Below are 72,089 nucleotides of genomic sequence, written 5' to 3' on the forward strand. Positions count from 1 at the left end.
GATTACAGTCATTCCTGCCAAATTATACAGGCTCATTTTTTCCTTGATGTGAGATTTTGGAGGGAGGAAATCATCTTTTCATTCTTGGGTTGGAGAGCACCCAGCTCTGAAGTGTTCTTGCTTCTGGCCACTACCATTGCACAAATGAAAACAATAAAATAGTTTTAAATAATAAACAAAATAAGAAAATAAATATTACAATATAATGCATTTTAAAATAATTTATAATTCCATTATAAAAATGCAATGAGACTATTCCTTTGATGTGTATTTTGTTGTGACCGGACATAAACAAAAAAGAGCTATCAGTACAAAATTAATACTAATGTCTTCCAACCCAGAAAATTAAATAAAATGCTAGCTCCAGACGTCTCTTTCTTTTTTTTTTTTTTTTTTTTCTTTTTATGAAGCAAAGCAATTAATTTTGAAATCAGTTGTGTTTGGATAAAACTCTGTGTTCTTAGAAAGGCTTTCCTGAGTCCTGGCATCTTTCGTGGAACAGAAATCCATGCCAATATGACAATATAAATAAAGTCCATTAAATACAGCCAAAATTTGTTATTCATTATAAACATAAATGTTTAGAGGCAGAAGGGTAGACCTCAATTACGAAAAGAAGAAGCTTAAATGATTTTTAAAATAAAATTTTATCATTTATGTTAAAAACTTAGAATTAGTGTATTCACATTGGATTTGATTGCTGGCTTCTCATTTTTTTAGGCTATGTGGCTCAAATAAGGAGCTTTCACTCATTTAGAAAGTAAAAATCCTGCTAGCTTCAATTAGACAAATATTTTTAAGATCTGGTAAAAGCTACAGAAGTGAGAAATAGATGCTGTGAGTCCAAATTTATGTGTGTGTCTCTTCTGTTCATCCCCTGTGCAGCCAATTGACCATTCAGAGCACCAAAGATTACCTTTTGTGTCAAAAAAAGTATTATGAAGGGACGTATTTTGGCTGTTCATGAAAGAGGTTTTATTGGAAGCAGTAAGACATCTCATGCTGGTTCTCTCTTTTTTTATGTGTGCTCAGCTTCCATTTTTCATTTAATATTGTTAATTATTCCTCATGTTGGATGTGTGAACTGCATTTGCAGATGCTCAGGTCCTTTGAGTGTGTGACTTTACAGACCCACACTGGAATCATTTCACATTTTCCCTTGCATCAGCAATTTTGTGATGGGTTTTGAAATCCTTGGATGCTTTTATTAGACTCCTTTTTTTTTTTTCCCCTTTGTAAGCCAGATCCTTTAAACAAGATTAGTCAAGGCTGAGCCTGTGCCACTGGCTTCCAGAGCCAGTTCATGGGGATGTCTGGTGGCAGAGTTTGTTCTCATATACGTTTCCACTGCTGTTTTCCACTCAGGAGTATGAATTCGTGAGGCCTTGCATTTCTTCTCATGTCTCTACTTTCTATACTGTCTTAAAGGACTGTTTAAGGAACAACATCAAGAAGCTCCTTCTTACGTCAAGATAATCACCGAATGCATTATTTCTCTCACTTTTAGATCAGTCACTTCCACAGAACAATCAATGCTCAGACCAAGACAGTTTAATTTTAAAGCATCCCTAATACATCTGACAAGAGGTGTTGGATATTTTGCACTCAGAAATCCAGGCACAACATAAAAGCATGAGAAAGCATCACATTAGTCTGCTGAAGGAAAACCTCTCTCCTTGAGGTGTTCACCAGTTAAGTGTTCTCTAATTGAGGAAAATCAGAAAAATCAAAGTAGGTGGTTTTGGGCAAGGAAAAGTGGCTGTGGATTTCCATGCAGACACACACCTGAAGATTTCACAAGTCATGGGTGTGGCAGACAAAGGTGAATTATTGGTTGTAGTCTCCATTTTGGTGTATTTGGTACCCAAGGTTGAGTGCATCTGACTGTGCTGGTGGTGACTCCAGGGGAAGGAGGATGCCTGCTGAATTTGGACAAAGCCTGAAAACAACTTTTGATCTGAAATACCTGCCCAAGTTGCAGAGAACCAGATGGAGAGATTCCGGTGGATGCTGTGGGAGAACAGTATGAGTTGCAAGAGGAATTGCATCCCAAAACAATAGCTGCTTTAGCCATTATTAAGTGTGATGAGAAATCTTGTGGCTTCCTGGTTTCCAGGACAGTGATACCACTTTTTGCCATAGCAAATGTCATGCTATGCTGACATTTGGTACAGCAAATGCGGAGCTGCATCTCCACACTCATTTTCTGAGGGCAAGCCTCACCCCACCCAGTTCCATTCACTGAAAACCCACAGTCTTGCCTAAACCAGAAGCCTCTTTTTCCTTTGTGGTCAGAGGGAAGAGGCATCCCCTTCTGATGACTGATTCATCCTGTCCTTAGCCAGGATGGGTGTGAAAAATCCCCTCTGGAGGTGCCTGCTTCTCTTCACCCAGCTCCCAGGTGCTGCAGCTCAGCCCTGTAACCTCCCCTGCCATCCCAGTGGTGTCATATGGAAATCACAGAATTATTAGGGGTGGAAAAGTCCTCAGAGACCATTGAGTTCAATCGCTTCCCCAGTGCTGCCAAGGCCACCACAAACCCACATCCCCAGGTATCACATCCACAAGTCTTTTGAACACTTCCAGGGCTGGTGTTTCTACCACGGCCCTGGGCAGCCCATTCCAATGCTTGTCTGCCCTTTCAGTGAAGAGAACATCCAATCTAAACCTCTCCTGGTGGAACTTGAGGCTGTTTCATCTTGTCCTATCATTTGATACCTTGGAGAAAAGATTGACGGGAAACTATAACGAGAGATGAACCAATGCATGTGATAAGAAGTCAGGGAGAAAAGTTTTCTCTCATGACCCTTCTCATCCCCAGAAATGTCCCTGAAAATGTCACAGTGATCAAGATATCTGCCCTGGTATCCAGCTGCAAGGAAGGCTATGACAAACTGAATTTCTTTCAGATTTCTTTCAAATTTCTTATCAAAACTAGACTCACTATCTCATCACATCCCTGTGTGCCCCCTCACATCCTTCTGCCACTGTGTAGCACATGGAAGCTGCTGGCTGCCCTCATCCCAAAGCAGAGTTCACTTTGGGCCGGCAAACACGGTGCAGTCAACCCTGGCTGGTGCCAATTATCCCAAACCTGAACAACCACTAATTACATCATGAAAATCACAATATTTTGCAGCAGCACACTATGAAAGCTTCAGAAAATCACTCAACAAGCTTAAAAGGACATTTAAAAGTCTCTCATTTGCTAGCAAAGAGATGGTGAAATTAATTCAATGGCTTGTCAGACTGCAGGCTAGCTTCAGGCTTAGTCTGAAGACAGCTTGTTCACAGGCAGGGCTTTTTGGACTGCTTTAAACAAATATGTTTTGTTTCCCACTGGCTTTCCTAGATGGAGAAGGAGGACGAGGAGGAGGAGGACGAGGACAAGGATGAGGAGGACGAGGACAAAGAGGACGACGAGGAGGAGGAGGAGGAGGAGGAGGAGGAGGAGGAGGAGGAGGAGGAGGAGGAGGAGGAGGAGGAGGAGGATAAAGACGACATTTTTAAGCAGTCTGGCATGCAGAGGTGGGACCCATACTAAAATGTTGCTCAGTATTTGTACTCAGGCATATTACATAAATGCAGTGAAGTTCCAGGTATTTCCGTCCCTGTGTTTCAGGGGTGTTAGTCAGACTCCTTTTCTTAATTCAATTAAATTGCCATGAGAGACTTCAGGGAGGGTGTTGGGAACCACTCCTTAAGGAGCTGTTTTAATCTGTGTTTCCAAGGCATTTTCTATCTTAGCCTGGTCTCATGCAGAGATAAAACCACTGAATTGCTAAATAGAAATATTTGTGGGCTTTCAACATTCCTTGCTTTTTGCTCCAAACCTAATAGAAGAGGAAGCTAAGCTATGAGTTTGAAGATTTTATTCTTTCTCTTTTTTTATCCCCAAAAATGTAAAGATTCAGCTGTAAGCATCTACCCAATAGATAATGCTTCTGAAAACCAGATCTGAGTGAATTATGCAGAAAAAAAATATTCCTGGCGAATTTTGGGAGTTGAGTTCTACATACCTGTGCACAGAGCTCTCTTGCTGCCTGGAAAGACAATTCTTCACAGGGCCTGTTTAATGTGTCCATTCTGGTCATATTTTGATCCCTTTTGCAGAAATCAGTTTCAGTGAACTGAAATACAGGGCATTTAAATGCTTCCCTGTGCTGCTCAGCTTTGCTGCCAGTGTCGGGTGTCCACAGTTTCAGGCTGAAGTTTTCTTCCCATGAACAGATAAGTGACAGGATGTGGAGAAAGTGAGCTAAACTAAAAGAGGAAAGATTTAGGCTGGATGCTAGGATGAAGGTCTCTATTTACAGGCTGATGATGCCTTGGCACAGGGTATCCAGAAAAGCTGTGGCTGCCCCTGGATCCCTGGTAATGTCCAAGGCCAGGCTAGACAGGGCTTGGAACAACCTGGGAAGGTGGAGAGTGTCCCTGCCCATGGCAGGGGGTGGGATGAGACAGACTTTAATATCCCTCCCAACTCAAATCAGTCTGGAGTTCTCTGATTCTTGTGGGATTTCTCTGCTAAGAATGATAGGTTCAGTCCATGTGGCATTGTGGGGGGCTGGGGTCCCAATAGGGAGGGTGCTGTGGCCAGCTGAATTTCTGGACATACCCAATGCTCAGGGAAAGTAACAAATGTAAAAATAATTTATATAACAAAAGGAAATCCATCCGGTTTCTTGAGTGTCATCATTCTGAGAACAGCTCTATGATGCCTGTTCAGAGAAGGTTCAAGTCCATACTTAACAAGGCTACGCTCAATTCATAACATGCTGTTATGGCTCTCTCACCACCTTGACAGCACACACTGCTGCAGGTCCAACTGCCAATTTAAACTTCTCAGAAATGTGTCTGGTTCCATCCCGCACCAGGCGGGAGATGACCTCTGGCTAGCTCGAGTCAACACAGCCACAGAATGGTCCCGGTTCGTTTCGGCTTCTCAGCCTAGCAGCTGGACCCAATAGTGTTGTGACAGCAACAGCAGCAGAAGAGAAAAGGCTGGCTCTCAGCTTAGCAGGTTAAAAGATGTTTATTAGCTCCAGAGTTGAGGAGCAGGGAGGCTCAGAGCTCCGAGCTGAGAGCTCCGAGGCTGAGACGCTGGGAGAGAGAGATCCAGAGAGTTTTCCCCTCCCTCCTACCCCCTATATGCGGGGCAGGGGTTCCAGGGAGGACACTACAAGACAACAAATCAGGGGCTTCAGGGGGTAACAAGGTGTGCCCACCCCCAAGGTCCAAGCCTTGGACCACTAAAACCCAAAGCTAAAGGAATTCCCCCCAGGGGGCCTATCACCTGGAGCCCTCTCCCTGAGATTTTGCAACCTGGGAGAGTTCCTCAAAGTGATAGACGAGCTGCCCCAGAGAGGGGGTGCGAGGACTGACACAAAACACCTTGTTATACAGACAACACAAAAAGGGTTACAGAATTGGGGATACAGTGAAATGAACCATAACATAAACTTCTTATAAAAACCTAATAAAAGAATTCTGCACCACCACATCTCCCCCTTTTTTGTTTTAATGACAGGAGGAGGGCTGGAACGGAGGAGGATGATATTCGAAGTCCGGGTAACTCTCGGTGAGCCACTCTGGCTGAGTGGGCCACTCCATCTGAGGTTCCTCTTCTGGATGTCTCCTGTCTTCTGGGTCTTCCTCCAGTTCCACGTTCTCCTCCCATCCAGGCGTGGATGATACAGCAACTTGGTTCACAGAGGGGGCATGTGTGGTGAGAGAAATTAATATACTTAACATTTTTTGATGATACCAAACCCAATTAAAATTAACAGAATAACAAACAAAAATAACAAAACTGAACACAGAAAGAAGCTCTGATCTTTTCCTCCCCATCCCTTCCTCTTTCTCAGCTTGATTTCCAGCATCATCATAGGTGATTTCTCCACCTTCCCACCAAAATTCATAGCATGAGCACTGCTGTCAGTCCACAGGTCACGTCTCCAGGTCGTACCCTTCACCTCCCACCTCTTGTTTCAGAACATCAAAAGATTTAATCCTTTCTGCCTGCACCTTATTTAGGACTGTATCATCCCTGGGAATGTCTACATGCAGGGGTGGTGTCAGGCAAATGCCAACTTTCCAAGGCAGCTGAGCCTCAAAACCCTGCAAAGACATTTAAGGACTGCTGGGCCCAAGCTAAAGCGACCTCCTCTACCTATTAGAGCTTTTCCTGTGGCTGTGGCACCAGCTGTGTCACTGCAACTCACACTTCTCACCTCCACTCAAAATACTGCTGCTGCTGATCGTGGTCTGTCCTCCACCAGCAGCGGCATCCTCTACATCCTCTACATCCTCCTCCTCTTCATCACACATGAATGCCTCCTTGAGGCTATTGTGCCTGACATCTTGTCACACGGAAAGCAGGAAGGAGTTGTTAAAGTTATAAGTTGTTATAAGTCAGACACACAACGCTCAGAGAAAAAGAAAAAAGTGACTATGTTGGGAAGAATGAAATTAATCACCAGTTTTACAGCCACCTTCTCACTAGTTTGTCCCTTGCAGTCATGGAAAACTCTGGCTAAATTCCATAAAGTGCACCTTACGTGGCACTTTGCAGCAGCCAGATATTTCAAGGTTTTGCTAATCAAAATTCACTCTTCGATTAATTTAGAAAGATTTTTTAAATTCTACTTTTCTAATGTTATTAACCACAAGTGTGTGTAATGTACAAGCAAGCAGCCTGGCGCACTAAGAACTTTTTAAACATTTTAAATCTTCTTAGGTTAAAGAGTTTGCTGAAGCATAGGCTCACAGATTCAGAATCATGAAATGGTTTGAGCTGGGAGAGACCTTAAAGTCTCTTTCATTTCCCCCCCTGCCATGGGCAGGGACACCTTCCACTGTCCCAGGCTGCTCCAAGCCCCAGTGTCCAGCCTGGTCTTGGACACTGCCAGGGATCCAGGGGCAGCCACAGCTTCTCTGGGCACCCTGTGCCAGGGCCTGCCCACCCTCACAGGGAACAATTCCTTCCCCATATCCCATCCATCCCTGCCCTCTGGCACTGGGAAGCCATTCTCTGTGTGCTCTGCCTCCAGCTTTTGTTCCCAGTCCCTCTCCAGATCTTCTGGAGCCCCTCTGGGCACTGGAAGGGGCTCTGAGGTTTCCCCAGAGCCTTCTCTTCCCCAGGCTGGACATTCCCATCTCTCCCAGCCTTTCCTCACCACAGCCAACAACATGAAAACTAAAACCAATTGGTGCCATCAGCATTTCTTTAATTTCCTTTTAGAAGGGTTAACATCAGCTGCTTTAATTGCTCATGAGGAGCTCCCAGGTCTCTGAGGAGGTTTGAGAAGGGTTTCTTTTCCTTGCTCCTGCCTGTGTTTCCCCCGAGCAGGCGGGGTCTGGGCTGCAGGATCACGTTGCAGCGGGTTTGCAGCCTTGGCTGGGCGTCCAGGCCTGGAACCAGATGAGTTAATTCACCACAGCTTCTCATGACATCTCGGTAATTAATGCCCCAGATCTCGCTCTATCTCCCCTCTGAGGAGCGCAGCTCTGATTTAATTGCCTCATAATGTACACTCAAAATGAGTACTTGCCTAATTGTCCCTAGGCAGATCCTTGGATGAAAGCCCGTGAGAAAGCATACAGGCCGCAACACTCACTAAGAGCCCAAAAAGCACAATAATGCAAAAGTTTGTAACTCTTTGTTACTCTCTAATACTGTCAAAACAATAAATTTATTTTTTAAGGTATTCAAGAAACAAATTAAGGATAAAATTTTGCTACATCCTCTGCTTCCTCACCCCCTCAGCTGTATAAAATAAGATCTTGAGGAGGATTTTATGGAATCATAAGATCATTAAGGTTGAAAAATAAGTTTCTTTAGTGTGACAGCTTCCACAGGAGAGGATAAAGTTTCAAAGCACAGTATGATGCCTGAGCCGTGCTACTGCAGTTCGTGGGGCAGAATTATCATTCAAAGGTTTTTAATAAGCCTTTTAAAGGGCAAAAGTCCTGAGTGAGGTGAGTTAGCAGAGATTTGATACCTGCAGTAACAGTGCTGTTCTATCCATAAACTCCAGCCATTGTGCCAAAGCTGCAGGTAAAGAATGCATTAATGGAAATCACACTGTAAATGAAAACCAAATATTACAGTCCCTGTGAATACCAAAAATTACAGTCCATTGTTGAATAATCAGTAGGATTCAAAATTATTCAAAATGTTCTTGGCGTCCCTGGTTCTAAACATCACCGCAGCTCAAAGACTCAAGGCCTTTCTCTCTCTCTCTCCAATCAATGGGTGTATTAGGTTTATAAAATCACTTCTTTCTAGCTGCCTTAGTTTGCTCAAACAAGTAATGTTGTTTCCCTAATTTCTGTGCTACATGGAGTTACCTATGGCCTGGCTTCTCTATCTGTCTTCAATTCTATGCAAAGTATGGACCCAAGTCTGCCCCTGGACCATTATTTTTGCAGTTGTGGGCAGAAACCTATATTAAAACTACTAATCTACAATCCAAGATCAGGCTAAAGACCACGGTCAACTGCTTAAAAAGGCTTTTAACCAAGTAAAAGAAAGAAAAATTCACATTTTCATTTCAATTTTTAATTTTTTTTTCCTAACTACACATATGAATGTTTCATTTTTAAAATTTTTTTTGTTTGCTTGCTCTTTTGGGATGAGAGTGGGTTATATTAAATATTCATTAAAGTGCTGTTTAAGCTAAAACTAATTTTGATTTTTTTTTTCATTTCATTTGAAAAATACAAATATATCCAGGCAAAATGTATCCAGCTTTAATACTCTCTCCACAAAAAAATTGTGTTTTCAGCTTCTCAGCCCATCTGTATAGATGAAACACAACCATTCTTACAGTTTTTCACAGCAAAATCCATCCTCAGTTGTAGCCCCATCTCACAACCAAGATTTAGAGTGACATTTCTCTACACACTCAGAATTATAAGATTGCCCAGCTGATCCCTTCAAATATTTACAAGGATGATGTAGCTCATTACGACAGTCGCTGAATCACAGACATGCACAGTGTTTGGTTGTGCTGCTCCAAACCCACAACTGTGAACACGTGCAGGCCACAGGAAAACCCAGATTCAGCCCAAAACTCGATCCATGGTGCAGATACTGATGTTGACTGATTGCACACCTGGGGACTCTTCTGAAATTGTGGTACAACATCCCCAAATTGCCACAGGAGAGCAGCTTTGGGTGCTGCTACAGTGCAGAAATCAAACTTTCTTAAACTGCATTAATTTCAAATGCCTCATAATAGTCTGTATCCTAACAGGTTTGTTGTAGGAGCGTTGGTTTTTTTTTTTCCTTTTTAAACTTGTTTTTTTTTTGTTTTTTTTTTAAACTTGTAATTTGAAAATCTTGTTTCTCTCCATATCACACATTTGAAATAAATCTGCTAAAAGGTAAGATTTTATTAGCATTACCTTGATAACTTTTCAAGGAACTCTGTGCATAATATTTAACAAGAAAACAAAACCACTTGGCCAAGCACTTTTTTAAAAATGGACTAAAACTCGTGAATTAGATTTGTTGGTAATTCAAATGGCAGAAATATTATCCTGTCTGCAATCTGTTATGAGACATTACATATGCTCTGCTGGGAGTCAAATGAATTTAAAGAACGGGACTTGTAACTTCATTTACTTCAAAAAGAAGTTCATGCAGAGTATGCATGTAATGTGCACTTACTATGATGTTAAGTGCTAGAAATGAGCTGTTGCTGTGACTTGGAGAGGTATGAGGAGGTCCTCCCCCTACCCAAAATGAGGATGCTGGCAGACTTCTCCTTTGCAGTTGCTTCTACATGTGCTGGGAGCAAGAAAATCCCACTGAGAAATTCAAAACCATATGCAAACAAAACTTTGTTCCCCAAATATTAACATGTTGATTAAAAAAAAAAAAAAAGTGCAGAGCAACATGGGCACAAGTAAACAGATATTTTTATTTCAGAGCATTTTATTTTTGAGGATACATTTGACTTTGACTCCATAATGTCCTGTCTCTATACTACCTTTATCCCAATACCAGATCACCACCTCATCAAAAACTTGCAGTTAGCAGAGGATTTTTTAAAGAAAATTACATGACCAAGGAAGAGTTCCCTCCAAATAAATCCAGTGTGGACAGTTTTCGGGGGTTTTGTGTGTGGGTGTGGGGGGGGGGGGGGGGTGGGGTGGTGCTTGTTGTTTTTTGTGGGGTTTTTTTGTTTGTTTGTTTGTTTGTTTGTTTGTTTTTTCCCTGGAGATTTCTATGATAAGTCAATTCCCTATAAGAATTTCCTATAGAAACAAATTATTTTGTGTTGTAAAGTACTGGAACAAAATGGATTGAGAAAACTTCAGATTCCTTTAATACAAACTTGCTAATGAAGGTATTCCTAGCAACCGTTACAAAATTAAAAATGACAAAAAATTAAAAAGTAGTGGTGAAGTCTTTGTTCTTCTGAGATACAGAAACAATTATGATTTTGCTTTTGATTTCATTAAAATTTAGAAGGAAAAATTCATTTTTTCCAGAGAAATAAAAGGTGGAAGTATTTAATCTCAAGTCAGCTTTCAACCTTTTAAGGCACAAAGGAAATTTAATTTTTAATCTCTTAGCTAATAGGAGGCATTGTAAAGTTGTGTACATTGGAAAAATACTGCTGCACAGTATATTGCTACCAGCACACTAACCTGGAAAAATATGAAAGTTACCCTTAAGAAAAAGAAGAGAGATTTTAAAAACTACTCTCTTTTTGTTTAGATTGGAACTATGTTTTTCAGCCTTCTGTGCTATGGTTCTTATCATAGAGGGAAGGGTTGTGGGGGACAGAGTTATCTTTTTTAGTTAGTTACCTGGAAGCAGATTATTTAGATAATCTAAATAATCTACAATGTGATATATGATTTAATTCAGATTTGTCCATTGTGAAGTTATCTAAAATTAAATTGAAAGCTTTTTATTTAAAAGCTTATTTAGAGATGCCACCCATTTTATGTCTCTCTCCCCTACAGCACACAGGTTCTGTCAGCTTTCCTCTCAACAGCAGGAGCTCCATCTCCCTTTTGTCCAACACGTGCTGCTGCCCTGGGTTGGAGCAGAGATACTGTTGAGGAGTTCTGCACCCAGACCCTCCAATAATTCAGGAGAAACTTCACTGCTGCTATTTGAGAGGCACCTCCAGGCAAAACCCAGCAAGGCACAACTGGAGCTGGGGGGCTTCTGTCACACAGCACAAGGTGAAATAAATACAGCTGGATCCTGAAGCAGTCTGAGCTCTCTGGAGAGGGTGGAACCGGAGACCTGAAAATTGCAATTGTTCTGGCACTACTTCTCAGTTGAGCTAAACTCTTCACAGTGCACAGTAGCAAGCTGCAGATATTACAGATCCCTCAAGATCTCCCTCAAAATAAAATTCCACAGCAAGCACAAGGCATTTGTTTCCCAACACACATTCTAGTGCGATTCAATCTGGACATTCTACAACTTTTACTTCTAAAAAAATTCACTTGGAAACTCTTGCAGTCTTTCCTTGCTTCATTCTTCACTTAGCCCAGTCATTACCCAACTGAGAACTGTCTACCAGAAACAGGTACAATTGTAAAATTATACCTCTCTTGACACTATGCAGAAAGATAATATTTCATCTGGAGAGCAACCTGTCCTCTTGTCCCCTGGAAAATGTTTGTGGTGTTGCACAAACCACGGCTCTGTGATAGATGCCCAATATTGTTGGCACAAAACAAAGAAATTAATACCTTGAGAAAAAAATATTTCCCTAATTTTTCCATGTAATATATATATATTTCATGTTTCAATAGATTCCGTTTCACAGGAAATGCCAGACAAGGAGAAGGAATAGTTATGAGAGAAATAGATGCTTTTCTGCAAAGGAACTGTACTTGGCAGTAGAGAGATTTTCAAGAACATCTCTAAAGAAGGAATTCAAGTATGGTAGAAAGAGCCATCAGAAGAGAAAAAAAACAGTTATGAACAGAGGCAAACTTACTTAATTTTGCTGAAATGAGAGAACATTCAGACAAATTGGAAAAGCTACAATTATACACCAACCTGGCAGGTGAAAGAGACAAAAAACTGTGGGTACAGTAAGAAATAGTCCTATACAGAAGGAAAACAATTAATGAAAGAAAAAATCTGGTGATGCCATGGAGAGATCTATGAAAATATCTTTTGAAATGTGCAGGAACAGATGTGGGGTTCTCAGGATATATATAAAGCACATGTGCATAAATTTATACCAAAAGGATTATGGAGTCACTCAGTAGAGCAGTGAAGAATTCATTTGCAACACTGCCTACTGCAAAAAACAGCAGAAGGGTCTCAAAAGAATGGCATAAAAGCATGGAAAGGGCTCCATAAGAAGAGAAACCTGCAGTATCTGGCACAATTATTTCAGAGAGGGTACTCAGAGAAGGTAACTGATAGACATACTTCAAGAGTACATTGACTGAAAGAGTGGTTGCCTTGTGTTTTCTCAAAATAGTTATAAAACCATGGGCTGTTCAATGAACTGGCAGCAATTAATTAAATGCTATAATACTTCATTTTATACAATATAACGATAAAGATGTGAAACTGATGGTCACTGGGCAGTATTGCAGCACAAACTATACCACAGGTCCAAAATGCATACAACTTCCTTCAAGTAATGTGATTACCTCAAATAATATAAAAAAGAGCAAAGCCACGCTTAGTGAGACTCCCATTCTCCTCAGAATCACAGCCACTCTTACAACATTTTTAACTGGTCACACAGCTAAGTGTATATCCCTACATATATTGTGTAAGCACCTAAGGTTAGTCAGTTACTTATGAACCCACCTGAGCTCATTATAACATTACAGGCCAAATATTATATCTTTATTATACGTTAGAATGAATAAAATAATGGAAACATCTTGCTTTCAAAGTTAAAATTAAATTTAATCAGTATTGATGTTCTGCATTAACATCAGAGTGAGTAGTTTATAATGAGAAGTACAATAGGAGGAAAGGACTTCAAGTAACAAAATACTTAGATTAATCAATTTATCTTCATTTTGTGTGTATGAATTCTAAACCACTCAGATCTTGAAATCTAAAATTATATTATAAATTATAATTAGCTGTGGGGGGTAGTTCTGTTGTTGTTTGGGTTTGCAGTGTTTTTGGTTTTTTTTTTTTAAATATCGAACTGGAGGTGTTTCACAAACTTTCTATTTGATTATTTGGAAAATCAGCAGGAAAATCCAAGGCAAATTTATTTTACTGGACATACACATATCTACACTTGCTGACTAGTTAAAAACTATTCTGACAGTACATTTCTTTAATTTGGCCCTGGAAAACTTTTCTTATACATTCAAAAGTTACCTTACACAAACCTTCCCATAAACCGATTTCAAATTTCTGGAGATTGCTTGGCAATGTATCTATTCAGCAGAAAAACTGAGCAAGTGAGTGCAGTGCATTCTCAAAGAAAATTCATTTTTCACTAAGAGACTTCAAAAAAAATGTTGCAGTATTCACCCACCCATGTGATATTGAACTGTCACCCAAACTGCATAATTGCACTAATTTTTTTCCAAGGGACCTCCCACTGGGAAATGAATCTCTCCATACTAATGAAGCCCAACACAAAGTGCAATCTGGGCATTTGCATGTTAATGGGGCTTTGTGCACGAGGCTGTTTATTCAGCATGCCAGAAACACTGAAAAGAAGGTGTTAACAGAAACCTTTAGCCAGAATTAGACAGGGTTAATTAGGACATATGGAATGGGATCTGAGTAACAAGAGACATTAAAATTAACCCTGTTTATCCAGCTGTAGTGGGACAAGGGAGGGGGTGGGGGAAACTCCTCCTTTGACCCACACAAAGGCCTTTTCTGCCATAGGATTTAGGGGTAGTATTTTCCCACTGGCACAGCTCCCCCAATGGCTGAGGTGTTTGCATGGAGGAGGTGATGTGAATCCATCAGCCCCTTCATTCCTTGCCTGACACCTCCCAAAACCTCTGCGAGAATTGAAACACACGAATGATTCTGACAAAGTGAAATTATCTATAAAACTACCAGCAAGATATTTTTTGTCAAAACAATATGAGTTTCAGGCCAAATCGATAAAAATATACCCCTGACCTGCACATTATACAGGCATTTTTGATGTTAAAGCACTTGATGAGACCTTGAGGACAATCAAGGACTCTAGCTAAGAGCCTTCATCCATGCCTGGGTCGTCCAGGAGTTTTAGGGGAAGATAATTGAAGGGTTGTTATGATTAACCTAATGTTATAGTGAGAGAAAATTACAAAATAAAATTAACTAAATGATGCCTGAGTCTTTTAGCAGCACAGCTTGATAATTCCATAATGGTATTGCAGACCCTGTGCTATAACTTTGTTTCAGTACTGGGTGCAAGAAGAGCTTTTTCTTCCCTTTTAAGTAGACCATGCTTGGTTACTCTTTTCTTATTTAACATTTTTTCCTAAGTATATTAAATATATTGGTCTTTGCTGAGTTCTGTGGATAATGACTTCACCCCAGGGCCACAGAAGGAAGAGTAAGGAATAGTTGAACAGTATTTCCACTAGCTCAGTTCTCAGATGTTTAAATTAGTAATTGATTACTACAATCAAGGCAAGAGCAGAGCATTTGGTTACTCCCTAGTTTGGTATTTCATACTTGCATTTCACACATTGAAAAGGCTTTTTATTTTTCATGCCCTAAAACCTTTCTTTTAGTATTCTACCAGTTGATTTAACAAATACTATAGCTCCTCCCTACAAACTTTATTCTTTTTCTGTGCTGGCTTGAAGGCAAAACCAGCGAGAGACTCCAAGTCAGAAAAAACAATTTAATAGGAGAGGAAAAAAAAAAGGTAAAATAAAAACACATGCAATGGTACAAAAGATCACTGACAGAGTCAGAATACAACCTGAAACCGTGGTGGTGGCAGTCCAGATGAAGTGGTCTTGTTGAAGCAGTGTTCTTGCAGAAAGGTCTGGTAGCTCTTGTCCTCTGGGAGTCCAGTGGGTAAGGCTGCCTGTGCTGTCCCAAGGCCCTGATTATATCCAGGTGGGAATGCTTGGCTCCTCCCCCTGGGCGGAGCATCTCACAATGGACTGATATCATTTTATCAGTTTTGCAATGGGTCCTTGATTGCCTATTAAACAGAGATAGCTCCTGGGGAGAGTTATCTATGAGTCATGCAGGACGGTATTGATGGGCCATTAACAGAAGATAGTCTGGAGGGAGGGGGCACGGGAAACAGTGGTGCACAACAACATTTCATGTAGATGGTGATAGAATACATACTTTGGGCACATTTTACATTGTAACCTAGGACATAATCCACCCCTTATTCTATGACCATCTACATTATACCTAAATTAATACATTCTTACAGCTAGATAGATAAATATACACATATACAGAATGAAACCCTACACTCAGTTCTCACTTAAAATTAGGTCTCCCTGTGGTACACAACGGGTTTCCCCATCTTTCTGCATTACCCACCAAGTGGAACCAGGTCCTTGAGCAAAAACAATCCCACGGATGGGTCTGCCTTTGCTTGATGTGGGATTAATCCAAACAGTTTTTCCTAAAATGCCTTTCATGTGTACCACAGGGACTTTATCTCCATCCACTGTGTGCAAGGGTTCAGACTGGGCAGGACCAGCTCGATTGATTGACCCTCGAGTGTTGACCATCCAGGTGGCCTTTGCTAAGTTCAGTTCCCAATTTTTGAAAGTCCCCCCACCGAGCGCCTTCAGGGTAGTCTTAAGTAACCCATTGCACCGTTCAACTTTCCCGGCAGCTGGTGCATGATAAGGGATGTGATATATCCATTCAATGCCATGTTCTCTAGCCCAGGTGTTTATAAGGCCGTTCTTGAAATGGGTCCCATTGTCTGACTCGATTCTCTCAGGAGTGCCATGTCTCCACAAGACCTGCTTTTCAAGGCCTAAGATAGTATTCCGAGCAGTAGCATGAGGTACAGGGTAGGTCTCTAACCATCCAGTGGTGGCTTCCACCATAGTTAGCACATAGCGCTTGCCTTGGCGGGTTTGGGGAAGGGTGATGTAGTCAATCTGCCAGGCCTCCCCATACCTGTACTTCAACCATCGTCCACCGTACCACAGAGGCTTTACCCGCTTGGCCTGTTTGATTGCAGCGCAGGTCTCACAGTTGTGGATGACCTGTGAGATGTTGTCCATAGTAAGGTCCACCCCTCGGTCACGGGCCCATCGGTATGTTGCATCTCTCCCCTGATGACCAGACGCATCATGGGCCCAACGGGCTAAGAATACTTCTCCCTTGTGTTGCCAGTCTAGATCCACCTGTGATACTTTCACCTTGGCGGCTTTGTCCACCTGCTCGTTGTTGTGATGCTCTTCATTAGCCTGACTCTTGGACACATGTGCGTCCACGTGTCGAACCTTAACGGTCAGCTTCTCTACTCGGGCGGCGATGTCTTGCCAAATCTCAGCAGCCCAGATGGGTTTCCCTCTGCGCTGCCAATTGGCCTTTTTCCAGCGGTTCAGCCATCCCCACAGAGCATTAGCTACCATCCACGAGTCGGTGTAGAGATAGAGTCTTGGCCACTTCTCTCGTTCGGCAATATCTAAAGCTAGCTGGATGGCTTTAAGTTCTGCAATTTGACTTGATCCACCTTGTCCTTCAGTAGCTTGTGCAACTCGTCGTGTGGGGCTCCATACTGCAGCCTTCCATTTCCGGCTAGCGCCTACAATTCGGCAGGAACCGTCAGTGAAAAGGGCATATTGTCTTTCAGTCTCTGGTAGCTCGTTATACGGTGGGGCTTCCTCGGCACGTGTCACTTGTTCTTCCTCTTCTTCAAAAGATAGTCCAAAAGTCTCACCTTCAGGCCAGTTAGTTATAATTTCTAGAATCCCAGGGCGATTCGGGTTTCCAATACGGGCGCGCTGTGTGATGAGGGCAATCCATTTGCTCCATGTGGTGTCAGTGGCATGATGCGTGGAAGGAACCTTTCCCTTGAACATCCATCCCAGCACTGGTAGTCGAGGTGCCAAAAGCAGCTGCATTTCAGTGCCAATTACTTCTGAGGCAGCTTGAAGTCCTTCATAGGCGGCTAAGATTTCCTTCTCTGTGGGAGTGTAGTTGGCTTCAGATCCTCTGTAGCTTCGGCTCCAGAATCCCAGTGGTCGGCCCCGAGTCTCCCCAGGCACCTTCTGCCAAAGACTCCAAGACAGGCCATTGTTCCCGGCTGCTGAGTAGAGCACGTTCTTCACCTCTGGTCCCGTCCTCACTGGGCCAAGGGCTACCGCATGAGCGATCTCCTGCTTGATCTGGGCAAAGGCTTGCTGCTGTTCAGGGCCCCAGTGGAAATCGTTCTTCTTGCGGGTGACCAGGTAGAGAGGGCTCACAATCTGGCTGTACTCAGGAATGTGCATCCTCCAGAAACCTATGGCGCCTAGGAAAGCTTGTGTCTCCTTCTTGCTGGTCGGTGGGGACATGGCGATGATCTTATTGATGACCTCAGTGGGAATCTGCCGCCGTCCATCTTGCCACTTTACTCCCAGGAACTGGATTTCTTGGGCCGGTCCCTTCACTTTACTTCGCTTAATGGCAAAACCAGCTTTCAGCAGAATCTGGATGATCTTTTCTCCTTTCTCAAAGACTTCCCCTGCTGTGTTCCCCCATACAATGATGTCATCAATGTACTGTAAATGTTCAGGAGCCTCACCTTTTTCCAGTGCAGTCTGGATCAGTCCATGGCAGATGGTGGGGCTGTGTTTCCACCCCTGGGGCAGTCGGTTCCAGGTGTACTGTATGCCCTTCCAGGTGAAGGCAAACTGGGCCCTGCACTCTGCTGCCAAAGGAATGGAGAAGAAGGCATTGGCAATATCAATGGTCGCATACCACTTTGCTGCCTTGGACTCTAGCTCGTACTGAAGCTCCAACATGTCTGGCACAGCAGCACTTAGTGGTGGGGTGACTTCATTCAGAGCACGGTAATCCACAGTCAGTCTCCATTCTCCACTGGACTTACGCACTGGCCATATAGGGCTGTTGAAAGGTGAACGAGCCTTGCTGACCACCCCTTGGCTCTCCAGTTTCCGAATCATCTCATGGATAGGAGTCACAGAGTCTCTGTCGGTGCGGTATTGCCGTCGGTGTACTGTTGTTGTGGCGATTGGTACCTGTTGTTCTTCAACTCTTAGTAGTCCCACAGCACAGGAGTCATCTGAGAGACCAGGCAAGGTACTCAGTTGTCTGATGTCTTCTGTCTCTACAGCAGCTATCCCAAAAGCCCAGCGATATCCTTTTGGATCTTTGAAGTATCCATTTCTGAGGTAGTCTATGCCAAGGATGCATGGGGCCTCTGGGCCAGTCACGATGGGGTGTTTTTGCCATCCATTCCCGGTTAAACTCACTTCGGCCTCCAATACAGTCAGCTGCTGGGACCCTCCTGTCACTCCAGAAATAGAAATGGATTCTGTTCCTACATACCTTGATGGCATCAGGGTACATTGGGCACCAGTGTCAACCAAAGCCGTATATTTTTGTGGGTCAGATGTGCCAGGCCATCGGATCCACACAGTCCAATAGATCCGATTGTCCCTTTCCTCTACCTGGCTAGAGGCAGGGCCCCCCTATTCCTGGTCATGGTACACGTTGCTTTCTTCCTGTAAATATGTTCCTGAGGTCCCTTCAAGTGGATCAGTCATATCATTCTTCTTATACTGTCTGGGGTTCTGTGCCTTTGAGACTGGAGCAATGTTGGCTCTAGATGAGCTCTTCGTGGTAGGTGTCTCTCTCTTCAGTTCACGTACCCGGGCTGCTAAGGAGGAGGTGGGTTTTCCATCCCAATTCCTCATGTCTTCTCCATGTTCCCGAAGAAAAGACCAGAGGTTACCCCGTGGAGTGTATGCTCTCTCCCTGGCTGGTGGGTACCTGCTCCTAATGGCAGAGACTCTTGTTGGTTCTGGCGAGATGTGGTAAATTTCTTCCTTAAGTTCCTTTTTTAGTTTCTGATGGCCCTCTTCAATCAAGCTCCGGACTTGCTCAGCCAGCCTTGTTTCCACGGATGAGACATGGGTACGAAATGGGGCGGTGACAGTATCCTCGTAAATTCTTAGTTTATTGACCAAGACGCCCACCTTGTCCTCACCTTCCCTCCATTGCAGCGTTGCCAGGTAACGGGAGTACATCTCTGGTCCAAGCCGTGCAAATCTCAACCACATCTGCGATGTGCACTGGACATCATCTGGGCTTTTAGGAAATCTCTCGTCTTCTGAGAAAATGATCTCCAGCACAGCCAATTCCCTCAGGCATCGGGTACCTTGTTCCATTGTGCTCCATTTTCCTTGGTGCACCTGGAGGTCTTCTTTACAAAGGTATCTGTCCCTCACACTTGTTAGCAGTCGCCGCCAGAGGCTGAGAGTTTGTTGGGTTCTCCCGATCCCCTGGTCAATGACCACATCCCGAGACAGCGATCCCAGTTGCCTGGCCTCACTTCCATCCAGAATGGTGTCATTGGCTGCAGCGTCCCAGATGCGGAGCAGCCAGGTTAGGATGGACTCGTTTGTCTGGCGGGTGAATTCCCTCCGCAGGTCACGCAGTTCACCCAGGGATAGAGAGCGGGTGATGATCTCTGGCTCTGTCTCTTCTGCTGGGTGCGAAGGTCCTGCCACATCCTCATCAGTCATTATGCGGACTGATTTGCTCTTTGATTTCTTCTTCTGAACAGGGGCAACTGCCACTGGTTTAGGTTGTTCTGCTTCGGTGACAGTTTGTGTGGAGATGCTGATGGCACTTTTGGTTTCTTTCTCCTCTGTGACAGCTTGTGTAGACACTGACACTGTTGCTTTGTTTTTGGTTCCTTTCTCCTCTGTGATGGTCTGAGTAGATGCAGAAACTGTTGCTTTGTTTTTGGTTCCTTTCTCTTCTGTGATGGTCTGAGTAGATGCAGAAACTGTTGCCTTGTTTTTGGTTCTTTTCTCTTCTGTGACAGTCTGCATAGATGCGGTTCCTGTTTCCTCTACGACAGTTTGTGTAGACACGGATGCCGTTGTTTTGCATTTGTTTCTTTTTCCCTCCTCCTCAAGGAGACGCTGCACCACCCCATGTAGTGTTTGATTTCTAAACATGGTGCAGGCCGTGCAGAGAAGGCAAAGCAGAACTAACAACAATATTATGCTGTCCTTGGCACCTAGAGAGAACTCAATACTTTTGAAAACTGCTGTGCCATACCTAAAAGACTGGAAAAAATCATTCTTTACCCCTCCCCACAGGGGCTGGGTGCGATTATTGAGAGCCCAGATGTAGCATTCTGGACCAGGACAAGAACACAAAATAGAGTATATATTCCGAATGATGCTCATTGCCTCAGAGGTTATCATACAATAAACATAATAGACCAATACAGCAATTTTGGTACCATACCCTGGTCTACACATGAGCATTAAGACCGGCAAATACTGCCCCATGTGTGGGAAAATGTAGAGAGCTAGGTATAAGATATATGAAAGCATGTTGAGCATCATAGCGGACAGCTGTTTCTTTTTTCCTCACTACAAAATTGTAATTCTGACTTTTCTCAGTACCTCCTGCCCCACGTTGGGCGCCAAAATATATGTGCTGGCTTGAAGGCAAAACCAGCGAGAGACTCCAAGTCAGAAAAAACAATTTAATAGGAGAGGAAAAAAAAAAGGTAAAATAAAAACACATGCAATGGTACAAAAGATCACTGACAGAGTCAGAATACAACCTGAAACCGTGGTGGTGGCAGTCCAGATGAAGTGGTCTTGTTGAAGCAGTGTTCTTGCAGAAAGGTCTGGTAGCTCTTGTCCTCTGGGAGTCCAGTGGGTAAGGCTGCCTGTGCTGTCCCAAGGCCCTGATTATATCCAGGTGGGAATGCTTGGCTCCTCCCCCTGGGCGGAGCATCTCACAATGGACTGATATCATTTTATCAGTTTTGCAATGGGTCCTTGATTGCCTATTAAACAGAGATAGCTCCTGGGGAGAGTTATCTATGAGTCATGCAGGACGGTATTGATGGGCCATTAACAGAAGATAGTCTGGAGGGAGGGGGCACGGGAAACAGTGGTGCACAACAACATTTCATGTAGATGGTGATAGAATACATACTTTGGGCACATTTTACATTGTAACCTAGGACATTTTCTTAAATCTTCTTACCCACAACAACACTCTTGCAACCACGTTTCAAAGCAGATTTTAAAATTACATGTTCAGTTCCAGTTTCTCTCAGAAGACTGATGCTTTTCTTATCACATCTGGAAAGGTTTTGTAAAAGAAAGAGAAGGGAAAAAAAAAAAAAAAAAAAAAAAAAAACACCACAGGTTTTATTGTCCCTTGTCTTTTTATTCTAGTGTGTGCCAGTAAATGCCTAGCTTATTCAGTGTAAGCAGAACTACATTTGACTGATTGGTAAGAAGCCTCTGCTTGTTCAGAGCAATGTATCTGCCGTCCTGGAGGGAGCAAAATGACAGAAATGACATCCAGCATGTAGGATGAGGATATCAAGAGAAATGCTGCGTTCCTTGATCATAATGCCACTAAAATGGAAAAGAAAAAGAGATTGAACTGATATATCCAACAGTCACAAACATCTCTCTTTTCAGCACAGAAGTAATTGCTGCATTGTTCACTTTAAAAAAAAAAAAAAAAATTATGCAAAACAACAGCAAACTCCTGTTAGGAGTGGACAAAGGCAGCAACACCTTGCTCCCAACTCTGTGTTGTACAAAAGGCTCAGGGCTCTGTGGTGTAATGCAAGGATTGGCCACGGTGCCGTCTGTGGGGAACACTGATATTATTCCTGCATGGAATATTCTCTGGGCTCAGACTTGTTGAAACTTTCCTATGTTGGACCAACTGGAATCACATTTATGCTGTACTAGAGAATTATTACCATGTTGTTATTGGGGCTATTACATCAGTATGGAGAATCAGTGGCTAAAGTGTGGGAAAAAAGTTTCTCCATTTTTTGAAAACTGCCTGTGTTTCATGGTGGGTGGGATGAAAGAGGCAAAAAAGTGGTGAAATAATTAAAAGTGCTCAGCCAGGCTCCTGATGCCTTGGAGTGTCTACCTAGAACAGAGGCTAGACAAGGTTAAGAAAATAAAAGTGGGTATTTATTAAAGGTCTACAAAAGGTACATCTTGCACAGTCAAAAGCCTCCCAGAGGCTACACCCAAAATGAATGACACTCACGAATTTTTCAGACAATTGTAAGTTTGGTCCATTTGCATATCAGGGGTTAATTCTCCAACTACAGCTTCAGGTAATGAAGTCATTTACCCCCAGTTTGTCCCCCCACCAATTCACTTTTCTTTCTGCTTTTTGGGGCCTGGGACAGTAGTGTGTCCTTGGATTTCAGGCCTAGAGGGATTGTTTCATCTGACCAAAATGTGAAGACAGTAGCTAACACTCTGTATGGAGTTTAGAGTTATGCACTAACGCAGTATAAGATTTAAAAAATATAAAAGCTAAAATCCTAAGGCATCACCTGTGCCATGGGCACTGCAGCTTGTGCAGAGCAGGCCAGGAGCTGCATCCAGCGCAGCTCTACCTACCAGCCCACCACCATGTTCACATGGCAATGCCTGCAGAGGCACCAGAAGCCCCACTCGTTTTAGAAAATATTCCATTCTCCCAGGAACCAGAGGCATCTGTCATATGCCCCTCATGGTGGTGGGTGCCTCAGCAGCAGGACAAAGGAGGCTTTTAGCCCCAAGAATGAAGCCACAAAAATCCCACTCCTGTCCCTCCCTCTGTGAAGAGAGTACGTTTGATCTAATGAGCGCACCAGCAAACCCTTTCAAGACTTTTGCAACCCTGAGGCGTGTGGCTACTTGAAGACCAGGAGTTACGGCAACAGTTGTGGGAGCTCATAACTGCAGGATCGAGGTGATTTATGGGCAGCACTGACAGTCGTCTGGGTTGCTTGCCATGATACAGGCCAGTTGCATTTGTGATAGATTGAGGTCATGGAGGGGGAGTGGAAGAGGTCCTGTCATATATCCTTCATCAGGTTTTCATTTGTCTGTGAGTTAGGGTTGTGGTAGCAGTGGGAAAAGGGTCTCATCTGAGTGTTTATTTTTCTAGCCTGAAGGGCTCTGTTCCTCAAACATGCTTGTGTTTGATACCTGAAATGGAGACATCAGCATGAGGGATTTGTGACTCGACTCGCTGACCTGTGCTGCCAGTCAAATTTCAAAAGTAAAATCTAGACTTCGGGAGCCTAAAAAAAATAAAAATACTAGACAGAGCAGCATAAGTCTTTGAAGAGCCACACAGACCAAACTTTGAGCATAGTGTACCCATCATATGTGTGCCCCATGCAGATGCTGGGTCAGTGTGGTCTGCTCTGCAATGCAAAAGCACCCAGAAAATCTCTGAAGAGCAGATCCATATTGCATCTCCACAGAAAATGCCAACAGTGCTACTCAGGGTTTCCAAAATGGGCCCTTCACTTGTTTCTGGCGGATGGAGCATTTAATTCACTACTCTGCTTCTCACTCACACACACAAAAATACAAATAGTCAGTCAAAGAGATTCTGGTTGCAAAATTATGCCCCAAAATTAGCACTTCTAATTCTAAAGTACATTCCCTCCAGTGACAACTAAATAAATTTTATTATCTAAAGAGCATTTTTTTAAAGAACAGATAACCTCCAAAACTTTAAACTCATTCTGCTACTTTATCTTCTACAGCAGGTCTGCCATCCCAGACACGCACAAATCAAGTGGGAGGATGGTGCTTTCAGCTGTGTATTCCCTAAACCAACCTGGGAAAGCCAAATAAATTTAGGAACCATGGAAATGGTGTACAACTACCAGAGGCTCCAGCAGTGCAGCCCAGGAGCTAGAAACAAGCAGTGGATGCAAAATGTGGGTTTGGCATTTCAGACGTCTCCTAGTGAGGATGTGCACAGACGCACGTGTGGTGAACTTTGCGCAACACCCAAGTGAAACCCTTGTAATGGCACAAACAGCTGGAGAATGACCATAAAAATATCAGCCTGTGCCTAACATCTATCCATGTTGCTTTGCTCCTTCTTGAGGTTCCCTCAGAGTAATGAGAACTAATTAAAACCAGTCCCTTTTCCACACAACTCTAATATGCACCCAATGCTCCTCACAGCCCAGGTGTGTTTCACACTTATTAATGATTTTATATTAATTAAGACTGAGAAGAGGGAAGGGGGTGATCTCTCATTAGCAACAGACATGAGGTGGTGAAGCTGCCACTCTCTGTAATGGTGCTATCCTGAGCTTTCTGCAGAAGTGGGGGTATTTTCCCCCAGGGAGCTCACAAACTGTGCCTATCCCTTCAGCACTAGTGACCAGCAGCCCCCAAACCCTTCCTGAGACCCTGCAGCCCCTGAAAAGCAGGAGGTTTACACAGAGGCAAAGCCAGAGCATCTCTGCTGAATGCAATCAAGCCTCAGCTGTGCCGTCACCTCTTTACACACCAGCTCGGGGATCTCATTTTGCTACCTAATTAGGCAACCAGGGAAATATGAAAGCCAAAGGAGCCAGGTATAAATAGGAATTCTTCAGTTACTGAAGGAGCTAATAAGGCCTGAACTTGCTCTCATTTGTACTTTATCAGATAAATGAAAAGGGGGGGAAAGACACAGTTTAAACATATGCTTCCAATTTTCTCAGAACTAGTAAATGGAAAATACTGCTCTGTCATTAACCATTTTCATATTTATTCTGCAATATATAAGGTTAGAGGTGGGTCATGTTTCTGTGGCAACAATTGTGGAAACAAAAATCCTTTGTGCCATAGTCTAATGTTAATTAAAACTTATAGCATAAAAACACCTCAACTACTTTAATACATGTTTAGGTGTTTAGTTCAAATTGTGGACTGAGTTAGTAATTCAAGTTAAATATAAGGTGCAAACTCAAGAGAAAGATATATTCGGATTTCCTCAAAGAAAGTTACGTTTCTTAGCTTCCCTATTACATGAGAAACGTGAGTTAAAATACTCCTTTTTCAATAAAAGTCATTGCTATTAACCCAAATGGATAACCAGGAACCTGCCAAACATAACCAAGTTTGTGGGTTTTGGTCAGAGAAATTAATTTGTAACAATGCATTCAAAAATGTATTCATTTTTATTTTAGAGAAATCAGAACAAGTATTAAATAACAAGTATTAAGGTTTTTTTTGGCCTGTTGGTTTGGGGTTTTTATTTCTTTCTTGCAGGAAAAGTAATTCTATCTTTTTGCAGTGCAAAATCTCTGTGTTTAATCCAACATCTCTAGAGGTTTGTCTTTTCCACTGGTGGCCCAGTTCCCAGGAGATTTCCAAAACTCTCAGTTGGTTCTCCAGCTGTTTCTGTTGTCTACTCACCTCTCACAAAGTTCATAGCTCCAATACTAAAACAGTCAGTGCAGGATGGCAGATTTTACCCTGATACACTCTAAGGGATACTGGAAATCTTGGTGAGAAGAGGGTAGGGAGAAAGTGGTTATTAAGGATACTTTCCATTTTTTCAAATATATCCACTAAGATAGAGTTTGTGAAATTCTGTTGAAAACCCTTTTTTGTGTATTTCTAAGAATTTTGTACTCAGCAACTGATTCATATGAGCCACATTGCACTCTTACACAAACTCCTTACTTTTAACTTGCAGCGCTAGGAAATTCTGGAGGCCGTTGTAGCTGACGGTCACAGGGATCTGTATGATTTAATGGCTGTAATTCAGATTAGTCTAATCCTCCTGAAGTGGCATCAATTATTAGATCAGATTTATTCCTTTTCATGCACAGGGGTTTTGGAAGCCTCTTCTTGCTTAGACTGTCAGGGCAAAGGAAAGTTTGGGTTCAGACTTCCCTGACACTGTAGCTACACTCTGCTGAAGGAAAACTTTAACATTCCTTTGGATTTTCAAATAGACCTATGAAAGGTGTAAGATTTTGTGGGTGAAACACCTTATTTTTTTGGACAAAAAAGAAGTTAAAATCCCAATAACTTTTCATTCTCAATGCCCCGATGAAGAAAAAGGGAACAGAGACTGTGTCCTGAGACTGTTTTCTTTGGTCTTCCTGAGTTTTTCAGGGTTTTTTTTTTAAGTCTCCTTTGAGACAAGGAGATATATGATGTAACATTGATAAAACTGTAAATCCAGTGGTGATGTCATCCAGGAAAAATCCCAACATTTAGGTACCAGGAGCTGCCCACTTTGTAACACTGGACAGCAAGATGTTCTCAGTGGTTGATTTCCACTGGATATTTCATGCATTTCTTATTTGCTAAAGTAGGTGATCATCAGTTTCCAATGACTTGTTTTGACCTTATTCAATGGAAAATGAGGTGCTATTTCTGGCATGCTTATGAACCTACTGTTTAGTCCTAAAAGTTTTGCAAGAAAAGGGATAATAAATAGTTATTCACTTCCACTGAATAGCTTTGTAGATTATGTGCTGAGGGCAGTAACAGCTGCTTCTCGTTACCAAAAAGGCCTCCTAGCATGTGTACTCCTAACACACCAAGCTAGGGTCAAGCCGAGTAGCAGGTTTTTTTTCCCCAACATTGTTTAAAAGCTTTTAAATAAAACCATATTAGAAATACAATCACCTCTAGTAACTGATTTTCAAAAACAAAGCCAGAAGAGCTGTGAGGTTTTTAAAAAATCTTCTTTGTTTCTGATTTGGAAGGCTTTTTCTTTTCTCTGTTAAAGTCTCCCTTTGTGCTGCTAAACTCTGGAGATTTTTCCTTGCAGTGCCTGAAGTCTTTTTTAAGTTCCCCCCTCCCCACTCCCCCTCCGTTTTTCTTTTTTTTTTTCTTTTTTTTTTTTTTTTTTTTTTGGGGGGGGGGGGTGGTGTTTTATGTTTGTTTGCTAGTTTTTTGTTACTCTACATTTTCTACACAAGAGCACTACCATAATCCAGATGATGGCTTTGAAAGTTTCTAATTTTCCCTGTTATGCACAGGGCAGGGTTGGGCCCTGTGGTCCTGCACGGCAGGGCTGGGTTTGGACAGGAAGAGGACAGTATTCCCAGAAAGCAGAGCTGACCCCAAATCAGTACAGAGAGCAACAGAGGAGGACTGTGGCTTCCTTCTTGAACCATCTTCTAGATGACATCTCATTTCCCTGGATGAATAGTTTAAGGAGGGTTAGCACCTGCCCCTGTGGAGGCTCATTAAGGGGCTGCTATTATTCATAAAATTGTGCTGTCTCCTGGAAGCAAGAGCAACATTCCTGACAGAAGGTCCAACCCAAAAGATACAGCGTAAAATCTCCGCTGTCCTGGGGGCGGCCTCTTTTTTATAAATATTTGCCATTTTTCCCCTTTAATTTGCAAGGAATGTGGGAAAGTAAAGCAATCCATTGCACTGTGACAGAGAAAGGGAAACCTCTGTACTCATCAGAAAGAAACATCTGAAGCCACAGCTCTGTTGTGGTTTCTAATTATAAAGAGTTTTGTAGTGACTGCTAAAATCTGTGTAAGTAGAGATTCTTAACGAAGCTGTCAATTAGTGCCACTCCATTATGACCCATGACATTACCTCTTCCTACATCAAAATTCGCTTAATGCTGATATTAACAAAAATGTTCATCATTTTTTTCCCAGTTGTTCCCAGTTGCTTCTCAATAATGGGAGGAAGGAATAAAATCTTTCATTGATAATGCAGCAAACATTGAGATGATATCTCTACCCAGTCCAAATTCACTTTTCTCTGGGCAGAAAACAACCCACCAGAAAACTTTTTACCTCTTATTTATTTAAGTTTCCAGCAAGCCAAGATTTACATGACATAAATATAAAAGCAGAGAAGATATATACTGCTTTATAAGGTTCTCAAATTATTTGCATCTCCAATAACTTTTGTAGGACTTTCAGCAGTTATTATTATGTTATTATTTGAATTCAAATTGTTCTAAAGACAGCTCCAAATTATTTAATTCACCTAGCCATGAATAGGCTGGAAAAATTGTCATGCATTTTTGGATTCAAAAAAAAGAAGGAAAGAATTCAAGTAATCTGTTCTACTAGAATAAATTAATTTAGGGGAAAAGAGGAAAAAATTAACCAAGGGAAACACAAAGGATAATTGGTAATTCCTCATTAGGGAAGGCTTACCCCCGTGCAAACCTACTTAATAAAGGAGATGGAAGTGAAATAAATTCTTGTACCAAACAAGGACACTTGGTAGCAACAAATGAAGAAACAGCCAGGTGATAGAGGCGTAGAGTTTAGCCATGAGGGTAAATGAGAAAATAATAAAAGTAAAATCTTACCTTATGACTTTTTCCAATCCCAAATAAGGATGGTGTCTTGTCCATCACAGTGCAGGAGGAAAAAGATCTCCGGTCATCTCACTGCATAAGTAGATATTGCAGATATATATTCTACAATCAACCAAAGAAGGTGTTAAGGTAAAAGTAACAATTGCTACTCATTAAAACAAAAATATCAACAACATTGAGGGAATAACTGAACTCCTTACAGGTAGAGAAAATTACCTTTAACAAAGTTCTGGATGATGATGAAATTTCAAAGATCTAGGAAAAAAAATAATATCATGCCAGAATTTAATAAGCACACACAATATACCACAAGAAGTCACAGCCCAGCTAGCATGATTTTGATCTAAATAAAATGTGTGAAAGGCTGATATGAGAGGTATTCACTTAGAAAGCAGCAGCATAGCTAATGTCAATGCCAATCGTCTTTGTTTTATGGGAAATGCATCTTGGAAGGAAAAAAAATATTTATTATGAGATTATAAATATTACTGATAAAGGTAAATATATTCACGTTACAGAAACAGCTGTACTACAGCAATTGACATTCTGCCGCATGCTCAGGGCATGAAAACATGTTTGTTTTTAGCCACAGCTTTGCAGCAACCTATTAACAGAGGAAATCTGTGAGGAAGAAAGCAGTAAAATTCTTCCCAAAACCTTTATGTACACATGATATGCCTGGTGGATCCCTAATCGGAAACAATGTCATGCATTTACCTTAAGCTGCATCCTACCCAAGAAATTAAAGGCCCAGGGATATTTTAATTTTCTGGTATCATGAAAAGACACCAAAAAGAAAATAATGAAGCATAAAAATGCGTGGAAATCCAAGCCACAAACCACAGTACATCTCTCAGTATGTAGAAACCATGTCAAAATCGCTTTATTAAAAAAGTGGGGGGGAAGGCTTGCAACCTTGTTAAGATTTTTCATGGTATAAATCTTATTTTCTTTTTCCTCTGTGAAACTTCACCACTACGAAGGATTCTTTGAAAATTGCTTAGTACAGACTGGAAAAATCAACTGCACCGTGATGAATCAAGATACCATAAATATATTGCTAATTTTTGTGGTTTAGAATTCAATTAGAAAGAGATTATGAATTAATAATTAGTGCATTCCACAAAGCAAAATGTGTTTTTCTCTAAATATCCCCAGAGCACTCCTAATTTCCAGACATACCACAGCCTTCAGCTCATGCAGCATGAGTATATGGCGTTATTCCTATTGTATGAATAGTGTTACACTCATGTTTCATGGACTCTCACCAGTCTCTGGGTGTCTCAGAATTCCTCTGGGTTTATTACTTGGGAATGGAATACTGAGCACATAAATATTTATTGAAAACAGGCAAATAATTTATTCTTTTTCTAATTTTACAGAATTATTAGATTTTTGGACAAACACTTTTACCAAGTGTTTACAACTTCTATGTAGAATGGTTCTGGACTCAAGTATATTGTTCCAATAGCAATTGTTGAGAAAATCACTTGGTTACAGTCTTTATTCATGGTTGAGTTGTATCTGAGTTGCACATTTTCTTGGAGATCTGCTGATTCCTTTTTTGAACCTGGAAATTAATTCCTCTGAATATGTTGTGACCTTATTCTGCAGCTCTTCACCTTCACAAAAAATATTCATCAGAAAACACTTTTTGCTGGTCATCTGGTAATTTATTTTTATTTATTCAATGCTTTCATTAACTATCTTTTGAGTTCACAAACAGGATACATATGCCTGGAGATATATACACGGATGGTTTTTCTTGACATATTAAAATCTAAAATTCTAAATTCTGTATCAGGAAAATGTAGTCAGGAAGAGTATCAGAATTTTAAATTAAATCGTGGAGAGAGAATGAGGTAAAAGCTTTCAAAATATCTCTTTCCCTCTCTACACAACTGAGCAGTTCACTTGAGAGGGGGAAACCACAGAGCTGCTGAGCAGAGGCAGATTGGTCTGTGGGAGGAAAATTAGAAAGAAATGTCTCTCCAAAGTGCAGTCTATGGCCAAAAATAAACATATTTTCAACTTAAAAAAATACAGTGTAGAAGTAGTGAGCGGGCCATTGAGCCCAGTGTTGGCCGAGCACGCCCAGATATTTATGCAGAGTATGCAACATATCCCTTGGAAATAAAATCAGACATTTCTCTGTTTCAGTGACTTTCCAGCTGGCATTTTAAATCTGCCGTTGGTGATACCCACCATACACCATTCCCCTTCTCAGCAAACTGCTCTGGCTATATTGGAGAATTGAGAAAATAAACACCATCCAGAAAAGGACAAGGGCCACTAAAATAGCCACAGCCTATTGCACAGAAATACATTTTTCTCAAGAAATTTGGTTAATCATTTTGATAATTTTGGAGGTATTTAAATGTGGATAAACTGAATTATTTATCATTGAATTTACAAGGAATATGAGTGCCTACTTTCATAGATTAAAATTTTCAGCCGCAGACAGACATCATTGCTCAGTTTGTCTTTCTTTCTGGCACAAAACCAAAATTTTCTAAGAAAAATTTTCTAGGAAAATTTAGGCAGCAGGTGTTGGACACCTGAATAAAAGCTGGACAAAGGAGAGCTTCCCCCTTTTGCCATCCTGATGGAAGAGGTATTTTCCTCTGGAACATTTAGGGGAAGTAATGTCTCCAGAGGTAAACAGCCACAGGTAGAAACTTGACATGAAATCAGACAAAAAACAAAAACACCCAAATTCACTGTGAGCTCTTCCTCCAAATGCTTTCAGAATGATTAAACCCCATTCAAACAATATTACCATTTTCTGTTTTTTCTAGCAGCCATAGAGTTAACCTCCAGCTTGTCAAGCATTTCTTATCATCTCTGAATTCCACAGAGCTTAGGATAATCATAAATAGCCAGAATGGATGAATGTTGCGAAGTCGACACCTTGCAATCTTCCAAGACTACTGTTTGAGTTTTCAAACTAGTATGAATATAGAAAATGTCATTCCTTTAATTTACACCATTTTCTTTCCCTAGAACAGTTGCGGTTTAATACAAAGGCTTTTGTGTCAATAATTATGTGTAAATAATGTAAATCATTAATAGATTCATTCAAAATAACTAGGCAAAGCAAGTCCTATTTAATTTTAGACGTGGATTTCTTTTCTCTCTCAGTCTGGTTTTATGGGAACGGAGACAATAATCTACCTTTTTGTTTTACTGCCCCATCATCTTTCTAATACACTTTTATATTTGTATATTGGATTGCCCATAAGCCTTTTCTTCTCTTGTTTCTAGTGTAATTACTCATAAAAGGTACAAGCTCAAGAAAATTTTAGCTTTAACCAAACTTTTAAACTCCATGTTTTGGGAAGCTAGAAAGATGTTAGATTTTTAAAATCAAACTATAATCTTCAGAAAGCATCTTTACATGCACCACTTATGTAAGGAAAGGTAAACAGGTGATATGTTGAAAAGGTGGCCAAGAAGGGGAATAGGCTCTCTTTAAGCAAACTGAAATCTCCCATCAATGTATCAATGCAGCATCCACAGAGCATCCACATTTTTTGCACAACCAGCTAGAAACATTACAATTTGGGCCATAAGACATTTTAAAAATAAGCCTGAATTATTGGGACCTTGGCATACAGCAACTCTTCATTATCTGAACCTTCTCTTCAGCTGATTTCCTAAAGACTCATCTGCCATGCCAAATGATCCTTCCTTACGGCATAGTGGCCCTCTGTGACCACTACACCATAGGAGTGATCTGGCAACATTTCTCTATCTACGTTCAAAAAAACCCTGAATACACTAACTGCAAACAACCATTTGCACAGAACTTCATAAACTTTCATTAAAAGAAAAATTTGCTTCTGGTTAGGTCCATTTCACCCAAATTGTAAATCCTGGATCAGGAGATGATTATAAAACACCTAAATTCCTTTTGAACTTTAACTTACTTCACATGATAATTTAGTCGTATTCCCCTGCTTCAATATTCTTATATCTGTTCTTCTGCTTAGGTTTGCAATTGTTTATTTATTTTACCTAGGAATACATTGAAAAGTACCTTGAAATGGATATTGAGAATCTGTAACCCCAAAATCTGTCACTTACTCCCTCTCTGCTCTTGGTCATGTCATCAGTAAAATGGGAGCAATGACAATAATAGAAGAAATGGTAACTTTCTCATGTTCAAGAAAAATTTTTATAGAATATTTAAATCCTTAGTATTGTATGAAATCACCATGTATCCACTAAACAAATAAAGTTCACTAAGAAATCTTTAAAAATTACTCTGGTACATGCAACCACTAGCAGTTGGTTTGATTACTTATAGTTACTATTCCACAAAAGCAATGATTTTTTACAACAAATGAAAGCTTCTCTTAGAAGCTCGCAGTTGGTAGCCCAGGAAAACCTGCATAAAATAAGTTCCTAAATGTATTTGAGCTAAATAATAAAGCATATTAATCCAAGATAAAATCTCAGGCCTTTCACACATGGAAATTTTTTTTGCTGCAGACATCCTACAATGAAACAGGAATGAAGATTTAAAAATATTTTTCATGTACAATTCACAGATCTTGCAAAGAAACTGGTGAAATCCTGAGCTCTGCAGGAAAGGGTCCCTCTCATGTAATGAGATGCAGTTCAGGCTTATTCCACAATGGACATCTAGGGCAAGAAAAAGGTAAAATTCCTGAGAGATGAAAACAGAGTAAACTGCAGAAAAGTGGATTCAATATCAAGTAGCATTGCTAGATACTTTTCCAGTTTAAGAGAATAATAAAGTGATTCCAATAAGCTGAGTCTTTCCCTTTTTGGGGCTATATCACATAACAGGAAGGGAAATCAAAAACATTTGTCTGCCTAACATGGGCACAAAACATATTTAATGGCTTCTGTTCTTCTGAAATGTATTTGATGCAGGAGATGACAAAATACATTTAATGTGTGTGTGTGTGTGTGTGTGTGTGTGTGTGTGTGTGTGTGTGTGTGTGAGAATCAAAAGCATGGTGAGAAGCAGGAAGGGAGTCACAACATGAAAGTTTGTCTTACTGTTACACACCTGCTGTCAAAAGATACGCCAGAAAGGTACGTAATTCTCACACAAGAATGCAGCTTTGATTAATCTTACCACAGCACTCACCAGTGAAATAATATATTTCACAAATTTGAATCAATGCCTCTGAAAAAGCTTTAACAACAGCTGAAAAACTCCCAGAAATTCAATATACGAAGTTTGAAATATTCTTAAATTAAGTGTTGGCAGATACTACACAAAAGAGTTCCCAATCTGTAAAGCAAAATAACATTTTTTTCCTGGTGACTACTGTGGCTCACGAGTAAAATCACTGAAAGACCAAGAAGTTTTCTATGTTGAGGTAGAAGAGGATGGACCATCTTCAAAAATAACCTCAACTCCAAAAATGATGAGAAAAAAAATGTGAAAGACAGGTACAACCTAGAAACTGGCCCAAAAATGAAGTGGAATCACAGTTTTAGAGAACATGTGTGACATGCTACAAATGGCATGATTTGTGTTACGTTTTGCGCATAAATAAACAACAGTATGTGGTTTTCCATACCTGCATATTTGCATACATCAGTGCAAATGTGAGGGGCAAGGAAAAGACAATAAAGTCAGCCCCCTAAGAGCTGGAAACTGTATCAGAAAATCAGCCAAAAAGTATCTTTGTGGCACCATACTGGAAATACTTCTTTAGAAAACCACCATCTCACTTTCCATCACTCTTTCTGCAGCATTTTGTCAGAAAAGACCCAGGGAGCCTGATCTTACTGAGAATTTCAAATGCACAGGAAGGTAAATTTAATTTTTGCTCTGACAACACCTTAAAACAAAAAGAAATACCCCAAACCTAGCTGGATATAAGCACAGCTGATTTATTTAAAAAACAAAACAAAACAAAACAAAACAAAACAAAAAAAAAACCACAAAACAAAAAACAGAAAGAAATATATATTTAGTTGGCAAAACCACAATTAAAAATATTGATGAAACTGCAGTAATTACAGACCAAAAACTAAGTCTTTAAATTCTGTTTACTTTCACCTCATTTTAATACATCTATTTTAATAAGATTCTTGCAAAATATTAAATATTTCATAAAATCTGTACCATACAACTTTATTAAGGGAGCCATATTGGCCTCTAGTGGTCTTTTTATTATTACATCATTCCTATTATTTTCAGGATCCCTGTTACTTCACGGATCTTTGGGACTTGCTGAAATAATAAAACATCTGAACAACCTCACTTGGTCAATACCTGGAGAATGCCTTCGACTCTGCACAAAAATTCCAGTATACAGACGTACACTCTTCAAGTGACCAAATCACACATGAGGCTTTGGGCAAAGAATGGCCTGGAAGGGATGAAGGGTACAACTAAGCTCCTTTAATAAGAGAAGGAAGTGTAAAGTAATTTTTCTCTTTAAAGCCGCTTATTCCCTAGGGACTCATTACTTCAAAGGGTTTAATTACACTTGCAAGTAGCTTTCAGAACTGACTAGTTCTAACTAACATTCATTCATGCTAAATGTTACAGGTGGGGGGTTTATGGTAAGTTTCGTTTCTTGCCCTGTTTTAAGTAACAAAATATTCATCAGAGGCAATGCGCTCATGGGAAATTAAGTGTGATAAACCCCAATTATGAGTTGTTACATTAAACATTAATCATTCTTCTTGCAAGTACATGAACAAAGGTGGCCATCAATACCTCTTGTTATCACAGTTCTCAAAATATCTGACGGCCTCCACAGACTATTTTCATGAAACTCTGCGACAGAGAAAGGTCCAAGCCACACCCAGAGGAGGAAGAGACCATATCACTCCAGCAGATTTCCCTTCCCATTGGTCTTCCCCTCCAGGAAAGTGAAATAACCCATGGGTGACAGTCAGACTGGAAACACTCACAGCTCCTGTTGAGGTGCATGGAGGGGCAGGGACCCTCCTCTGCTGCTGACCCCAACCCCTGGGCTGCCTTGGCAAACCAACACTTCTGGTGCCCCCAGCCTTCTCTGCCACACAGCCACACCAAGAAGTTTCCCTGCAAAGAGCACTACGAGGTTTGGAGCTTCCTGTGTTATCCTCCAAAGCTGGACCCAAGCCCTGGCATTCAAGTATAGATTAACTGTCCCTCTTAATTTATTTACTGCCTCCTGAGTTCTTAATATAAAAAGCCTTCCCCATTTAAAGTCACCAGAGACATGCCAAAAAAGCACAACAAATACCTCCTGAAGTGGCCCATTTCCTGTTTCTGTAAGTGCACCTTCTCTGCATGATCTCCTGGGTTGGCCTAAAGTGCTTAATTACATGTGTGTGTGTGTGTGTTAGAGAAGGTACACGCCCATTGCTTTTCCTCCTCACTGAACTCTCACTGGTACCCAAGATAAAAACTACCACAAAGTAAACATCAACATTGAGGAGCCGGATCCTCTGGGCTGAGAGCACACTCAGAGTGACCGAATATCAAGACTTTTCACCTCTACCTCTCTCTTAGCTGTCCAACTTGGACAGCTTGAGGGTGTCACTGACTTTTTTCACTAATGCCGCAACACCTGTCCAAAAACTTTTGAAAGGTTTTTGAAGTGTAAAGGTTTAACTCTTGTCACATGCCTGTGAAGTCATTATCCCTTGTAAAGCTGTGCAGGGGTAAGGCTCAGCTTGCTACTCTCAAAGTCATTCCAGTTTTAATGTAGGTATTATATAACAGCAAATAAGAGAGGGAGAGGGAAACAGAGGGAGGGAGGGAGGGAGGGAGGGAGGGAGGGAGGGAGGGAGGGAGGGAGGGAGGGAGGGAGGGAGGGAGGGAAGAGGAGTATCTTGTTCAACTGTGCTGAACTGGGAAGAGATCTTCTCAAAATAGATGTACTAGGATGAAATCAAAGGAGACAACATTGTATCTGCATAGCATTTATTGATAATGGAAATTTTAAGAAAGTAACAGCCCCACTAGACAGGATGAGAAAAGACAGAAAAAAGGGAAGCAAGCAAGCAAGCAAGGAGAAGGGGGGAGGGACAGATTAGGATGAAAACTTCACACCCCCCCATGCATGCCAACGGTGTCCCATTGATGCTGCCTATCAGGTCTCCTTGGTGCTGAGGGTCCCCTGAGAACATCGAGTTCAGCAGCCTGGCAGACACTTGGGCCAGGGGGAACACCCAGGTACCTGCCCTGGCTGGGGGAAGTTTGACACAGTCCCTTGCAGCAGACTCTGGATCTGCTGCATCACTTTGCATCCCGTGCAGTGCTCTGCTGCAAGACCTCAGCAAGGAGCATGGGGAGTGCTCTGGGGCTCTCAGGGGGATTATGAGTTGTCCGCACTGCGTCTTGTTCTTGGTCTCCTTGGCCTTCTTATTATGCTTCTTGTTCTTGTTAAATTGCTTGTTCCTCTTTTCCTTTCTCTTTTTATACTTTTTGGTTTTGTTCTTCTTGTTCATCTTGTTATAGTTCTTTTTTCTTCTTTTTCTTCTTCTTCCTCTTCTTTCAATTCCTAATATTTTTTCTTCTTACTCTTCCTCTTTTCATTCTTTCTACTCTTATCCTGATTATATTCCTGCTCTTACTCTTGTAATTCTTCCTATTCTTATCCGTTGTTGTTGTGGGGTTTTTTGTTTGGTTGGTTGGTTTTTTGTTTTTTGGTTTTTTTTTTTTTTTTAGTTCTGCTACTTTTTTATCTGTTTCAGCTTTTTTTTTTTTTTTCCTTTTCCTTTTTTTTTTTTCTTTTTTTTTTTCCTTACTATTCCTATTCTTTTTGTGGTTTGGGGAGTAGGTGCTTTTTTGGTGTGGTATTTTTTGTTTGTTTGTTTGTTTGGTTTGGTTTTTGTTTGGGGTTCTTTACTACTACTATTTCTTAAACCAAATTTTCTTTTGTTTTATCCCAGTAGCTCCCAGATTAATCTTAGCCTTCTTGCTCAAGGTCTTCTTTCCTATCAGAGAGCTACTGGGAGGTGCCAGAATCTCCCTGCAATAGCTCTGGCTCCATGTCGGCTTCCCCTGTAGTCGCTTCATGAGATTGGTTCATTTCTCCTTCAGAGAGCTCAGGGTTCTGGGGTTCCTGGCCGAGGTCAGCAGAACCTGGAGCCTTTTCCCCTTTGGCAGCCAGAGGCTCAGGGGGCTCCTCAGCAGCTCTGGCAGCTGCAGTAGCCTTTGTGCCCCTGCTGCTGGGAGAGCTGGGCCCCTGCTGGGCAGAACTCTGGGCCACCTTCTTTGTGGGCAAGGCTTTGTCCCAGAGCTTGTCACTCACACTTTCTCCCCATGGGGACAGCCCTGTGAGGCTGCTGACTCTTGCTTCCTCTCGTGACAACTTTGCCTTGTTCACATATGTTCCCCACAGGACCAGGTCTTGGAGGCTGGCGTCTTTCCCTTGGGATTGCTTCCGGTATCTCTTGACTCCCACTTGACCCAACTCAAGATCTCTCTTTACCTCTTCCCATTGCACTTGCACATCTTCATCTGTAGGACACAGTTCCTGGCATCCCCATCCTTCCCATGGGGACAGCTCTTGGCATCTGTCATACTCATCTTCATCCCATTGCTGCAGCCCCTGCACCATCTCAGACTCTCCCCACTGGGACAGCTCTTGCTGCCCCACATCTGCCCCCTGCATTCTCACACCTATGTGCTGGTGGTGCAGCTCTGGGTGTCCAGCAGCTCTGTGGGGGGAGATTTCCTGCAAAGCCACTTCTTCTTCCCATTCGCGAAACTCTGGCGCTGTCACTTCCTCCCACAGGCAAAGCTCTCGACCGCTGACATCTGCCCATGGGGAAAGCTCCTCATCCACAGCACACGCCCACTCCTGGTCCATGGTGACAAAGGGCCTCTCCTCCTCCTCAGTCTCTGACAGGGGCCCACTGCCCACTGAGATCCTGGTCTTGCAGCCAGCTGGGCGATGACCTGGGTGGCTGGGAGTTGGGGTTTGCCTTGTCCTCTTCAGTGTCCGATGTCCTCCAGCACAGCCATCCTCCTGGAAGTGGCCAGCCCCAGGCTCTGCAGTGTCCCTCAGATTCCCTCACCCAGGGCAGGCTCTGGGATGTCACAAGGGACTTTGGGCATCACAATGTCCTGTGTCACCGAGGGTGCTGACACAACGTGCCTGTGTCACAAAGGGCTGCTCCGGCAGCCCTTCTACAGCCAAAGGCACTGGGAGTAGCCTGGAGCAGCCCTGCTGTCCTAGGTTACAGTGTAAGATATGCCCAAAGTATGTATTCTATCACCATCTACATGAGCTGTTGAAGCTAGGTTGGGCAGTGTTTCCCTTGCCCCCTTCCTCCAGACTATCTTCTGTTAATGGCCCATCGATGCCCTGCTGCATGACTCATAGGTAACTCCCTCCAGGAGCTATCTCTGTTCAATGGGCAATCAAGGACCCATTACAAGACTGATAAAATGATATCAGCCCATTGTGAGATGCTCCGCCCAGGGGGAGGAGCCAAGCATTCCCACCTGGATATAACCTGGGATTTGGGACAGCACAGGCAGCCTTACCCACTGGATTCCCAGAGGACAAGAGCTGCCAGACCTTTCTGCAGGAACACTGCTTCAACAAGACCACTTCATCTGGACTGCTGTCACCATGGTTTCAGGTTGTATTCTGACTCTGTCAGTGATCTTTTGTACTATTGCATGTGTTTTATTTCATTTTACCTTTTTTTTTCTCTCCTATTAAATTGGTTTTTTCTGACTTGAAGTCTCTCGCTGGTTTTGTCTTCAAGGCAGCACAGCTGGCCTTGGGGTCTTGCAGCCCTCTGTGCTGAGCCGCTTCTAGAAATGATCAGGAACAGCTGGGCCCAAGTGAAGGTGCAAAAGAGAGCACATGGCAAAGCCAATTGTGTGGCTTTGGCTGAACTGTTACTGTCAGAGACAAGGAGAGAGAAAGAAGGAAAGAAGAGAGAAAGAGATGTTGCAGCCAGGAAATGTGACCACTCCTCTGGTCTGGATCTGGCCACCCCTCTGGGCAGTTGTACTGATTCTGGCAAGATCCACATGAGCTGCCCACAAGCAGCATTTAGATGGGCATTGCAACTGCAAATTATGTTACAGTCTGATTAGATTTCCAAAGCTAATAAAGTCTAGCATCCAGAGAAATGACCGGCAATGACCAGCAATCAGCATTCAGGCCATTATTCAGCTATAAATCCAGAAAATTACGTGTTTTTCCAAACCTGCTCTTCCATTTTATTGCAGGGGGGTTTTTTCCATCCTAGAGATAAATCTCAGACAACCAGGAACAATACATTAAACAATTTTCTCTTCTAAAGTACTAGGCAAGTTAGTAAAAGTCACTCCAATGTCTTCAGGAAAATACGAATCATACCCTCATTGATGTTCTTGCACTCCTGAGATATAAAGCCTATGTACTGAACAAGAAAACTACATATCAGTTAATAAAGAACAGATTACGATTTTCTTGAAACCTGTAGCTTTTTCATACCAGAGATTTTCATTATTGTTTCAGTGGTTGTGCCATAAACAAAATAAGCAGATATAAGCAAACGGCTGTCTGAATGGAAGTATTACTTGACTTCCTCTCTTTCTATTTAGGAAAATCCTATCTTAATGAATGAAAAGAAGACATTCCTGTATTCTCTCTTCTTTCAGACTGTCCTTATAAAAAAGGTCAAGTATTGGTGACTTTGTTCAAAAGATGTGATATGGACTTCTTGCCCACCTGTCGATAAAATATCTCTCTGTGTGTTGTACATGTATTCATACAAATGTACATATGTGACTTGATAAAAACAGTGAAAAAGTTATTTCTCACCCAAGTAAATCAGGACTTTTACAGTTATGCCTCTAAAGAAGACTGTTCAGAGGTATTGTTGTAGGGCAAATAGCACAAAAACCTTTGTATATGAATAGCAGATCACACTTTGCCCTCTCAAAGTGCATCTATTTGCAGCAGAGAGTGCTAAATGGTTCTGACAACATGCAAATCCTGATTCTCTCCCTGTGTGGCCAATTTTGTACCATTCAAATTCAGGTAACATCAGTGTGACTTTCACATCAGCAAAACTGATGAGAAGAAAACAGAAATCATGCTGAATTCACAGGGCTGAAAAGCAAACCACAACCCCAATGGCTGTAACTACAATTTTTAGATTACTTTTATAAGATTCACCTGCAAGATAATAGGACTTTGTAGAAGACCTTTTCAGAGTATCTTCAAAGATTATTGCCACATTTACAGGCTACTAGATAGGAAAAGTGTCTTTCCAGCTAAGATCATCAGTTTGGATTGGAAAGGACCTTAAAGCCCACCCAGCCTCACCCCTGCCACGGGCAGGGATATCTTTCACTGTCCCAGGCTGTTCCAAGCTCCAGTCTCCATCCTGGCTTGGACACTGCCAGGGATCCAGGGGCAGCCACAGCTTCTCTGGGCACCCTGTGCCAGGGCCTGCCCACCCTCACAGGGAACAATTACTCCTTTAAGCTAGTTTAAAGCCATTCTCCCGTGTCCTCTCACTCCATGTCCTTGTCAAAAGTCTCTCTCCATCTCCCTTGGGGTCTCTTTGGATGTTTGCCATTGTCCTTGGTGCACATTGGCCTCCAAAGGGAAAATCAATTCCATATGTACTTTGTTGCTTTGCAATTGTGAATTCTGCACAGGCAAAGACAGTAAATTTGTATATTTCCAGCTGAACCTGGTTAAATTGTAACCTTTTACAGACTGTGACCAAATCTGAAACTAATCTGAGTCTTCTCTGGGTAGTTTAGAAGGCATGGGGGATCTCGGTGGAGCTTCTGATTCAGCAAGAGGGACCAAAATCTGAATATACTGCAATAGTGGATAATAGATTATAGAGTTGGTATGTGGAAACTGTATTGGCAATAAATCTGATAATAGGCCTCCTCATCATCAAAATCACTGTATCCTGCTTCATCTCCAGTCTGGATTGTTTGGGGTTAAGTTTGGTTTTGTTTTTTTTCTTTCCCTATACAATTTTTCCCCCCCCATAAGTTGCTAAGAGACTAAATACTGATGCTTGAAGGGTACTTGACCCACACAAAAGAAGTGGCAAGGGCGGTAGATCACTTAGTTGGGGGGGGAGGGAAAGGCTCGGGGGCTCCGGGAGCTGCGGGTGTTTCCTCCTGCTCTCGGTTTCGGAGAGGACGGTCCGGGCGGCTGCGGCTGCCTGAGGGGTCCGCTGGCAACGGAGGGTCCGGTCCTGGGAATTCTATCCTCTGCTGGAGCACCCGGGAATTCGGAGCCCCTCGCCTGCCCTGCTGGAGCTGGGCCAGCCCCTGTTCAGCCGTCGTGGCTGCTTCGGCACCGCTCACTTTGCAGGGACACCCCCTGCCTGCTGGGACACCCCACCCTTTGCGGCCACCAGCCCAGGAGTTTCCACCGGTTTGGTTTGGTGCCCTTGGGATCCCAAATCAGACTGCCCGGGGCTTGTGAGACAAAGCCCCTCGGGGTTCTTGGTTCTGTTTATTATTATTACAGTTGCTGCTGTTGTTGTTGTTGTTTGTTTGTCCTGTTATATTTACTAGTAAAGAACTGTTATTCCTTTCCCCATAGCTCTGACTGAAAAGCCTCTTTAACCTTCTAAATTATAACAGCTTGGAGGGAAGGGATTGGAATTCCCCGTTCCTAGAGAGGCCCCACCTCTCTCTAGCAGATGCCTCTCTTTTCAAACCAAGACATGCATCAGCCCCAGGGGTTGCCCTGGCCCAGGTGCAGCACCAGTAGTTGTTGAACTGCAAGAAATACCCATCTCTCCAGGTTGTCCAGGTTCTTCTGGTTGCATCTCTTCCCTCCAGCACGTAAAATTTTTGCAAATCACCAGTAAAAATAAACTAAAATTATAATCAGTGAAATTGCAATCCCCCCCATCCAAATTACCTATTAAAAATCAGCTCCTTTGTCCACCTACATGGGCAGTGAATTTTTAATGGAATTCTTTATACTGTATGTACAGCTTAAATTCATCAGTGCTCAAAGGAGCATTGTTACTGAAATTTATGAATCTCCTAAAGCCATTAGATCTTGCTTTGAGACATGCCTCATTTTTATGAGTGTTGAAGTGCTTTTCAAAGTAGGAATTGCAGATGCTTTACATATTTAATAAATTGATCTCTCCCAGGTTTTAATTTATGCTTTGTTAAGTAGTGCTCCTGGCTCATGCATTTCTCAGTCTCAATGCCTCTGCGGATTTGAGTGGTTCCAGGTCAGCAGATCTTTCTCACTCCCTCTAACACACTTCTGCTTTTCATCCTTGTAACAGACACACCATAACAGAACTGGGATTGCAAGATATCAGGGGGGTTGTGTGGCAAAGCACAGATATATCAGTCCTGTTGCTGATGAACAAACTATACAAATATATGAGTTTTGTGTTTTGAAACAGGTAAGTCTGCCTGAGGAGAATAAAACACTTACTATTCTGCTTCTGAACCTTCAGAAATAGGAGGAAATAGTGCAAATGAATAAACTGGTGGCAAATTTTATAAACAGCAGCTTTATACATATATTTATTTATTGTTTAAAATGGATAAAAAATACATATAGTTTCTCATTTATCTTCATAATCAGCATTAATTAGGTCATTATGACTGAGATTTTTTTAAATTAAAAATCATTTTAATATAGTCTTAATATAAAATTAGAGTGGTATATTACAGTCAGATTTTCTTTTAATTAATCACTTGGAACAATGTAGAAAGTCAAACGCATTTTCAGGTAAGTGCAGAGCTGATGAGGCTGCAGGTTACCTGACAAACAGTCTTTCACTTTTGCACATCTCATGCTACATATGCTAATTTTCTCTATAAAACCTCTCAATCTGCAGAAAGCAGCTTCTTGTAAGTGACTTGGGCAACAACAGTATTTTCCAGCCCAAAAGAGGGCATAAACTTAAATTGCATGACTTTATTTAGAAGAAAACAAAGCCAGAACCAAAATAATCACTAGCTGGAAGTAGGACAAAACCCTGACACTCCCACCTTCTAAAAGGTATTTATACTACTTTGTGTTATTCACTAGCTGGACACAGGCATGCAGCCAAGGCAATGAGCTTTCCTCTGGAATACTGGGATATCAGCAGAAGGTGTAAGAAAATGTTGCAAGAGCCCTGGGAAGGAGAGAACAGCTCTCATATTCACCTTGGGAGGTTTAGTGATATATTGTCTCTGCCCTAAGTTTTTCCCAAACCACTCCCAGGTCTTTCCACAACATTTGCCAGTGGCTCAGGTCAGCAAGTTTCAGGTAAGGTTCAACTCAAGCCTGACTTTCTCAACGTCGTCTTCTGCACAGCCAAACCCCTCCTTGATAACCTCCAGAACTCTCAGGTTTATCACCGCTGACAACTGGCAGTAATTCACATTTTGCATTTTCCACCAAGATCTTGACCTCATCATTCTTGCTTAGCCCAGGATAAATCAAGAGGAAAGGTCCTGGAACAGGACTATATAATCATGTTAAATCTAAAAAAGTAGAAAAGCAGAGATGTCTATTAAATATTAAATAGATATTTCCAGATTATTAAGACTGTTACAGTGGCCAGCAGGAAGAAAAAAAAGCTTAACCGACATTAATATAGCTTGGTTTTTACATTAAAAAAAAATTACCAATGTCCTTTTTTTCTCTTTTATTTTGAGTACATTTTCAGAACTATTACTGTAGGGACTTTTTCTATTACTGTATTACTTTCTAGCCTATGGTAATGCCATTTTTTTCTCCCCCTCTAAATACAAAACAAAATTATCTCCTGGAGTTTGCAGTAAAATGGGGTTTCTGCACTTTTTCACTGAGCTTTAAACTAGCTCCAGCCTGCACAGGGCTGTCCTTCATGCTGTCACGTACACTGGCCTTTCAAACATGAAAATGAGCAAAGTGTATTTGCAAGACTCCAACAACAGAAGGACAAAATAATCCGCATGATTCTCAATAACCAAGTAATGAGTCCAGCCGCCTCAGGGGAAACGACAAAGAACACAGCACAGCTACTGACTGTAGATCCGTCCTCTAAAAATGGTAACACTGAGTCCCATGAACAGCTTTTTCATCCTGATGTTCACCATCCTCAGGTTTTCAGGAAGGATTTTCTGCTGCCATTGTTTTCTGGTGCAGGATGCACTGACAGCCCATCAGGTCCTGCAGCCTCCACCTCTGTAAGGTCTGTCTCTTCCCATACCAATCTCAATTTCTTTTTCTCACAATGGAAGGCCAATAAAAACTTTAAGGTATCCTGGCCAAATTGTCTGTTTTAAAGATAACTATCTCAGCCCAAGTTTCCTAAACTGTAATAGATATACTTTGATATATGCTTTGATAGTGGAAACTGAACCTTGGGATATCCAATTCCATCATCTTGTTCCAGAAACTGACTTGCAAAGTAATTAGAAAAATTGGCTAAATGTTGTAAACATCAATCTATTAAACAAAAAGGATCTTATTTTAAAGACACTTGTGCAGTTCTTTTTCACTTTGCCATAAAACCCAGAGTATTTGGTATATTTCTGTAAATCTATCACTCCCTTTCCCAAGAATCTTTGTTGTGCAAGCATGATTTAATTAATCTTTACAAAACCTGCCTGAAACATAATTACTACCTCTTGAAGATAAGGACAGATTTATCAAAAGAGCATGTCCAACTTTAATTCAAATCCTCTTTTTCCCTTCCACAAAAACAAAGGTAAAGACGAATGTCACTTTTATACCAGAGAGAGCACATGTGCAGGAAAAGGGTTATCTGTGTTTATTGATGTGCTGTTGAATCTTCCACTTCTAGCTGAAATTTTTTCTAAGCACTCTGCCCAAAATCTTTGGTGTTCTCTGTAACACGGTGCAGATGGACACTGTGACATGGGGAGGAGAGTGTGGGAGGTGGCACCCACCACTGAAAAGGTCACATTCAGATTAAATTTGCCTTACTAAAATTAAACCAGTTGGAAATATAATCAGTTTTGGGTTGGGTTGGGGTTTTTTGTTGTCCCTTCTTCAGTTACTGAATTAATTCGCTCCATTGGGATGGAATCAGTCAGTGTTGTCTGCCTACTTTTGTCCATAATCTGGCTAGATGTTTTATGCATTTCCTGCATAAAAATTTTCATAACCAGCCATCATTATGGTGGTTTGAATCAAAATAATTTTGGTTCCTCTTTCTGGGGAATAAAGATGTTCAGAAAGAAGAAAAAAACTCTCCCGACTCCTCTGAAAAAGGTGAAAATATTTTGGAAATGTCACACTAAGTTCTTAAAAATTTTCTAAAATTATTTAACATTCTTTTGAGTTTAAGTTGTCTACCATTTTTCTTCCACAGCAAATTCTACCTTTTATTTCCTTTCATTATTGGACGAAAAGGATTGTCCACCTGAAACTTGTTTGAGAAACATTGCTTCCCTCAGAGCATTAATGAAAGTTGGTTTAAAGAAGGTGCAGCTGATCCTACCATCATTGCACTCAATAGACACGGATTGGCTAAGGAAAAACCCAAAGAAAGTACATTATTTATTTATTTTATGTTTTTTAACATTCATCTCCATTTAAACCCTCTGGTCCCTACACATGCCTTACCAGAAGACTTTTCCATTATTGCAAGAATAAATCACGTTCAGTGCCACATTTACTTCTCAGTTGATATTGTCATGAATTCAAGTCTGCAATATTAAATAACTCAAAGAAAATATTAATGTTCATATCAAGTAACTTTTAATGACTATTTAACGAATTCCAAGTACTGTTTATTCTTGTGAGTCATTGCAGCTCCCCAGACTTTAGTAAACTTACAGCATTGGCCTTAAAATTGCGCATGGAAAGGCCAAGTACCTTGTTGATTTTGGACTGCAAGGTGCCAGAGAGTTCTGAGAATTTAATGGGTTTATGTTCTGAAACACAAGTGACAAATACTAGTCATCACTTTATATTTTGGACACTGCATATCCTATTTCCAACAGACAGCCAGTATCTGAACAGTAACAATCTATGTAAAACTTATAAGAAGGAACATGGCAAGGTGTTGTTGAATGTAATACAAAAAGCAAAAGTGGTTTCATATTTATCAGAGGAATAATAAAATCACAGAAAGGTATGGGTTGGAAGGGACCCTAAAACCCATCCATTCCCACCCCTGCCATGGGCAGGGACACCTTCCACTGTCCCAGGCTGCTCCAAGGCCCAGTGTCCAGCCTGGCCTTGGACACTTCCAGGGATCCAGGGGCAGCCACAGCTTCTCTGGGCACCCTGTGCCAGGGCCTGCCCACCCTCCCAGGGAACAATTCCTTGCCCACATCCCATCCGTCCCTGCCCTCTGGCACTGGGAAGCCATTCCCCGTGTCCTGTCCCTCCAGCCCTTGTCCATTGTCTCTCTCCATCTTTCCTGCAGCCCCTTCAGGCACCGCAAGGCCACACTGAGGTCACCCCAAAGCTTCTCCTGTCCGGGCTGAACAATGCCAGCTCTCGCAGCCTTTCCTCCCAGCAGAGCTGCTCCATCCCTCTGCTCATCCTGGAGCCTCCTCTGGCCTGGCTCCAGCAGCTCCAGCTCCTTCCTGTGCTGGGCCCCAGGGCTGGACACATTGAAACATGACATTGAGAAATTAATCAAAACTATATATCCGTGCGATTAAAAGAATTCCAGAGGGAGGGACGATGAAAATCTCCCGCACTCAGGATGGGATATTTTCTGTTTAAGAATAAAATAATATGGAGTCTTAGGCGCTGGGCATAAACAGGTCATTTATTGCTTGTGGTAAAGAGGAAGTGTGTCTTCTGCACATATTATTATTATTTTTGTGTGCTCCATGCATTTACAAAGATATTTCTGCATTCTCATTGTTCATTAATAGGGGGACTGTAAAATATAAAAGGTTGTCCATAAAAATGTGTGAAATTATACTGTTTGAAATCATCAAACCTTTTAGTATAGTTTAAAAATCAAGTGCAAATAACTTGCAAAATCTTTTGCAGCAGTGCCAGCAAAGGAAGAAGCTGTTCTCTATCAGCTGTTTGGGCTGCTAGCTTATGACACAAGGTATTATATGTAGCAGTAGAAGAGAAGAAAACCTGTGACCAATAGAGTCTGAAACTTTTAGAGAAAAAGAAGCTTGTGAGAATAGGTTTTGACCAGGTTCCATCAAATTTGTAGGCTGTCCCCAGCATTACTGCAGAAAGACCCCCAGTGCTTGTAGCCAAATGTGTCACCAATGCAGGGATCCACAACTTGCTTTTAGTTACACAGATCTATCTCAAGTAGCCTTAATGATGCTATTTGCTTTCCAGTACTAATAGAGATTAGTGGATTTATTAAAAATTGCCTCTCGTTGATTTGTTTTTCAGAATAAATATAAAGATTAACACCAGCAAAATCAATTCATATACCCAGCTTGGTAGTATGCAGAAAACATAGTAAATAATTACATCTAATTTTTTAAACAGGTTATTTTATTTCTACAGAATCTTTTAGATTAGAAAACACCTCCAAGATTCATAAAGCCCAGTTTTTGACCAATCTCTACTTTGTCAGCCAGACCAGAGCAGTAAGAGCCAGGTCCAGCAATGCCTCTTCCTCATTCCAGCCTTCTACAGTTCAGAATATAGGGCATCAGTTTAAATATATTTTATTTTCTTCCTGTTTCCCTTCAGTCTGCATGCTGGCTCTCTGTTCCTGATCCTCACCAGCTCCTGATAATTCTTCAGTTCTTAAGTCACATGATTTTAATAATAAATATTCCAGCTTTGTTAGTACCTCTCTTCACCCTTTTTTTCTTTTCAAAAGGTCATTATTCTTCCCAAGATAACAAAAATCGAACAAATTTCAAGTCAACCAATCTTCCCTCATCTTTGTTCCTGGGGTGATCTCCACACTCAGTTTCTTCTCCACATAATCTGCAACTGAAAATTCACCTTTTTGTCATCTCCAGGGTGTTCTCAGTTTCCACACCCTCTCTAAGGTCTTTCCCACACAGGTCAGGGTGTTCAACTCTGCTGCTCACAGTGACTCCAACACATTCTGCCTTAATTTTCAGCAGCAAAACTGATATTATAGACCAGGTTGTTTCTTATGTCCCCTGGAAAATGATTCCATTTTTTTCAACCCACTTCAAAAAGTGACAAGACACAGCTTTTGATGTCTTGTGGTTAATGAAGATTGCTCAGGAATGAGCAGCTAATCGGGGGGCAGGTCCTCTCTTTGACGTGTAAATGCCTCTGGCTTTCTTCCAAGCTCATTACCACATCTCATTTACAATACCTTGAGAGGTACAGCTGGTCTAGTAAATTCAGCAACACATAGATGCCGAAAAATGGCAAAATTGTCACCATTTAGGTGAGTTATGCTAACTTCAGGATTTCTGCCTGTCCTGGGAGAAATGCGGAGCTCTGCATAAAACGTCCACCAGTCTGGGGGGCTTGCTGCTTTTTGTTTAGCAATAAAACTACAAAATGTTGTTGTACTCCACACAACAGATCAAAGCAAGGCCTTGTGCTATGGTGTAGATCACATCGAATTTCTTCCACAAGGCCAAATCAATGGCCTGTGTGACATCTTGCTGCTAAGGAATGAAATTCTGCCATCAGACTTTTCACCAGGCCTCAATAGACTACAACAGGTACACTGTGTTCCCATCCAAAGTCAAATTTGACCCTCACAAACTGTGCTGTTCCTCTCTACATTTTGGAGAGAGCACCCAATGCTGTCAATAAAAAGGGAAAAAAGAACAGTGCCAAGTTTTGCCAGAAAATTTAGCAGATTTAATAGTATGCAACAGCTTGGATTGGGTATGTGTTAGAACTGTGAACAGGAATCACTACAAAATGAAAAGCAGTTATTTAGGGAGGTGGGGGAAGATAGACTAGAAGACTTAACAAAAACATTTTGTAAAATGTGTTCTGCACCGAGCTCTGCAGCCCCACGGCAGAATTGCTTCTTGTAGTGAAGCTCAACCTCCTCAGGGCAATGTTCCGACACCAACATTTCACAGGGCACTCAATAATACAGAGAGAGATAGAGACAGGACTCATCCATCCTGGGAGCCCAGGTGAGGAATCTGGTGGAAATTAATCACAGAGGATGGAGGGAAGGGAAGGGAAGGGAAGGGAAGGGAAGGGAAGGGAAGGGAAGGGAAGGGAAGGGAAGGGAAGGGGAAGGGGAAGGGGAAGGGGAAGGGGAAGGGGAAGGGGAAGGGGAAGGGGAAGGGGAAGGGGAAGGGGAAGGGGAAGGGGAAGGGGAAGGGGAAGGGGAAGGGGAAGGGGAAGGGGAAGGGGAAGGGGAAGGGGAAGGGGAAGGGGAAGGGGAAGGGGAAGGGGAAGGTGGCCCTGTTAATGCAGCAGGGCTGGAACAAGAGGTCCCTCAGACTGAAAGTGCCTTCCAATCCAAACCACTCTGACTCTGTGATGGGGCTGTTGTGCTCCTCAAAGTCCTGCCTGTTGGATCCACTGCTCAGGAAACCTCAGCCACGGTGCAAATCTGAGCTCGTTAAAGAAAGCCATTTCTTTAAAGAAAGCAGAAGGCAAAACAGGCAGAGGAAAGAAGAGCGTGGAAGGAGGAGACCAAAAATGTAGGAGGCAGCTGCTTAAATATCCTTCCTGAGCCAAGGGTGATAAGGTCTCAGCAGTACAAGGACATGAAACCCCAAGATTTAATAGAAATAGCAGCAACCACTGACAAAAATGACCTTTTTCTCAGCAATCTTGTTTTTGGTAACTGCTGCACCACAGATGTCCACCACAAAGACACAAACCAACCATGGATCATGTCACCAGAGTCTTGGCTAACATTATTTGCTGGCAGAGGCACAGCTTTTTCCTCATAGGATCATACAATTCTGTCTCATCCCACACTAGCTTTGCAACAAATGGAATTTTAAAATAGTCCTTCAACACTATCAGTTTCATAATTTCATTGATATTTCTTACTTTTCTCTGATAAATTTCATAAACAATTTGCTCACAGTACTTCTAGTCAATGTTTTGTCACCCTTGACAGGAGATCAAAAACTCTTCCAAATTTCCCAGCATTTCCAAATTTCCCAGCATTTCTTCTCTTCAGCTTAGGGAAGCCCAGGTGATGTTCTGCAAAGCAGGGGGACCATTTGGCAAGGGCAGTAAAAGCAAGAGTTGGCAACCAACTGCCTGCAACAGAAGGGACCTTTTCAGTAAATATTTTCAATACATTCATAAATAACCAAGCCAAAAAGAGAGGGGGAAAGTGCAATCAGATTTGTGATGCCTTGGAGAATAACTGATTGTTACTTACAGGATGAAAAGGATCCAGGGGCTGGAGCTTTATTACAGATACCCTGAAGTTTGTTGTTTTTCTCTCCTTCTGATGTCACTTACTTTTACATATTGTCATTACAGGCATCCACACACCAACAATCTGATAGTAAGCATGCAGAGCTCTTTCAGGCAGCAACTGCTACAACATTTTGTTGATACTTTCTCGTAGTGAGGAATTTGTACATTAAAAAAGAAATCAACTTTGTTTGAAAGCCTACTGTACTAAACATATCAGTTTGTATGCTCAGTAGATTCAATAATGTGCCAGATATAGAATGTTGCTCCATATATAGAGTGTTGCTCCATACAGTTATTAAACCTCAGGCTACATTTTAATCAGAACCAAATACTGCAACATCAACTGCATGGGAGGAGAGAAAAAATGGCAACTTTCAAGTTGAAATAGCTCATTCTTCTTATTGATGCCTTGTACTTTGATTTTATAAACTGACAGTTGTGTCACTGCCGTCACTAACTTCCCAGGTGAGAGAAAACTTCAAAACTCAGCAAGGCACCCTTAGGAAAGGCATATAATTGCCAAATTAAAACCTCCACTCCTGCTCTCTCAGCCACAAAGAAAGCAGTCACCAGTCAAAACACTTCCCAAGGAGAAGTGCTCAAAAAGAAAATCAAAATACAGTAACAATAGTCTCTGATATCTATTTCCACCTCCACTCAAAGAAGGCACTTATGGTCTTATGAAGGAGTTGGAAAAATAATTTTAATTAATCTGTCCTCCAACCACAGCAGAATAACATTTTCCTAGCATTTAAAATAAAACCACAGCCCATCTAAAATTACAGCTTGTCCAGCAAGAAATAATCTGAGATCACTGAACTGCAGCAAAAGGAGTCCACAGTGGGTGGTAAAAGATGGGAGAGGTAATGCCGCTTCTAAAACATGAGACTTTACAACACAGGGATGATACAGCCTGTCTTTTTGGGGAGGGAAACCATCAATAGTGTTCAGCCATGATCCTATTTTATGTCTTTTCTATTTCATTTTTACCTCATGGGTAGCTTCAGTTGCAGCAATGACTGGCTATAAGGAGCTGCAATTCATGCCAGAAGGTTAATGCTTTAAAAAATTTTTTTTAAAAAAAAAAAATCTCTGATAAAAGGAGAAGCCAAATAAATGAAAATTTTGGCAGGTCAAATTCAATTGGTGTAACAATAGTCTGCTTCACTTACATAACTAGAGAAAATAATACAAGTCACTATTTTAAACATAATGACCAAAATGTGTTCTTGTTTTACTGGATTGCAATTAATCAGCACTAGAGACACTTAAGGGAGAAAAAACCCAATGTCCAGCACTCCAGATTTCATGATACTACTCACCACTTTCACTAAAAATAAATGCAATTGTGTCTAATGTTTAGAACATTTATTTGGTAATGAACATAGGCAGTGGTGTGCAAGCCCAAGTGAGCATCCCCAGATTGTCACCATGTCTTTGAAAATCATCACTCTGGGCCCAGCAGCCTCAGTTCCCTGGGAGGAGTCAATATTTCATATTTCTGCACACTCCCCACCCCACTGAGCCCAGGCACAGAGATAGTCCAGAGGCAAACAAAAAACCCAGGCTGTGAACACAGGGTAATTGCAAGCACAGCCAGGCATGTTCTTACTCACAGAGAAGCTTTGATCCTGTGATTCTTCCAGAAACACTGGTGCTTATAGGAATTAATTTCAGTACACTGTAATATTGCTATAAAAATGGGTTAAAAAATAAGTAAATAAAAAGGTAAGCCCAAAGTGTAGACTATTTTATCTAATTAGCTGCTAATGATTTTGCTGCTCAGACAGGGTTAATCAGACACACAAAATTATTTCCTGGCACTTTTGGAAAGCTTCTCCACTGATGATTCCAACAAGAGGAAAGGTTTCAATTTTGCAGTGTTTATGTTGGCCTAACTCACATTAGGTTTTATTTTATCACACTCTGTGGGACATATTCACTCAAAAATCTTTTTTAAGACATCTTAAAGCAAATCTAACAGCCCAGTCTGCCTCTCATCTATGAACACTGAAACAAAGATTAATAAAGAATTAAAAAATGAAGCAGAAAGAAAAACCTATAATAAGTACATTTTGTAATAACAGCACAAGTATTTCTTTTGGTACGTGCTTTAGAGGGAGTTTCTGATCAGATTTAGACACCTAGAAGCATTGCTAATTCTGTGGAATATTGTGCTAAAGCAATCAGTCTGCTTGGAAAACACAACTGGAGCAACATTCCCAAGGCTCAGCATGAAAATCCTGCAAGAAAACTAGGGAAGAATGCGGAAATGCCAGGAGGGGAATTTCTGCCAGTGGGAAGATTCAACGCTCCCCATTCCCAATCCCAGACAAGTCCTGCATTGCATTCCATGTCCCTGGGGGTTTAACTGCTCCAGCTTTGGTCTTACTGCATTACCTGGAAAAGGCAAGGAGGTGTCTGTGGTACCAGAGCCATCCAAGCAAGAGGTCCCTCAGTCATTAAAACACAGCTTTAAAATCATCAGGTTTATGTGCACCTCATGGTGGATTTACATCTCTAGAGTGAAGTATAAAAAACTAATACTCAAGGTCTCAAATCCTCTCTAAAGACCAAGTTTTTATGTGACTTTTGCAATAAGCTTATAGACTCCTTGAATTTTTTTTTTTTTTTTTTTTTATAAAATTGCTGCTTTTTTACACATGCTTCTATTTAGAGATTAGCCCCTGTGAAATTAAGCAACTATACTGTTGGGAAGAAGGTGAACAATTATCACAATTCCACATTTTCCACGCACTGATATAAAGCCAACTGTATAACAGCCCTACAGGGAAATAATGAATATATCTTTTAATATATTGAATATAGAGGCAAATCCCAAATATAGCTTCTCAGAAATATGTTTAAAGCATTTTACTGTGCATACAGTCAAGCTCCTTTTAATGAACTGCCTAACTGGGCAGTTACCCCAATATATTAATTAGATTAAGGCAAATATTATTTCTCCTTACTTCGTAAGTCATGAAAAATTGGAGTGCCCTGGTATTCCTGTATGGAAGGATTTAGACTCGCAATGATGAGCTAAGAAATCCATCAAAGACACAGAATCCCAGGTTATCTGGGGTTAGAAGGGATGTCTAGAGCTCACCCAGCCCAAGCCCTGCCCAGGCAGGGTCCCCTGTGACAGTGACACAGGAACGTGTCCAGCTGGGGTTGGGATGTCTCCGCACAGGGACACTCCAGGCCCTCCCTGGGCAGCCGTTCCAGGGCTCTGCCCCTCCACACAGAGAAGTTCCTCCTCCTGCTGGGGTGGAACTCGCTGTGGTTTCTTTGATGGCCACTGCTCCTCATCCTGGCCCTGGCACCACTGAACAGAGCCTGGCCCCATCCTCTGGCCCCCCTTGGAGATGTTGGTATGGATTGATGGGACCCGCTCTCATCCTTCCCTTCTGCAGCCTGACCAGGCCCAGCTCCCGCAGTCTGTGCCCAGCACAGAGATGCTCCAGGGCCCAAATCCTCTCTTTTAAATTTTGTAAGGCACACCAGAAGCCTGGGACATCACATTTCTTAAATGTGAATTCTTCCACAAGGAGAAAGAGGGTCTCTCAGGAATGTGTCCCCTCTTCAGCTGTGCCCTGCTTCAGCTGCTGCTAAGACACAGTGGGACTTCATTTATTCCTTTTCACACTCCTCCAGGTCTATGCACATGACTCTTCTGTGTCCATGGAACATGCAGCAGTTACAGAACAGACTCATCTTCCCAGACTCCTCAGACTAAAATTTCTAACAGTGGCTGTTTAAAATATGTTTTCTTAAGATCATGTTGGAATTCCACAGTCACCCTTTGGGGATCAATTAATATTTTCTGCACTTGGAATCAGGGTCTCTGGCTGCTAGACATGGACTCTGCCAGCAGAACCGCTTCAAATGCATAAAAAAATGGGTGGAGACTGTTCCCTCCTGTCCTCAACAATACAAGAGCCAGAAGAAATGAGTCTTTCTGGGGTTAGGGAATAAGAATTGCTTCTGTACAGGAAAAGAACAAGACAAGAGTAAGTGGTTTAAATGGGACTTGCATTAAATGGGATCCTGATGCTCAATACTATGAGGCTGGACAGGTTTTCTCTTGATGAATAAAGTTCTGTGTGAACACTTATCAGCTTCTACATATGACACATAATTATATTCCATATAATGCAGTAACATTTGGCATCATCCATGTGTGAATTCTTCTCTTCTTTAGTTATATGGAATGCCAACCGATTTTTAGGAAAAAGAAAGGGGGCAAGGGGTGTAGATGCCCATGGGACTATTCAAAGAGATGATTGTAGCAACCTGAAGTAATTTTTGAATTCTTTATCTGTAGTGGTGTGAGAGTTGTTTTATTAAGTTATTAAGTTATTTTTGTAAGATTTATAAGTTATTTTTGTAATGGTTCAGTCCACTGTACCCCCCTGTGTTCTGTAATAGTTTCCCCCTTTTGAGTTAGTTATATAACCAGATGTTTTATGCCAATCATTCCTTCCCTGCACCTGTCCCTGTCAATCCCCCCTCTCTCCTCTTGGTCACCCTGTCTGTCACTTGGAGACCCTTCCCTGGATTCTGGAACGATCCAGGAGAGGCGTCGAGTGATAGGCTGGTGCCCGGGGAATCCCCTCCTCCCCTCCTGTGATTTGTTCATTGTTCAGAAGTTGACACCCCATGTTACACCCCCGTGTTCCCTGGTTGGCTGACCCGTTGTCACCACCCCTGGATCCTCCCCCGTTTATAAGTGGCTGCAAGGCTTTGATCTCTGCTCTCCCTGGGCAGCAGTGGTCTGAGGTGGAGCTCCTTGCTGGACTCCCCTTAATAAACTACCTTCTACCCTGCTCAAGAGAGTCGACCCTTTTTCCATCGCCGCAGTCGCAACTCCACCAGGCCCACTCGCTGGTGTGGGGAACCAAGAACTCACCAGGAGGAGGTTGCTCGCCCTGCCTGTAACCCCGGCCGATCCACGCTGTCACAGTGCAGAACTGAGCTAGCTTGCACGCCTGCCAGGCATGAGGGACACTGCAACATTTATCTAAAATTCTATACATATGTACAGCACAAAATTGACCTGAAATCTTTCATGGCTCCTGATTCTCCAAGCTGCATTTTCCTTTCCCTCTAATGACTCTCTCAGCCCTCTGGGTGTCAATCACTGTCTCTGCAGTCCACAGACTCAAATGATGCAGGATGGCCACAAGACACTCAATTTCGGTGCTCTCTGAGATTTCTGTCCCCCTCAGAGATATCAGAACAATGAAAGAGGTGCACGCACCTCTCCTTCCAGCCAGGGCAAGGGCTGCCAGACAGGAAGGAAAAGAATCCTTCCTTCCTTTCAAACTTGGGTGCCTTTGGTTTCTGGAGCACAACTACCAAAAATAGGCTCTGTGATTCCTAAACAACAGCAGACAAAACAAAAAAACAGGAAACAGTTACTGTTGCTAGTAGGTGGGAGAAGAAGTCACTCGCTGCTCTTTACTTTTACTTATTATTTCTATTTTTTTTTTTCATTTTTATTTCATTAGCATATACACAAAAGGAATATCTGCTTCAAGAAGGAGCATCTTTAAGTAGTTGAGGATTTTTGCTGAAGTTGCCCTGATTCAAAAGCTGTTTTCTCAGAGAGCCATAAATATAACTGTATGGTCTCTCCCGGTACTCCTTCTTGGAAGAAGACATAATTTACAGCTAATCAGACAAAAGAAACCCCGCATTTATCTCATCTAATAACATAGGAATTTGGGGAGTTTTTATCTTCCTTATTCAGGCAGGAAAGTTTGAATTTCACTGTCCCCCCAAAAAAGGTGCAAAATGCTTTCTAGATGAGTAGAAGCATATGTATTGTTCACCACTATTTTAATTTCAACTGCTGTATTTTCAAACAAAAAAAAAAGACTAAATGCAATGTCTCATCAATGTGAAATTCTTCTGCCCCCCAAAAATTTCATGCAGTGTGATTCATCCAAGCTGAACTACTCCCAAAAGAAAATCTCAGTTGCCATGTATCAAATGATTTTTCCTAAATCCACCACGGCTCTATTGATGGAGACAACACTCCACACCCTCCTTGTGAGCCTAGACCAATGACCAGGTCATTCTCTCTCTCATCCTAACCCTGCTGCAGCAGTTCTGAGCTATCTGCATGGAGAGGAAGCAGGAAGAGTGAGCACGGCTGTCACAACGATTTGTGTTCCCCTCTCCTTATCCGCACTATATTCACTCCAAATCTCAAAATCACGTTTGTCATGTTGGACCCACATGACAGTTCATTCCTCACTTGTATCCTCCTCTCTGGAGCAGCGATGCTGAGTGAAACATGGCCAACAGCTTTAGGGTGGCTGTTGAATAACCTAAAATACTTAAGCGGAGTAAGGAATGACTTCTGCAGTCATAGAGACCCCAATAAAGTGTTAATTTCATTAAATTCTAACCCACCTGAGTGGATAAGGATTGTTCATCACAGTCTAAGAAGAACAGGGTTGGATAAGTAGAGTATAACACATATGCAAAGACTTTATCTCTCCTTATTTTGATAAAACACTCATTGCCAGAGATGAAGCTCCCATAACTTCCTACAGGAAAAGTCAAAAGCCATGTTCTGGAGAGGAACACTCCAATTAGACCAGGAAATTTTCTGACCTGAATTTTTCCTTTAGAAAAATGTCAATTCCATGAGATCAGCATGTTCCCTTAGAAGGTTTTCATTTCATCAAATGCTTTGAAGGAAAGTAGCTGCCTGGTTCCATGCCAGTTTCCCAACTTGCCCAGCAGCCCACCCTACAGAGAGCCAGGACAGAAGCGACAGGGTTCAGGGCTTCTCCACTCTGCTCACAGGCACTCTAGAGATTTGCAGCCAAGATCCCCTGTTTACACAGCAAAAACATCCAAATACTTGTGGCCAGGGTTGAGGGGCCTTGTGCTGCATCACTGTTTTTTTGAAAACAGGTGGAAGGAAATGTTCCATTCATGAGAAGCTGTAAAAGTCTATGCCAACACAGAGCTATTTTATTTTTGTTTTAATTTCCTACAGACCAGATACATTAAATGCCATCTGACTCTGTACCACCAGATGCAGCCATCACTGCATTTGGGCTGGTTTGGGAGATATAAATACATTAAATTTATAGGAGATAACTGGCATCACACTTACAGAAGGCTCCAAGTGTCCTGTAAAATGCAAGAGAGAAATGCACATGGACCTGTAAGGCCAAAGTAAAACTGAGCAGGATTCATCTTTAATACACACCTAGTGAACAAAGATGAAAAGATGATTTAAAAAAAAAAAAAAAAAAAAAAAAAAAAAAAAAAAAAAAAAACCACGAGAGAAATAATTACTCAGAATAATGCATTTAGTAAACCTTAGAGAGAGAGGACCATCTTGGTCAAAAGAATAGGCATGAATTATTAGCAACATAAAGTCATCCAGGAAAATGTCTTGGCAGAGACTGTGGGTTTTGGAGCTGTGCTTCAGGCTCTTCCAAGGGAATCCCATGAGTGCTGCGAAAAGGCTGTGATGAAATCTGAGCAAGTGGAAACCTTCTAGCAGAGAGTCTAGAGCAGAAGTGAAAGGACACAGAAATACATGCATTTCTCCTGTCTTCCAGCTGCCATATTTACTGGGCAGTAAATGAATGCATAATTTACAAAGAAATAAATGGGGTTCAGCACAAGAAAGTAATTGACACTTCACCTAAGGCAGACTTTAAATTACACACACACTGGTAGATGGGAGCAGGAATCAGGGCTTCTCCATGACCTGAAGAGAATCAGGGAGGCCTTTTGTCCCTACAGCTCACCCTCAGGGATATGTATCACCTTTGTTATTCTTCAGCTTTAAGAGTACAAAAAGTATTTAAAAAAAAAAAAAAAATCACAGGAAAAACCTGCAGCTTTCCTCCTATGAGGTTGGTTTTTAAATAGAGTCATAGAATCATTGAGGCTGGGAAGATCAAATACTTGCAAGGTGAGGGAAAGGTTTGTAATAGAAAGTGCTCATTGCCATGAAAAGCCATAAACAACCAACACTGTTGGGAAATTCAGGATTCTACCAAGGGATTTTCCCAGCCTACAAATCCTTTGCCGAGCTTTGTTGCCAAGCTTTGTAAGGATCAGCATTATAGAAAAACAGGGCTAAAAGGCTCATCTTTTGAAGAGCAAAAGCTGAGGTTATTGCGAACACCTCTTATCCTGTAATTATTAAAGATCTGATCAAACACAGGAGCACTGTGCTATAGAAATCACACAACCACCACCGTAACAGGACTCAACTCTAGATTTCTGCTGCATTGTTAAGACAGAATTAAAATATTTTTAATAATTTAATAATTTTAATAATTTTATAATTTTAATAATTTAATAATTTTAATAATTTTTTAAATAATTTTAATAATTAAATGAAAGAGATATTCCTCTACAAAATACTTGAGTTGAATGCCTCTAAAGAGAGATCTCAACCAAATAAATCCCTGGGCACTCATATCCTCACAACCCAGTTTCTCCACCCCTTCCACAATAGTTTTGACCAAAGCTGATAATTGAATCTGGAGGCTTCCCATCCTTCATTGGGCCCCTCCTTTGTCTCTGTTTGGGTGGTTTATTCTTTTATCTCTAAGGTGGCAGCTTCTATTAATGAACAGGGCTTCCTCATCCTCTGGCATGAGTGCTCTGGAGACTTTTTATTTTCTAGGTAAAAGTTAAGCATAACCGGGTGAAAGTTCACTGCCTGCAGCCTGAGTCTTGGGCAAAGTTACCTACTACTGGTGAGCAACTTATGCTGAACAAGTTTCCCCCTGTAAGTGCTAAAAGTATTTCATGTAAGTGCAAACCAAGTCCTACCTAGGTAGTGCACCAAAATCACAAACAACTGAGTAAAGCATTGACAGACTTGGAAAACAAATTGCCTCAAATCTGAGGCCACAAGAGAAAGGCAGAGACCGGAAATTGTTGTGTTGAAAAGAAAGCCTATGAATTAATCATTTAAGCGTACTAAAACATTATTAGTTTTGAACACTGAAGGTGAAAGAACATTTGTTCACCAAAGGTCATTCTCCCAGCTCAGGGGGGAGTTTTAAAGAACATATGTTGGAAAATCTGCCTCAGTATTCATGTTATTTCACCCCTGGGCATCATTTGCAGTGTAAAGAAATTAGTCTGGTAGCCAATGAGCATCCTGATGTTGAAACCCTCCAGGAAAAGCCAGCATCACTTAAAGTAACAATACCTCACTGCTTGTTCTCACAAGCATTTACTCCTTATTAAAAAAAAAAAAAAATTATCCCAGGCAGGACATTGAACAAGCCAGACTGATATAAAAACTACAGATCCACTGCCAGCAAAAGAAAAGGAATTGCAACTGTGAATCTCAAAGCTATCACCTTTGGAAAGGGGAGAAAATTAATGACAGCACTGTTTTAATGGGTGAAGGAGAGTGTGAGCACATGTCTGGAAAAGAGGATTTTCTGAAACGAACTCAGGGTGTGAACGGGGCATCCCACGCCCAGCTATGGTTTCACAAGGATTTCTGTGGCGGAAACACATTTAGAGTGGCTGTGACAAAGGACATGGTGAAACAACGAAGGAGAAAGTCTGACTGCAATCCAACCTCCTTTCATTATTTCCCTGTCAGTTTCAAAGGAAAGTTAACATGAAGTAGCTTTTTTCCCCATTTAGTTTTATTTAACAGGGGCAATAGTAATCTCCTTGGAATTTGGTGCCTCTCCAATGTTTATCACACCATTTATCATCCAGATTTCCAACTTGCAGAGATGTATAATATGAAGCACAACTGTTAAATCATGTTACACTTCTGGCAAGAGATAACATTTATCGTACATGAAAGGAGTCCAGGGGCTGATTTATTCAAATGGTTACATTAGTCACTTAATCTGACTAAAAAGGCAACAACAACAAAAAAATGTTTTAAACTCTGATAAGGTACCCTGTATGAATGTTTCTAATGCAAATACATACTGAAAGTTATTTTTAAAACTAATATACTGTACTACTACGGAGCATGTTTTTTCAAATGTACACTCCATATACTTGGGGGTTTTGTCTCTATAATTTTATAAGGCATCCTTTACCATCCCAAAGGGACACTTTCTAATTCCTGCTTTGCAGAACCAGAATTCTTAAGACAAGCTCTCCCAAGGATTCACTAAAATAATGCATACTGACAGCCTGGATGGCCCATGCTGGGTTCTGCACGCTTCCACCCCCTGCAAGATGCCTTGAAGGTTTTCCTGAAAAGCTTGGATGCACTTACTGTATAGACTTTAACATATGCAAATTAATGTGGTTTATCTATGTACACTAATATATGCAGGTACTTGCATATATGAACATAGCAGAAAATAATATATTTACTGTCAGAAATTCTGTATTGGTCTCATCACAGACAGCACTGAGTGCTTAGTGCTGTGCAGCAACTCCTCTGCGTAAAAAATGGAACAGCATTTTCCCCTGCTTGTCATAGGAAAAAATCAGTGGTAGCAAGCACAACACTTTATGTATTTTGTGGGACTATTTTACTACTAAAAGAAAAATCTTACTTTTTTTTCCTTTACTGCACAGCAGCCTGACAGGTACCCTGCAGTTTTATCTGATAACTAGTTGTAGTGTTTTCATGCCAACCCATGACACTAGTTAAGGACTTTAATAGTTGAACTGCCTCAGAGCAGACTTTCCAGCAATAAATTATAAAAGAAGTCTCCAAATATGAGCTATTTAAAATGCAGGCCCCTAAAACTTGTAGTGCCTGGAAGAAGAACAAAGAACAAAAACACAAACCTAAGCATTCACTGGTGGCATACTGGTGGTCAGTGAAAGCAGGGCAAGGTCAGTGCCGGAAGACATCACAAACTAGGAAACACGAAACTGAGAAGAAGTGAGTGATGTGGGGCAGCAGGGCTGGGGAGGGACTGACAGGGAAGTCAAATGGACCTGGGGCTCCATGTGGACCAAGAGCTTTTTCAGAGTACAGACCACATTAAATAGCCTGCTCCTCCATGAAAAGATTTCTGCAGCCCAGCAGCAGAAAAAACAACACAAAATACCAAAATGAGGGTGTAGCTCAGCTTGTTCTGTATAAACTTCTTATTAGAACAGCCCAAAGGCCAAGTAAAGAGGTGCAGCCATTGAAATAAATGTGGAACCGGTAAGACCATGATAGGCTCAAGGCTGAGCCTGTGTGAATGATGAGCTGGGATGAGTGACTGAAGTTTCTTTGAAGGATGAAGTCAGTTTGTGTGGCTGGTTCATCAAGAGGACAAGGGGAAATGGCCTCAAACTGCACCAGGGGAGGGTCAGGTTGGACATCAGGAGGAATTTCTTCACTGAAAGGCATTGGAAGGTGGTGCCCAAGGAGGTGGTGGCAATAAAAAGGTGTTCAAGGAATGACGTACCATGGCTCTGGGTTGGATGACAAGGTGGGGATCTCTTGAAGTTTGTGCTCAATGATCTTTCAATGATCTTTGAGGTCTTTCCCAAGCTCAGTGATTCTGTGATTCTGTTTTCAGAGCACCTTTCACCAAAAGAAGAGCTCTGGAGCTAACAGGCTACTGTGTGTACTTGAGTGAGGTTTTTTCTCCGTAAGCTCATGACTGCCCAAGCTTCTGCTCCTCAGCCTTGTGATGTGGTAGAAGAGTTGGAAACAGCATCCAAATTTCTACACAGTAGGTAACATCAGTTGCCACAGGGACAAAGCAAAGGAGAATCCGTTTTAAAAATGGCAAGAAAAAAGTAGCCCATAGTAACCACTAAGCAATAAAACTGTCAAGATGCTTGAATATAGACCAAAGCTGCAATTTTTCTCACCATACCAAGTAGCTATTATGCCTTACAACACTTCCCAGCACAACCGCAATTCCCATAATATTATAACAAAGGGTACAGCAGGGATTAAAAAAATTTAGGAACCACACGGCACCCTTTGCTGAGCAGCAGATGAATTTTTACTCCAGATAAACCATTTTCACTCTTGTAGTTATCAAATAGTCACCTCTACAATAAAACGCTTCGTGGTAACCAGCAAGCAGCTAAGGGGAAAGAATTATACAGTCAGGAAATGAGCAATAATCACTGAGGCAGCAGAGGAACCAGATGTTAATATGGGATTGTAAACCTTCTAAAAAATACCCATACTCAGCTCCCTGATGCAAGCGCTGTCTGTGCCATGAGGTGAACAGGATAACTGGATGGACTGGAGACAAACAAAACCTGACTGGAGTGTAAAATCCATTTTTCTCTGATAAAGCTGTGGAGTAGTGCATGTTTTGACCTCGCTGTCAGTGCAGGCTGTGCCTCTGCACAGGGAATGGATGAATTCAGGGGCTTCTTGAGTGCCCTTCCTGCCACATCTTTCTCTGACCAAGGAGAGGCAGAGACAAGAGGCTGAGTTTGGTGTTGGATGGGGCTGGTGTCATGAGGCTTTTGCCATCCAGGTCCTCTCCTGTTTAACTGCTGAAAGGGCGGCAAGGGATCAGTGCCAGAGCAGAGAATCCTTGCTTGGACGTCTCAGGTAAAACACACACCCCTCTTTGGCCTGCACACGCCATGCAAGTCAGGAGTTATGTGACCACCTTTATCAAAGCCATTGGTGCTTTTTGGGACTACCTGAAAACAGAGGCCGGAAAAAATTAAAGGAATAAAAAGCAGTTATATTTATTGAAGGGCTTTCAAGCACATTTCGGGCAGACAAAGCTCCCCGAGATGCTACACCCAAAAATGGACCATGGGTCACAGGTTTTCACACTTTTATAAGTTTGGTCCATTTGCATATTGGGGGTTGATGTCCCAGTTATTGCTTCAGGTAATGAAGTCATTTACCCCAGGTTTGCTCCCCCCCCACTCTTGTTTACATTTCTCAGGGCCTGAGACAGTGAGGTGTCCTGGATTCCCAGGCCTGGAGAGGAATTGTGTCTGATCAAAATAGGAAAGCAGTCGCTGATAATGGAGTTTAGAGTTATACACCAAAGAATTGCAGGATTACAAATGTATCAAAAATATAAAAGCTGAAATCCTAAGGCATCCACCACCACCATCACCTTCCTCTCACCACATGCCCAGGCTTCTCTTTCCTCCTCTTGCACACTGACCTCCCTAAGCTGCTGCCCTGTCTTGAGGCAGGTCTCAGGTCTCACAGGGATGCTCCCTCTCTCTTTTCTACAATCTAAAATCTGGAAATGAGCTTTTCAAATATTACAAGAACAGAAAACAGCCCTGAGATGGCAAGATCTGAGGTTTTCCTGAGCTGGGTTTTCCAAGGGAGGGGAAGTACCATGAGGGAATCTGCTCACTGAAGTTTTTCAGCGACATTACAATCACTGAACCATGGAATCATTAAGATTGGAAAAAACCTCCAAGACCAACATATCCAAGTGTCACCTGAATGCCCTCATGTCCACTAAAACATATAGTGCATTGGCACATCTACTCATTTTTTAACAATTTCAAGGACAGAGGCTCCACCACTTCCCTGGAGACCCTGTTCCAGAATGGCATGAAGTCATTTTGAATGGTTTTTGCAATAAATATTTTGATATTTAATACATAAAATGGGAAAAAAGCCAGAAAAATAATCACACCTTTTATATTTTTGTACATATTCTCTTATATTTGCATCCATTTGTTTTCTAAAACAACTCCAAAATAAATCTTTCAGAAGTACACATTATTAAAAGTAAAAACGAGATTGCTATAGGCATTGGGGAAAAAAGAAAGTAGGGTAGCCAGAAAATCAGTAAATAGTGGCTTGGGAGTAGAAAGATGGACAAGAACAATACACTTTTAAGAGAAAAAGTGCAAAACCCATGCAAAAAGCGGAGTCTGTAAATCCCATTCTCTGTCATATGAAATGTTAACCTTGGCAGTGAGCAAATGACTTACTATACTTTGGATCCCAACCAAGTAAAATAATAAGTAGGGTTTCAGTCAAACCCTACATGCTAATAATGCTGAAACAAATACTTAGAGAGATGTACAAACATAATCTATCATTGTGCAAGCTCCTTTTCTTCCCTATATATATATATATATATTTTTTTTTTAACCTTTGTTTTTTCTTAAGGTGAACTTAACACTTATGAATGCTTCCAGATTTATGATCCCAGACTGCAATTTTCTGGCTTTTCCCTATGCAGAAACAGAGAAAGTATCCAGCATTTAACTAATCAGAGTGTAACATCCACCAGCATGGCTGGAAAACACAGCACGAAGAGCTACCCAAAGGCCCAGAAACCCAGAGTCCTGTCTGCACTGAAATCTCTCTGCTCCTCCTGCATCACCAGCTCAGGAACAGTTGGAAGAAACTGTGGTTCATCATTGGGGAATAAATTCTGTAGCTTATGACACTTCAGAGCTGGAAGAGTTGTTGTAGTTGAATGTGTTTTCAAAAAGAAAATTAAAACTTTGGTTCTTGGCATGTAGAAAAAGAGGCAGAATAAAGAACTGAAGTTTTCCTGCTGATTAATAACCAAAGGAAATAACTTAGTTGAAACCACACATGTTCACAAGATGATCCTGTCTTCAGAATTAACATTACTCGACCAGTAAAAATTTAATGTGACGTTTTGGCCCAACCATGAAATGAGAGAGATTCTTGATCAATGATACCAGCATCTAAAATAAAATTCATCTTCAATGGTTGTTCAGATCAGAAAGAAACCAGAAACTGTGGAAATAAAAAAGAAGACCAAAAAGTGGTGAATGAAATAAAAGCACCATGAAAAATAATGTTCCTTGCTGGCAAAAGAATTTCACAATCACTTTCTGCAGAGGGAACTCTGTGAGGAGCCATGGTCCTTCAACAACAACAACAACAAAAACAACAGGGCAGGGCAGGGGGGCACACAGGAGTGAAAATGGGGTGCTATGGTTTAAAATAAAGAAAGTTAAACACAAATAATGCTCTCGTTGTAAGGAAGGAAAAATTATCTCCCAATAATGCATCAGGAAAATACTGAATATCATTTCAGAATAAACACCCATGGAGGGAACTATAGATCCAATTCTGGATAAAAGTAGATAGGTTTGCCTAGAACAGATCATTATAGACTGAATCATAGAACCACAGAATATTCTGAGTTCAGAGGAATCCACAAGGATCCCTGGCCCTGCACAGGACACCCCAAAAACCACACCATGAGCCCGACAGGGTCATGATAACTTAAATAGGCACTGAGGGCTGAAGGGGGTTAAAATGTCACAAAAAAGGAGCAGAATATACATCACATACTAAAAACACATGAAAGGTTTGGCACAACTCCTCAAGCTCCTGAAAACAGAAGGTGATGCTCCTTGCATTTCCGTGCTTCTGCTGAAAACTTGAAAAATTTGTCCGTTTGTCTGCACAGTGTGGTAGAACAATGTGACACACAATGATCCCATTTCTAAGGTATGAGATAATTTCTGATATCCATACAGTCAGAGGGAAATCAAATCACATTTGCACGCTGCCAGCGGTGTGGACTGGGAATATCCCTCAGGTACCCCACTCCTTGTGCAGTTCCTCAGCCAGATCTGGGAGCTTGAGCCACAGGTGATGCTGACCAGAGAACTGACACCCAGAGCCATGGCAAGTGTCCCCCACGGCAAATCCTACACCCCCTGCATCTCCACCTCCCTTTGATGCTGCTCCATGAAAGCCGTGCACGTGAGCTCGTCACTCTTTCAGCTTGAAAATTACAGGAATGGGCCATTATTGCAAAAATTGTGAAGAGCATTTTGGAAATTATCTTCCTTTTGATACAGGCCCTCTCCTGCTGTGCTTCAGAGGATGCACAATTGCTGAACCCAGGAGGGTAAATCATCCTAAGGAAGAAATGACAGCTCGTTCTTTGAAAGAAGAGGCAGCTAGTTTCAGCACACTGCTAATCTTTGTGATTTCACGTTACAGCTTTAATTTAAGACAGGCTATAAAATCGACATCTGAAGAATTATGAAAGAAATTATTCTTTTCATAGCTTTAGAATTTCAAAAGAATTTTCAGTGATTCCGTATAACATTTGTTCTGCAGCCTTTCAGACACAAGAAGCCAAACCAACTTCATTATGGACAAAATTATTTAAGTGTGTCACTTAAACCTGTGTTTGGTACTCCAGATAAAAAGCCCATGATGGTGACCTCCACATAACCCCTGACTTAAATGCAAAACTTAGTCTCAGCTGATTTAGTAGCTCCATAACTCCAGCGCAGCCAAGTTCTCCTCCTGGAGTTTTGTGATGATGTTCATTTATTCTGGGGAAATAAACAAGACATCCACAATGACATCATAATTTTCCCAGTGCTGTGCTCTTTGGAGAATGTCCTAGCAGCTATAGCTGGATGTAAAAAACCTAAGTGGAACTCTGACATCACTCACTAGGGAGAAACAGACTTTGTGCTTTTAGTTATAAGTTGTTTGTTATATTTCCCAAAAAATAATAACCAAATATAGAACCAGGACTAGCAAACAAGAGTGGGAAAAGTAGGAAGGTTCAGTGCTCCTCAGAGAAGTCCCAAAACTTATCTTACAGCAGGCAATTTGTCTTGTAGGATATGTTAATCAGTACTTGACAAATAAATTGAAAAACAGATAAATTGGCAAATGAATTGAAGATTATTCTTTCCTTTGAGTAAGTTACTGGCCCAATTGCTATTTTACAAGTTCAGGACAAACCACTTGATTTCTAACGCTGAGCATAATTATAACACTTCTCTCCTAATTCCTTGTCAATGTATTTCAAAAAGTGTGCAGTTGACAAACCTGAAGTGCTTCCTCTAATATTTTCCAGCAGTTTTTGAGGTCACTTGTACTTTTTTAGGGGTTTGCATTTCCCAGCAGTGCATGAACACAGTGCAGCCTTCTCCAGCTGAGATGTCCGGAAAGTGTCCCTACAAAAATAAGGAGAGATTCCTCCTGCCCCCTTCCCTTTGTGAAATCAATGATCTCTCATTTCTTAATTTAAAGAGCCAGCTAGAAAATCCTCCAGAAGGCAGCAGTGTTATGCTGCCACCTGTATATTGGGCTGCTCCTAGAAATGGAGTCATGAAGTCTCAGGGTACATTTTCTTTATTTATTTATTTATTTATTTGGTTATTTGTATTTGTATTTTATATACACAAACATGCATATATATGTATAATATAATTTTAATTTTTGTAGCAATTAGATTACTGTTTTGTTTTTGTTTTTTTTTTTAGGGAGGGGAGAACTCCTTGGCTACTAAATGATCATTGTAAAACCAGTTGTCCACTGCCTAGAGTTACGAAGGGCAGGGCTTCTGCAGAGACCAGCACTGTGTCTACATGAAATTATTCCAGCAAGGCAGAGACAGCAAGATAGGGAGCCTAAGACAAAGGAAAACTGGAAAACAAATTTTATGGTTGTGTGTAGCCTTAGAGGGGGGAAGTCCAGAGATAAAGATCACACGTTTGGGTCTCTGAGCCAAGAAATTTCCTTGATTTTACTTGGTGTGGGTTAGGATTTGGAGATGAACAGGATTACCTGACTGCTGGCTCTCTTGTTTGAAGTAATCTGCAAGTTCCCAAATCTCAGCTAAACACAACTAAACCTGCACCTTACAGCTAAAAAAACCAGGACCGAAGTGTGACCCTTTTTCTTGTGCCATTGTTAATAAATAAAGGAATACTATTTATATCTGCATGAAGAGCAGGTAGGAAGTCAATGTCCTTGCCCAGAAGCCTGCCATGCAAAAAAAATCCATGTTACCAGGAGTATAAAACCAACTTCCCCACACCAAAAATTTAAAATAACTTTATGGAGTAATTTAGGAAGGCAGAAGAACATGCTGAGAAGAAAAGCTCTTTCCACATAAAAGAGATGCTGGGTTTCCTTTTTCCTCAGACTTCAGGTTGCTGATACAAGATAAAAGATAAAAGCACAGTGGAAACAACAAATACAGTAGCCAGCAGATTCTGGAAATGTTTTTTATTCTGAAGTGGGCAGAAACCAAAACTTTTCCAAACATTCAGGAGGAGCAATGGATATTTGTCCTGGAAGAGCAAGCGCAAAGCCTGGGCTGGACACTCCTGTCACCCTTTATCTCTCAGCAGAGGCACACACAACCCTCCTGAGGCTGAGGCCTTCATGAGGAAAAGACAGCAATGCAATGCCAAGAGTTAAACACCTCCCTGGCTCCCACAATGATTCCTGAACCTGATCTGAACACAGCTGTCAGCAAAACAGGTGTTTTCTGTCCTTGCAACACTTCCCTCCTGATACAGGCAAACTTCTGCCCAGGTAACCTTCTTTCCTCAGGTGTCCAGTTATTCCTTTCACTGCTTTCTGTTAATATTTAATGTCAATTCCACAACAGATTCTTTCCTTTAGGCAATATAATAAAGGCAGAGAATGTGTGCTAACATTTTCTGAAGTTCATCATGGTTTTTTAGCACTTACTTTTTATAGTCTATATTTACATTCCAGTTTTTTCTCTTTTTTTACCATTTTTTTCCCAATGTTATATGAAACTAATTTCTCCTTATTTTCAACTTTCTTTTACATTTCAAAGAAGAAAAAAATTACTATGGGTTAATTTACATCTAAGTTCCCAGCTGCCTCATGTAACCACATTTTATTGAACATTGCTTGAGAAAGTAGAGATCAGCCGATTAGACAGTCAGGCAGGGATCAAATCAGAAGGCTTACAAACTGCCCTTCCTGACATCTAAATTAACCTGTTACTCAACTTTTCTGACAAAAGAAGATTTTATCTCACTGAAGTCAAGGGAAAAGAGCAATAGGGCAGAGTAATTATGTTGAGTATCCTTTCCAAGCAGTATTAAGGTGAAGTTGACTTCTGTCGTTGTTCTTGTGATTCATTCTTGGGATGTTTGAACCAAAACAGTGCTGACCTGTATCAAGAGAATCAGCAATTAGAAACAGCAACAAACATATTGCAACTCTGGCCATTGCTAAGAAAGGGACAGTTTTTTACTTTGAAGTAAAAATTCTGCACATTCATAATCTGCTTTTTAGAAATAAAAAGCAAACAAACACAGGAAGTAATAGAAAAATAGACAGAGAGCACATTCAAATGCTCAGCTGAAATTTACCAAGCAGACAAACAATTAAGTTTAATTAGGCGCACAAACATTGCTGAACTAGTATTTCAGTTTATCAAGCCAGGAAGACAACAACAATACATGTACATTATTACTAAAATTATTCTATCCCTCTACTTCCTGGGCCAGGTACCTTGTGCTTTAACACGGAGTTATGCATTACCTGAAAACATAGATAATGAAAACTTTGGGGAAAAGGTGATGGATTGTGATGGATTTGAAGGCTCCCTGAGCTTAGGGAGCACTGCATGTACCACAGGACCAGAAGAAAATAAATATGGGAATGGCTGATAATGCCCAGCGTAGGACATTGTGTTCCTCACTCCCTTTTTTTGCACCAGTGATTCAGCCACTTTTGATAATTGGTAGAGGCAAAGAGTTGTCCCAGAAGAAGAGTTTCCTGACCTTGGGTCAGGGAAAAAACCTATCATAGGATGTGTCTGAATTGTTGCCATGAATCAGCAATGATCAAAATGTTTTGTCACTTTAAAGCATAAAGGAGAGAGTGATAAAAATGAGAAAAATAGGGAAAGAACAGCCCTCCTTGCATATGGTAGGTATCAGAAGAGAACAAGCAGTTTCTTGCAGCCAGCAGGACCTGGCACACGAGTGCCAAATTCTACCTCATCCAGTTACTGGGAGAATTTTAAAGAGCCTCCTGACAGCTCACAAGTGATTTATCATATCTAAGTCACATGCACGGAGGTTTGAAGTCTCTGTTTTCAATCAGCTCACCAGCGTTGCACCTGGAGGGGCATCACCCCAGCTCATCAGTGGTTTGGGAGTGAGAGACTTGTCCTGCTCAGGGTTTCATTTTTCACACACCAAACCAGGGCCCCCAGTCTGGCTCGTGTTGGTGCTTGGGAAAGGGGACAAATTGAACCAGAACCAAAGTAAGGGTGCAGAATGCCCATGTTTCAGGGAATAAAGCACTCCCAAATTCATGTTATAATACTGTGATATCCTTTTACAAACCCCATCTCTACTTGGGTCACTCACACAGCACAAGTCTATTACTCCATCAGAAAACACCCTCCATTATAAATAACCTCATACTTCAAAGGCTAACAAATTACTTTGATGCACTTTTAAAGTCAATTCTCCAGTGTTTTTGCCTGATGGGAAATCATTAAATAGCTCAGAACACCTTGTTTGCATTTCCAGCTGGTGCGTCTGTGAGGAGGCTTTGGCCCCTTTGCCCTCTGAGATACCATGGTCAGTAGCATCTACACTGAACAACCTCAGAATAAACTAGAGGTCCAAATAGTGCACATGCCTGTATTTTTCCAGGAAAAGCTCAGATTCCACCCTGAACATCACCAAATCAATGAAAAATCATGGCTAGGAGTCCTTTGTAATCAACAAAGCAAAAGTGTCACGAAAGCACAGTAACCAGCCATTAATCACATCTCTTTGATAACCCTGACCCTGCTAAAGCACAGCATCTGTCTTGTGTTTTTTATGGCTGAAAGCCAAACCTAGGATCAGGAAACAAGTATTTCACTGGTCAGATGTTAACAGAGCACAGCATGTTGACTTTATAACAACCCTATGAGCTCAGAGAATTTAATGAAACTGTCTTTTATTTGGCTCAGCCCCATTTATTAATATTACTGGAGTGAGTAACTCATATGATCCCACATGCACTTGAGAAAGACATGTCTAGACAGACTCAGAAGTGCCCACTCTCTTTTCCACAACAAGGCAAAACCTGAAGCTTACAGCTTGCAAAGCTGGAGTAGCTGTTTGAGTTCACACTGAAAACACTCCCATCATACACTGTGAAGGTAGATACACGTGAACAGTAGCAGGCAAGGGTTTTCAGCCAAGGACCAGATGGTAAAAATTAGGGGCATTTATGCCAACTGAATGATTAGGGAGAGAGGGAAGCGATGATCAAAGGAGTCATATCACCAGAGGGCAAAAAAACCCCAAAGCATAATTAATTATTACTGTACTTGAAAGTGGAATTAGCTAGTAACTAGTAAATCCATCTAGGTTCACAAAGCCAGCTACCACTTCTTGATACCACTGTGGCTGCTGTTTGGCCAGCCCTTGTCTGCGTCCTTTATAACACAGCCAAGACCTGGTTGTCAGGGAGATCCAAAGCTTGTGCTCCACTGGCATCTCCTCCTTCTCCTGTGTGGAATTTGTACTTGCACCGTTCTTGTTGGTTTTGGCATTTTGTGTTGCAGGAGCAAATTGTGCTTTGAGTGACCAAACACGGGCAGGATGGCAGCAGCTGCTCTGGGCTTAACTGGAGACAAAGGGAAGTGAGGAAACATGATGAACAAAAGCCCAGATCCCAGGTGGTGTCTCTCACCTAGGGGATCTGTGGCTGTCCCATCCCTGGCAGCATTTAAGGCCAGGTTGGATGGGACTTGGAGTAATCTGGGACCGTGGAAGGTGTTCCTGCCCATGGCAGGGCAGGGGTGGAATGGGATGGGCTTTAACCCAAACCAATCCGTGACTCTATGAGTCTGTGGTTTTATTCACTTCATGCCATTCAAGCTGGTTGGAAACTGAGTTCACTAAACAGAACTGCCCCCTTTGTCAAG

The sequence above is a fragment of the Hirundo rustica genome, chromosome Z (assembly GCF_015227805.2).
Source record: "Hirundo rustica isolate bHirRus1 chromosome Z, bHirRus1.pri.v3, whole genome shotgun sequence".
NCBI lineage: Eukaryota > Metazoa > Chordata > Aves > Passeriformes > Hirundinidae > Hirundo > Hirundo rustica.